Raw genomic sequence first — 67,773 nt, forward strand, 5'->3', positions numbered from 1 at the left:
GGTGGATGTAGCCGCAGATGTCAAGCCCCGGTCCCGGCATTAGATAATGAATTACATACAATCGAGTCAGAGCCAGGGCACAATTCTTATAAAGAAAAACGCCTTGAATGTTAACCCAAAGTACAGCAATGTTACATTGAAAAAAGTTTATTAATTTATTTTTATTACTCACAAATTTCTATTCAGGGTTTTAATCCCTCATTTCTTTGTATCAAACGCCTTTCTTTCAAAAAGTTGCTTAAGGTTACCCAAAAAGAAGCTGATGTCACGAGTGACTTTTAGGGCGGAACCAAAGGATGGGAAGAAAAGTTCCGCCCAGACCGATTTGCGAAAACACCGTCACTTCCAGGTAACCCAAGGGAAGCCCCAAATCAGCATAATCTGTAGCAGGTGCACCAAGCAACGTGCCGATCGCTGATTGGGTGATTCGGACGCCGTGGTGAGGATAAAAGCGGCTTGCAGAAACAGGAAGTCGTTGTTGTACAAACAAACTTAAAACGTTGTCTTGGAATGTGTGTTTACACTGAAGGTTGCTGTGAAGCATTGATGTTGAGACGGAGTGAAAGCGTCTCTCTTGGATATTCTGAGGAGTGCTGAAATGAAGAAGGAAGAGGATTAGGAACATCTGAATAGTGAGTAAATTGGAGTACATGTCTTGTCACTTACCTGTGTAAACAAACGAGTAACATTGTCTTGGAGTGTGTACAGTTGTTTAGCGGCCCCATCGTGGAAAAACGGGTGGGCGAAGTAAAGCGAGGCAGCAGGGCGTTGTGGACGTTCACTCGCTCCCGGTGGATCATTGTCTGTGCAAGCAACCGAATCCCCCCTGGGGCCTACCGCCGTTCGGGTGTGTAGTGTGGACCTTATTAAAGTCACCAAAGTGTGTGAAGTGCAGTGGGGTGAGTTTACCTTTGACGTGTTTACACCCAAAGCTTTGCAGTGTTTTGCCGTGTCCTTTGTTGTCTGCACTCGCCCCTTCAGGCGGAGAGGAGCCCGGCAGGAGAAGACGTGGACTGCCGCAGGCGACGGCCATTTAATACCTATCTGCCCGTCCGTAGCGCCGACCCCCAGCTGGAACCTAACGAAAGAACAGTGAAGACACCAGTAAAGGTACTGTGGGAAAGCTGTATTGTTGGCAAGAGAAATCAGTGGAACTGACTGTGGTGTGTAGTGCTGTATTGTGAGGTGAGCCTAGCGGCCTCTGCTATCACCCAGATTTCTGCTTACTCCCAGAAAGGACGGAGGCGTCTGTGCCATTTCGCCGCATGTACCTGTGGTGTGTAGCCGCCTGGATCCACCAACCTAGACCTCGCCGGCCATCAGTGGCCCCACACAGCAGTTGGAAGTGGTAAAACCTCCTCCTTGCCCCAGAACAACGACGAGAGGTGACGTATGGTTTCCATACCTACCCGTTAGGATCCACCTGTGAGCGTAGTGCTATTTACCCCGCTTAAGTCCTGTATGTCCCCGAAAGTGGAGAGATAGAGAGCAAACCTAGAACACTTACCTGAGAGAACGAGCCCAGTATTACTTACCCCGCTGAAGTCCGGTACGACTTTAAAGGTGGAGAAATAGAGAACAAACCTAGAACGGTTACCTGAGAGAACAGCCCAGTACTATTTACCCCTGCTTAAGCCCTGTACGCCCCGAACATGGAAGGAAGAGAGGTATCCTAGAGAACTTACCTGAGAGGTGAACACTGCTTACTTTGTGTATTCCTTGTGTGTACAGCCACCAGCTACGGTAGCCGACGGCCCACCGGCCTGCTGTGTATGACTGCCCGGCCCGAGTAGGACGGAAGATCCTTCAGCGGCAAGTAGTCAATGTCTACCCTCTTTAAAATACTCATTGTGTGTTTCACTCTGCCTTCAGGAGAAGGGCGCCACGGGGAACAAAAATAAAGTAAAGACATCAACAAGTGGGTGAAACCAAGGGACGAAGGAGCTCCGGCCCGCCCCTCGCCCTATGTGGGTACTTACCCTCGACGTCTTGTTCTCTCGAGCCCAGGCCTCCTCCTGTGGACGAAAAGAAGATTATTTTAGCTTCCCTTTCCCCCAAATTCCTTTTAAATATTTAATAAAGTTTGTTTTAAGTTTACTCATCCTTCTCGTGTGTCTGGTCATTTGGGTGCTCTTGGGACCTCCTCGAGGTGAAAGTTAGGAAGGGGCGTGACTCACAAAGTCTGTGGTACGCTCCGACCGGTGACACTTTACCAGTCGAAATTATTCTTAAAACATATCTCATATCTCCAGAGCATGTTAACAGCACGTGTAACATTAATGTTATACAGTACAGCAAGAACCGTAGATCAGCCCACCATTAAAACACAACAAATAAAGGGATTTTTAATAAAACTTACTTTATAACATCAAAAGTCGAGTGCTTTAAACATCCGTGCGTGATCTGGTGTGTCTTCTGATCACAACATGAGATTGAAAACTATTTTACAGAACTATTTTATGCTATTTATGCTCGATTAGCATAGCATTATAAATGTACAGTATTGTTATAAAATACCCAGCATAGCGTGAAGAACACAGATAAACCATATATCATCTCAATCGTGTTTATTGTCTCCATGCCTTAAAACATCACAACAACTTAATTAAATAAAGTGATCTCCGAGTGACACTACGTCGTCTTCATTAAGTTGACTGTAATGAGACTGTCTGTCAAGAGTGCCCTCTAGCTTCACATATGAATAAAACAGACAAACAGAGTGTGAATGGCTGTAGCCATTGCAGTGTATGGAATAAATGTGCATTAAATATTACTCATCCCTGCAGACATTTAAAGTAAATATTTAAAATGAAATAAATGTTTCTCCAAATATGCACACTTTGAATAAAAAAGCCCTAAATGAACATTGAGTTGTTGAGTGCTTTCATGACAACCATGCAGGATTTTTCTTAATGACAATTTTTTTAAATTAATTTTTAAAAATTAAATACAAATTCCTGACAAAAATGAAGACATTACTGTCACTATAGGATTTTCTGAATAAAATAAAGGTCAAAAACTGAATCCTAAGTCTTAACACCCCGAGGAGGCTAGTAAACTGCGGTGTTAAATACGGTGTGGTCAAAAATTTGGGTGAACCTTACTTTTGTTCTGGTGCACCTAAGAAAAAAATGTAAGTGCACCAGTGCAACCAGTGAAAATAGCTGGTTCCGAGCCCTGCATAATTGAACAAACAAATTCATGGGTTTTCTGAGAGACTAGTTTAAAATGCCAGATGCCAATCATTTGGTCACATTTGTGAGAAAATCAAGCTGAGAGAATCTCAGTACATTCATTTGATTCTGCATTTTCTCTCTTTTTGCAAAGCGCTTTCTGGTTGTTGCGCAAAGCAGATTAAGTTTGTTTGCAAAATGCTGGATTTGTTTGTTTAATTATTGCACAAATTTACCTCATTAATGGCGCGCTTGAACTGCGGGTGATGCTCGTGTTTATTGTGCTTTGCTTTCATGTATGCGCCATCGAGTTTAAATTTGAATGAAGCACACATTCATTGCCTGGCTTTCATGTATGCCAGTGATACATTCATACTGGCTGCGTGTGTTGTGGCTGTCTGCCTGTAAAAACAGGATGAGTAGGCTAGTTCGCTTTACTTTAATTAACTGTTTAAAATTACTCTCCCAAAAGGGATTTATTGTTTTTTCTTCTTCTTATACTTCCAGTTAAAGAATTGGTGGCTCTTAAAATAGATGTTACCTGTCTAGGTGGTTCCTGGATTGAATGTATAGTACTGTATAGTAGGAGTGGAACAAAAAATTTATTCTTCGATGCATCGCGATGCGGACGTGGACGATTCTGAATCGATTCACGAATGTCAAAAATTGATTCTTGAAATTTTGTTTACAAAATGATAACATGACGTTATCAGAACCAAAAGGCGGAACTCAACTAAGGGAGCGGTGCTTCTCATGAGAACATGTGTGTATTTCCACGTAAAGTAGAAATACTTGCGTTTACAACACACTGAAACGTATAATATTGACGTTTTGACAGGACTAATACATTAATTATTTACGTATTAACAGCTTTACAGACATACAAATTTGAAAGTAAGTTATTCCTATTCATAATTATTAAAATTGTGGGCTTGGCGTTTCTCACTCATATTAATGACATGTTGTCAGTCATATTTTCTGACTTATTTATTTAAAGGTGTAGCTGAGGATTTTCTCGAATTTTAGAAAAGAACCGCCTTCTCCACCTTCTTTAAAAAAAATGCAATTGCGCAACATTCCTGATTGACAACTAGGAGGACCAAAAGTCTTGATGATCCACCCGGAAAAAGAAAATCCTCCGCAATACCTTAAAGACAGTTTATCCATTTACCCAATGAAATGTTCAGAGAATTCCACAATATTAAAAAAGACCAAACTAAAACTGTAACACCTTAAAACTTTAAAATTACATTTCTGGAATCATTTAACTATTTTGTTATATTTAGTTTCTTCGCCATGACACACAAAAACGTGTTTTCTCCTATGCAACAATAATTACACCAAAACATAACATACATTTACAAAAGATGTTACTTTTATTCATTTGCTGCAATCCACATCTTTAAAATTCAAGCGATTGTGAGGAACAGATCCAAATTCAGTCCTTTATGCAGCGATCTTGATCCCAGTTCTCATCAGCGACCGTAAAAGACTTTATAAATTTGAATTCAAATATCGCGCCTCAAGAAGCTTTACACATTGAAATCACTGCCGTAAAGCAAATCATTGGCTTTTTGCATGCTATGTGACAGATTTGTGCCATTTCCATTTTTTGTTTGAGTCGTGTACATTTGAAATTTGAAATGCACGCCGTGACAGAGGGAAGCAAGATTAACGATCTCGTAGATTAATAACTATACTATATAACTATATATATATTCATATACTTCTCTTTACTTTACTTCATATACTAGAAGAGGATCTTGGCTGCATTACATCGTAATTTTAACTACTTTTGGTACTGATTTTAATATTCACAATAAATAAGTTATATTGAGAATTCCCTATTCAGCAGTCAATAGCAAAAAGATTACATTATTTTTGTCAAAATTAACTGTTTTTGGGACTGTGTAGTATATTGATCACAATCATCAGAGACCAAACAATCAAATGTAATTTTAACAAACGGAATATCTACCTATCTAAAACTACAAGACTTTTAGCCTCTTTATGACGTATAATGCATGTGTTTGTGTATAATCTCCATTTTTTTGTGATCCAGAACAACAAACTAAATGTTGAATTGAAATAAAAAAGGGAAAATTGTGTTGTTTTATTGTCTCCAAGTAAAAACACTTAGTGACCCCATGCTGGCCAAGCTACCTGCTGTTTTTAACATAGCTTATAGTCAACATTGACATGTGAACCCATTTAAATAATTGGTAATCCAGATTTGATAGGCTAATCTGAAAAAGTGGTCTCTATCAGAGTGATCCAGTGTAATTTTGCTTTGAAAACCCAGGACAAAAGTGAGATATAAAATGTATTTAGTTGTATTGGTGGGAAATTGTTTGAATATTTGTGTATGTGTGTATTTGGTAACTGTGGTTTAATTTATTACATTTTTGTATAATCGAGAAGGAATCCATGAGTAAGGGAGATAGAGAGTAGACCTATTATCGATCTACGCTCCGGAGCAGAGGGGGCGGTAATGCGCCTATAGCTGGATGCCAACCGCCGTTAAAAGAGAAGAAGAAGAAGAAGAAGAGACGAGGGAAATTTATGAGGAGAAAAGACGTGATTTTGGCGTTTCTTGGAGGATTAAAAAAAACGAGAATCTTGCCTGCAATCAGAAGTACTGCCCGCATTTTTACCGCGAGGAGTTGACTCGTTATTACTTCGGACTGTTTCAGGTAAGTTTGGAGAATAGGGGCTACACAAATGTTTGTGATTTAAATAGGATGAGGCTTGTTGTAAAATGCAGGTGTAAAGTACTAAGTGCTGTTGCTTTTAAAAGGACATTTTCAAGCATCTACTTTGTGTTTTTCTTTAACTTTCCTATATTATAACATTATACTTTTAAACCACTACATTTCATACACCTTGAGATAGTACAGTTACTAGAGTAGTAAGTAAAAGTACTTCATTACTTTAAATCTCTGGTAAAGTTTTAAGACAATTTTGATAAGTTAAAGTTTAAAACACAAGAAACAGATCATGATTCAATAGATCCTGCTAGAATACATTTTCTGAACCTTTTGTATGACTTGGTGGCTTTCATTGACTGTAGGTCGGTTCCTCTCGTGTTCACACAGATGTAAGAACAAGTTTTGACATCCAGAATGTGTCACATTTAATTTCATGACTAAAAACAACTTCAAATTGATGACACTTAATGACAAGTTTTATGAAACATCAATACATTGTCTTTTTTTATGTCTAATTAAGATTTTTCACATGTTCAGATTCTCTTGAGATACAGTTAAAGATAGCAGATTAATATTTGAAGAGTTTGGTTCCAAAATGCAATAAATCCATTTTGACTAATTTTGGTACCAAGAAAGTGAGAAGATGAAAACCACTATTTTCTGTTACAAACTTTCACATAGCATTTTTAGGTTATAAAAACATACAGAATTCAAATCCATAACTTGATTTTCAAAGATTTATTATAAAAACAAATTATTTTTCCACAAAACGCAATAAATCCATGAGAGTTTTTTTTCCAAAATGCTATAAATCTATTGAATCAATATATAAATGTGCATTCATCTTTGCCATGTTATATTCATTTAGTTGAACAGTGGTATACGCTGATTAAAAAATAAACATTAATGGCCAAAACACTAACTTTGTCATATAGTCATTGCTGCGGATATACTTGTGATGTTGTTTAACATTTTTCACAGCGATCAGCTGTAAAATGTTTTGGTCCTGCTCGATTTTCGTTGACTTTGAGTAAAGTTATGTAAAGTTTTTCATAAGATCCTCTGGGGTCAATCTGTTAGCATGAGAGAAGCTTCATGCTGTCGGGAGAACAAGCAACCGTCTCCCGAGTGCCCCTCACGTAAATTATTAAATGTTAAAGGCTTACATTTCTTTCCCGTCACAGAAAACCACCACAGGTTTATCAATGCCATCAAAGTATTTTTTTTTATTTTTATTTTTTTGAAGGGCTGGGTTTCGATTCCAATTCTCAAGATCTTGAATCGATTATCATTATTCGATTCAATTTGATCCGATCTGATCCGATCTTTGAGATTTAGATTAGTGTTTTTGAAAAAAGCCCGAAATGGTGCCAGATAGGGGTGGGCGGAATGACCAAAAATTCTACGTAATGAGTCATTTTATTTCACGGTAACGGTATATTTCATGGTATACATGTTTTTCAGTTTATATCGTTTTTGGATTATAAAAATGTGCAGTTATTTGCCACTCACTATAGCTTTTAACTGCTCACCACAGTTTTAAAATATGGACAATTTAAAGTTAATAATGTTAAAGTAAAAATGCCCAGATGATAACAACAAGTCTTGATAGACAGAATCTTGAGTTATTAATTTTATAGACTATTGAAGCTATAGTATGCATTGTAAGCAGAGAGAGAGATTCGCTGCCAGACCCAAGGTGGATTCAATGGCACTTTTTATAAAAATAACACAAATAAGTCGTTCATTTGTTATGAGTGGATTATTTTACGTAGATCGCAGCTTTGAGCGTTTCTGGAGTTTTCAAAACAACCACTTGCTTAACGTTACTGACTGCCATGTTCGTTGTTTTAATGTCCTTCCACCTCGCGCGCATGTGTGAATTCAATGACGCGGCAAGTTTAAGTTATTAATTATTAAATCGATCCTCTGAGTTACGGATCGATCTTTAGAAATTAGCATGAAAATCGATTCAGAATCGATTCATTGTTTGTTTCCATTGCTTAGAATAGTGCCCTGTAATTTGTGGAGCGGATTTATTGCATTCTGCAGAAAAGGAGGAGTGGCGTTCATTGCGTTTTGGGAAAAAAGGGAGAAAAGATGATAATAACACGGCAGATATTGTATTTTGCGTAAATTTAAGAATTTACTTTTAAATTCTGACCTGATATAATACTTATTTTGGCAGCAACTCATTTTTTTTAAATGGCGTTTGTCGTGTTTTGGAACCAAACTCGTCATTTACACCTTTTGCAGATTGCACTTAAATTTTTGAATGTCAAAACATTGAACAAAATAGCTGGTTTTCATAGTGCCTGCTGCGAAAAACGCCTGTAAAACTAACTATTATCAGCTTAAATTGAATTAAAATGTTTTGTATGTTTTTACTCGTGTTTTTAAACCATTTCTCAGCCTCATCTTAACCGAGATAAATGTCTGCTCTCAATTAAGTTATTAAATTCAATTTTATTTATATAGCGCTTTTCACAATTGTTAATTGTTCAAAGCAGCTTTACATTAATAGATGTAGGAAAAGCATCGAAAAGCGAGCGTAGTAATAATGTAACGTATACAGTAGAGTAGTAAGTTAAGCCAAAGGTGGCGGACTCTCCAGGGGATGAAAAAACCCCTAGGAGAAAAACCCTCCTGGCTAGTCCAGAGGGAAAACTCCTAGGAGGGGAAAAACCCTTGAGAGAGATACATATATATTTATATATATATATATATAAATACTATCGGTGTATGTGAACGGGTAAGCAAATTAAACTGGTTCCGCGGGTGGTCACTGGTCAGGCATCGGCTGGGCATCTCGTTGAATGATGGTCAGTAGATCAGTGGTGTAATGACCTTCACAGCTGCAGGAACTGGGTCTGTTTGTCTCATTGTCCTCAGGGTCCAGGACGAGACACGGAGAGAGAAACAGAAACAGAATCCTATTAGCTTAGGGGCCATTCACATGTAATGCAAGTGTCATACATTATAGTGGTAATGTAGACCACAACACCAACTAAAGGTAGATAAATTAAACAAGGATGTTCTAGCTGTGTTGTACATCATGTCAGCTTCATTAACATAAATAACCGAGATAACAAATGTTATTTGTAATCGCAGTGTTGTGCTGAATGATACATATAAATACTGTAGCACCAAACTAACGGCATGGCTTAGCCATAGGTCAGTTAAAAATGGTGTACCCCACCTCTTTTAATACAATTATACTTACTGCGATTATGAGCTTAATCGCATTATTTTAATCAAAGTATTGCGTTTACATGAGGTAAAGTATAATTCCAGTATACGCGACAGATCAAGCAATATGATTGGCATGTGAGAGGGCTCTCCCAGCTAACAACTTCTGGTTTCCATAACGTTCTGGAAACGTTCATATTTTGTTGAAAGCGGGCATTCATTGCCAGTGTTGGGCAAGTTACTTCCAAAGTGTAATAAATTATATATTACAAATTACTGTCATTTGAAAGTAATTAGTCACATTACAATATTAATGTCTCTGAACTGTAATGAGTTACACTACTTTTGCGTTACTTTTGAGTTACTTTCATCAAAATAACAGAAGTATGACTAGGCATTATAAAATGTTAAAATGTAGTTTATTGCTGCTTATAAATCTAGAAGTTATGTGTTGGCCATCAAGCTTTGAATAGGCACAGGGAAGACTTATGGCAAAATACAGTAACAATCACTTTCAGTGAGAGCTAGAGACCACTATAATGCAACCTATAGCCTAATGGCATGACACGCAACCTCTTTTCATTTCTTTTCTTTAATTCACTTTTAATTCAGAATCACAGCACAAACCTGGCATGCACTGGGTTGACACAACTTATCAAAAAGTGCTTTTGGAGGATCAGGCCTCAAGGAATACAGCTCATTTCAGTATAAGGTTTACATATGTAGGCTAACATATAATTGCTTAATAAAACACAGACAAACAGAGGAACACTGCTTTTTGCCAAAGAACGAATATAGGCTCCCATACAATGGCTGGTAAAAACTTTAAACAGTGATGTTTAAATCTACCATTTAGATAACCATGTTTAAGTCTACACTAATGTTACGTTGTAGTTTAGGTTGCTGTTTGTAATAAAACTGTAGATAGGATAGGAATAGCCTAGCAATCTATTATGTTTATGGACTATAACCATAGCAACGTTTGCTTACCTTGTAATTGCTGCTGTTGATATGGATTTTACTCACAAGCTTTCTAAAAGTCTCTTTACTTCTGAGGTTCAAGCAGCACAGGAGACCGATAGAAACTGTCTGTTGCTTTTACTTAGTGCTCTCATTCGCAGATATATGCCTGTGTGGTGCTACGGGACCTGATTCGGACCACTTAAGTCAATGTTTTTACAACCGCGGACTTCCCAGATTTGGCTCTTTTTAAGAAACGCGTCTATATTTGATGCGCACCGTGTCCAAATCGCAGTGCAAATACAAAATTAAAGTAAAATTGAACATGCTGCATACAGCACCTGGAAACAGAAATACAAACGTTATTTTACCCGCAGCTTTTTCCTGTGTGGATGCTGGTCGCGCGCATTGGTCAAAAATAAAAATAACACGGTCTATTTTTGAAATGCATTGTTGTAACAAGCTCGTTACTAAGACCAATTTTTTATCAGTAATGCGTTATATTACTGCGTTACAGCAAAAACAAATATATTACTGTAATATATTATATTTTGTAATGCGTTACTCCCAACACTGTTCATTTCGCTTCCTTGGTAGCTTTACCAAGTTGCCTTACTGTGCTTTCACATTGCCATCGGCAAGAGCGTCAATTAAAGCTCTGTAAACCGATTGGTTGTCGCTGAACTGTGTCATAGCTCATTACTATTAAGTTGAGCTGATTTCAACTCTCCTCGACGCTCACACCGTACATAACGCGTCGTGCCGCCACTCGACGGAGCTCGACGCCCGCTCTCATTGAAAATAAATGACTTCTGGCTACTTTGACGCCCTCACTTATGGCAGTGTGAAGGCACAGTTAGTAAAGGCCATCCATTATAAAAGTTTTTTTTTTTTTGTTATCTTATATAACCTACAGGGAACATTCTGGGAGGGTTCACTTTAGGTTATAAAATGAAACCTAAAAATAACCTACAGGGAACGTTCTGGAAAGAGGGGGAAACCGAAGCGCTTGCTCAAGGATTGGGGTGATATTCATTTTCAGCATTTTTTTCAGCCCTAAACCGATAATGCCATTTTTGGCTGAAAATTTACGGTGCACCCCTACCTCTATGATTGTTAACTGACAAAGCCTCTCTAAAATCTCCAGCCACACCCATAAAGTTATTGAGACCTTCATTGAAGCTCCTCCTACAACAATCCACCAATAAATGCTGGAGTCAAACACACAGAGAAATCACTCCATGTGTGACAACTGAAATCTTCATGACATAATGTTGATGCTGGTGAAAGAGGAACTTGAGAAGATGACAGATCCACAACCATGCAGAATAAAGGAAGAAGATACTGAGGAACAAATAGGTTGGTGTCTATTTTTCAGTCTTTTTTATTGATGATTGAGGAATAATCATAAAAACATTGACATTGAGAAACATGAGGGGAAAATAAACTAAAATCCATGAGATGATAACTTTCTGCAACTATAATAGATTCAGGAGAATTAGATTGAAACATCAGGTAAAGAGTTTTATCCAAACCAACCTTCTGTGGATTGAATGACTGATCTCCATGCAATGCTCTACTACAGTTAAACTGCAAGAGTAGATATTAACAATAGAAATGATAAAATCTGCTTCACATGAAAAATAACACATAACGGACCCACGCCATGTTGCTTTTGTCATACAATCTTAAAAGTGTTTTGTCATTCTGGTTTCTCAGGTTTAACGATTTACTGTCTTCATTTTAGATATGATAGAAGTGAAAAAGGAGAGTCAAGCTGAAGTGGATGAGAAACATCCGATTGTAAAAATAATCCATAATGTTTCACAGAAAGAAACTCTGAAGACAGAAGACATAAAGTGTGAAAATAGTTTCAGTGAAGATGAACGCCCTGCAGATCACAAGAGGACTCACAGTGAGGAGAATCCTTACACATGTCATCTTTGTGGAAAGAGTTTTACATCTTCAAGTGACCTTACGAGACATGTGAAAATTCACAGTGGAGAGAAACCACATGCGTGCCATGAGTGTGGAAAGACTTTTACATCTACAAGTTACCTTAAGAAACACATGAGGACTCACACTGGAGTGAAACCATTCACATGTCATCTTTGTGGAAACAGTTTCACAGTTGAATATAGCCTTAAGAAACACTTGAGAATTCACACTGGAGAGAAACCATACTCGTGTCAACAGTGTGGAAAGAGTTTTAAATCTTCAAGTGACATTACGAGACATGTGAAAATTCACAGTGGAGAGAAACCACATGCGTGCCATGAGTGTGGAAAGACTTTTACATCTACAAGTTACCTTAAGAAACACATGAGGACTCACACTGGAGCGAAACCAGTGCTTACATTCTGAAGAAAAGACATTCAACTCTTCTGTGCAGTTATGAGTTTATTATGATTTAGGATATGTAAAGTCTTACCGTGAGTTCACACCAGCTGCGTTTGAGGCGTCTACCGGGTCTAGTTTGCCGCTTGAAAATTATGGGGCGCTTTCCCGGACAGGGATTGGACTTGTCTTAGATTAAAACATTTTTAAGAGCTGTCCAAACAGAAAACAACTTAAACTTGCATATCTTTAAATACATCAGCGCCCTTTGTTTTGTCTCAAAATGCACACAGGTAATTTTTTTATTAAGGCATGTTTGTTAAAGCTAGGGTCCGGCAGTGGCTCAATGGTTCATGTAGGTTGTCTACAAACTGGAAGGTTGGTGGTTCAATCCCCGGCTCCACTGGACCAAATGTCGAGGTGTCCTTGAGCAAGAGCCCTAACCCCAGCTGCTCCCGACGAGCTGGATTGCACCTTGCATGGCTGACACCACTGTCGGTGAATGAATGGGTGAATGTGAGGCAACTTGTAAAGCGCTTTGAAAGCCCTAGGTCTGTTAAAAGCGCTATATAGACCATTTAAAAATAGTTATATTTCCTAATTGATCTAAGGCCTGGTCCTGGATTAAGCTAATCCCTGTCCGGGAAAGCGCCTCTGAGTTGTCTCGCTTCATTCGCGTGTGAAATTCTAGTCATCGAGACTTTCAGAAATTCGCGTCATTGGAGGGGCTTCTGTGACTCTGCTCGCTTTCTGTAATCACATCACTACTAGAGAAAGCTCCTGATTGGTTAACGCGGCACGTTTTTCTGCAAAGTTAAAATTTAAAAAGTTAAAAATTCGCTTGTTTGCCGCGGCAACGCTCAATAAAAAAATGGCAGAATCGCGTCTACCGTGCCGCACTAAATGGCTCATTCGCGCCATGAGACTTCCAGATGCGCGTCAACGCGTCTTCACATTGACTTCACATTGAAATCACTCGGGCTTGACGCCTCTACCGTGGCTGGTCTGAACGCATCATTAAGCTAGGGCCCACCAAAAGATGTATTAAATCTTATCAGACCAGAGACCACAAACATGATGAGAAAAAATACACTATATTGCCAAAAGTTTTGGGTCACCTGCTTTTATATGCACATGAACCTGAATGACATCCCATTCTTAATCCATATGGTTTAATATTGAGTTGGTCCACCCTTTGCAGCTATAACAGCTTCAACTCTTCTTGGAAGACTTTCTACAAGGTTTAGGAGTGCGTTTATGGGAATTTTTAAATATTCTTCTAAAAGCAGATTTATATGGTCAGACACTGATTTTGGACAAGAAGGTCTCGCTCGTAGTCTCTGCTCCAATTCTTTTTTTTTTCACTTCCAGGCAATTTATTTTCTTTAACAGAATTCTCTCTGCTCCAATTCATTCCAAAGATGTTCTACTGGGTTGAAGTCAGGACTCTGTGCAGGCCAGTCAAGTTCCTCCACACCAAACTCACTCTTTCATGTCTTTATTGACCTTGCTTTATGCACTGGTGCACAGTCATGTTGCAACAGGAAGGGGCCATCCCTAAACGGTTCCCCCAAAGTTTGGAGCATGAAATTTTCCAAAATGTCTTTGTGTATGATGAAGCATTAAGACTTCCTTTCACTGGAAAGTGATTGAAACACCTGAATTCAATGATTTGGAGGGTTGTCTCAAAACTTTCGGCAATATAGTGTATAGGATTTACCAGTTTTGTTCCTATAGTATGTGGATTGCCAGTATGTGGTCATCACAGCACACCACACATCTTTGCTGTTTGTGAGTCTTGACAGAGAACATAGAAGTCTTGCAATGTCTCTCGTGGTCAAACATGACTTCACAGTAAACAAACATGATGGAAAACGGTCATAAAGAAATGTCATTAATACTGTGGACTGCACCTCACTTTGGACTGTTCCTGCTGCGCTATAACTGTGGTTGTTATTGTTTCGTCTTTCATCAGCTCGATTTCTGATTGGTTATCATTTTGTTTTACGTGACTACAGTGTAAATGTTCGCTTGTCCTCAAGGTTTCCCCCACATATCAGGATTTTTAACATGTTGAATTTTTCAGATATATTCAACAAGAGATGTTATGTGTTTCGATTGTGAAAACAGTTCTGATGTGTCAAGCACTGCTTTGTTACTGCGCTTCTGTTTCATGGTCTTTTGGGGGTCTATATGATCCCAGACCCTCTCTAAATAGTTAAAAACATATGCAGTGTTATTTTTTATTCTGATATTTCATGACTGTTTCTATTTACATCAGATCATTTTACAAATGTTTTTCTTGATTGTTGATTACATGTGATGATGACCCCAGTAATAAAAGTTATAACTGTATGACCACTAAAATGATTGTCACATGCTTTGAATCTGTTCAGCACACAGAACACTGTTATCTTAGCATTAATAGTTGTGTTTAAAACATAGCATTGTACTAATAAAAGTGAATAAAGTGATAAACATGTTTATTTACTTATTTTAACAACGTTAAAAATGTCTGTAGAAATTACAGTATTATTGTCTGCTGTTTGCCTGGAACTTCCTGTAGATTTAAATTTGTTATTTACTTGCAACAGTTTGTTCAACGTTAAATCACCATTAACAAGTATTTGTCTTTACAGAATAAAACTTTAAAATAAGAGCCTCATGAAAAAAAAACAGAAAAAGGTTGATGAGGTTTCCAGAATGCATTTGCATGAGGCTCTTATTTTAGTTTTATTCTGTAAAGATAAAGACTTGTTAAGTCTTTAAAGACTGATACAGACCTACAGATTATTTTTAATAAAAACACATTTTGTAAGTAGTTTCTCCATCACACGCATTGCTCAACACAAGCGTCACTTTGATCTTCAGATGATAGCTCTGGATTGACTGGAAAGAAAAAATTTAGACATTTATGTTAAGTTCATATTTACTGAGAGTGAAATCAGGATTTTGTCGATTTCTTGAAAGGTTTGTTTCATTTGTGCCAATAACCTCACAGTGAAAAAACACTCAATAGTGTTAATAGAGCTGTTAACAGACCCATCAACCTTCATGAAATGTTTTTGTTTCAGTCACATCAGCGTTAATAGAGCTGTTGATAAATCTCATTATTCCAGAATCATAGTTCTCATTTACACCCAATTTATTACAGTGATCTCTTAAGATCTCAAATGTTTGTGATTTAAATAAGATGAGGCTTGTAAAATGCAGTTGTAAACTATATTGTTGCTTTTAAAAGGACATTTCCATGTATCTACTTTGTATTTTCCTTTTACTATATTATGTTCTCATACACACAAAATGTTTGAATACTACAATTTTACTGCATCACCCCATTGTATTAAAAAGATGGCTATAACATTTGTGTACTTTTTACTGTTTTGTACTACATTTCTTTAATATATTTTCATCTTATCCCACATCCACAATATATTTTAAATATAAAATACTTTGTCTTCAAATGAACGTAATACTACGAGACAAGTAGTAAGCGTCTGTATTTCTCCTGGATGACATTATGTAAACTTTATGTTAATGAACTACACAGATGTCATCTATCAGTAAATGTACACATCTTGTTAATCTGAATGAATTTAATGAGTTTATTAACATCGTAAAATACAGTGCAGCGCTGAAGCACGCCACCATTTCATTAAAATGAGGCTAAAGCGATCATGAATTTGTGTAAAGATTTGGGAATAAATTACAGTCTTTAGTAGGTATATGCAGAAATCTCGTCTAACTAAAGCTTACCTAAAGGGTTACTGTACCTTATATTAAACTCTGATATTATACAAACTGTGCCGTTTCTTTGAGGAGTATACTCACTTTAGCATTTTAATGGGAGGCACGTCTACATATCACTGCATTATTGTCTTGACATACAGAGTAAGATATAAGCAGATGAATATTTACACATTTTGAACTTACATAAATATATTATATTATACATAATACAAAATAATAAAAAACTAAATGTAATCAAGTTGGATTTACTAGTAATTACATTTTTTATCTTTATCATTTTATATAGGGATTTTTTTTGTGTATCTGACATAAACTGGACGGATAAAATACTGAAACCGATGCCTTTATGAATGTTTTACTGACAAAGCCTTTTTTTAATCTCCAGCCACACCCACACAGTGATTAAGACCTTCAGTGAAGCTCCTCCTACAACAATCCACCAATAAATCCTGGAGTCAAACACACAGAGAAATCACTCCATGTGTGACAACTGAAATCTTCATGACATAATGTTGATGCTGGTGAAAGAGGAGCTTGAGAAGATGACAGATCCACAACCATGCAGAATAAAGGATGAAGATACTGAGGAACAAATAGGTTGGTGTCTATTTTACAATCTTTATCTTTAATATGTTATTGCATCTCACTGAAATGTATTGACTTTGTTTACAAAGACTTTGCTTTTGGGATTCTCCTCCGCCCCACCTTGTTACTCTTGAGGTGTTTCTGGTCATAAATGACCGGCCTACAGAAAATAGTTTATAATCAGGGTCTTCTAATGTCTCAAACAGAAGAGAGAAAAGGAAGAGATGCACATTGTGTGCCCAAAAAGATGTCCAAACAAGCACTGTCTGTTTTAATGCAAAGCGCCCATTAACAAGGCACATGAAATAGGCTATTATCATTCATGTGCATACGTTCAGTAAATGCATTAGATGCATGCATCATTTACATGAGTTCACACAAAGTTTTTGTCATTTTGTAACATAGTTTTATATTTTTATTAACGACTTGGATTTGTTAGGGAATGGCACAATTGTAAAATAATTTTCTGTGTTTTGTGACCTTTACCTTCACTTTAAACGGCCGATCATTTTTGACCGGGATCCACACAACAAGTTTAAATCCGTAGAATTTACAGTGTTACTTGCAGCTGGTTGGCGGTAACTTTTTGTAGATTTAAAATTATGCCTTATACATCAGATTAGATGCATTTTATTTTGTACATTTGTAATGTAGAAATGGTTTTATAAACATTTATGGTTTAAAGATATTTTGGAGCATGTAAACCCACCCTTACTTTATATGAAGAAATCCATGAATGCAACGCAAACAGTCCGATCTCATTCAAATATAAACCGGAACATAGATCATGATGCAGTCGCTAACAACAGCCAATATCGCTTCAGTTTTATAGCTAACCTAATGATGCAATCGGTCACATGACACATGAGAGCAATGTTATTTCACATTCAAAGATGATGTATAATCGCCTCTTCTGGCGGCAGTTTTTGAATCAGTATACACAGGATATGATATCTATGGTGGATTGTGATCAGTTTTGCATCTTTTCTTCATGTAAATTGATCGTTTGGCCTCGGTACACTTGAAATATTTTAAGTAATTTTTGAAAAAAGTTGTGATTGTTTTGTATGCTGTGTATTATATCAAATAATAAATAAATGTGTATGTGATTTGCTCTAAATTCCTGAATAGTGTAATGTGTAATAAAATACAATGAATCCTGGCATTTTAAACTGATAATCATACCCAAATGGATGTCATTACATCAAAATTATACCCCAAAATATATTTTCATACCCTAATATATAAAGTTTCACCTCTGGCCAGTAGAGGCGCTAATTTAGTAAACGCCTCAGATGGGTGTATTTGAGGGAATGGACAAACGACCAAAAAAGTTGTGTGGGTTGGAGGATACGTTGTTAAAACATACTTTATTCTTTTATTTTCTCTGAGACACATCAAACTTACAACACTGTATTCACGTCCAGCGGTAGACTGAACAGAGGCATAAAACTCCCACAATGTCTCATTTAGAAGAGAAGCAGAGTAGGTCTCGAAATCACAATTGTTATGTATTTGGCGCAAACAGTCACTGAAAGTCTTAACTGCCCATTAAGTGGTCTTTTTCCCATTGACTTTATCTTTGTCGTACTCTTTAAAGAAGAGACGCACACAAGTAACTCGCGCACGCACCTTTCTCTCTCTCAATAATGAATTTAAATAAATGTGATAATTCATTTGAATAAAAGCAATCTGATGGCTCTACTTAAAGCGGAAGGAGTGCTAGAACTAACCAGCCATAACTTAAGAAAATAACTGTCATTTTTACCCATCTGTTAAAAAAATTACACTGTAAACATCAGTTACACCTTTAACTTGTTTTTAACTTGGCAAATAACCGTGTTATAAGTGGGATAATCCACAGCTATGGATTAAAGCACTTTAATGCACGACGTAGAGGCAATAACCCTCCGCTTTGCCTCTACGTCGTGCATTAAAATCCCTTAATGCATGGCTAGCCGTGGATTATCCCTTACATAACTTACCGCTTATATTGTTTCAGGTTGGAGCTTAAATTTCTGTACGCTGAGATTTCAGTTTAGTTTTGGTGCATACAGCACAGCATTATAATATTATATATATTTTAGATCAACGCGCCAGCAGCTGAGCACTTGTCTAATTTAACGGAACTCCGCTCCCCCCCGTGACATCATAGCACGCCCGCGTACCCAACAAATTTGTCACCCTAGGCAACCGCCTAGTCCGCCTATAGCAATTGCCGGCCCTGCCTAATTGTTTTCTCAGTCAGTGTATTTGTCTTTATAATGGTATAATGTTGTAGCACACTAGCTTACACACAGCACAAGGAAGTTTTACTGTGCGAATACAACTTCTGATGTTACTGGACACATCTTTAGTGATGTTCCTGGCTGGAATCATTGGGTGTTTCGGGTCTTTCAACATCATACACCCTCATCCATAAATCCTCATCAGACCCCAGCTTGTGTCCAGTTGGAAAATCTAGCTAAACTGACCCCATGAATCCCTCTCTTAAGCCATAGCCATCTCGAGGCTTTCTCTGCTTTTCTCTTTTTATTTTTTTGAAAGACAAAAAATTATATGCTATTATTATTATTATTATTATTATTATTATTATTATTATTATAGTTTCACATTCACATGCACATTGCATGCTTTTCCTCGCAGGGGGGTTTGTGGGCTTCACTTTACGTGAGAGAGCTTGTAGAAAGAGGATTCCTTCTTTGACTCAATGTGCGCATCTTGGGCTCCTAGCATCTGAAATAAATCCAGCACGTCATAAGCAGCTGCGCTCCGCTCTGTCTCACGTGCACATGCTCTCACATCTGTCTGAAGTCTAAACATAAACTAAAGTAGTAATCCTTACGTATTTGTTCAGTTTTATGGGTTTCATGCGAGCTGGGGCAAACTATCCCTTTTGTTTAACATATAACCCGCTGCATCTTGGCGGTTCTCTCGCGCAAGTGTCAGATAGTAATCCTGTTTATGATATGATTTTCAAGGAGCTGTAGCAATACATCCCTCATGTTTAAAATATAAATCGCGTTCCACTCGACCAGTGATTTTAACTCTCTCCCCGCCAGCAGTTTCTTCAAAGGTTTGTTCACAAACAGGATTCTTCAAAAATAAGTTGTGGGTGTGATATCGGTATTGCGGAAAGACGGAAATTGTCGTCATTGGCAGGGAAGCAGTTTCTCTTTATTGAAGACTTATCTCGTCAATGGCGGGGAAAGAGTTAAAGGCACCTCTGAGATTTTTTTTTTCCAGCATGGCGACATAAGGGCATGGCAGCATCGACGATCCAATTTTTAAATTGAAAGTTTGAGGTTGTGACTTAATTTTGATCGATTTCGATTTAAAATCTAAATCGTGACACCCTTAGTACTGAGTAATAATTATTTCATATTGGCCTACATCTTTTTTGTAAGATCTTAAATCAAAAATAAGTTATTAAGGAATTGATGACGAGCTGTTGAATTATAAGAAAATAATACGCATCGTGCCGTTACACCGTGGGTGTGCATTATTTTCAAATAATTCAATGGAGTCAATTATTCTGCTTATACCACGGTTACCAAAAATATTGCTCTGGTGCCTAGTTTTAAAACATTTTAAAGGTTAGGCATCCGGTTATTGTGTATAGCAGTGGCTCAGTGGTTCATGTAGGTTGTCTACAAACCGGAAGGTTGGTGGTTCGATCCCCGGCTCCACTGGACCAAGTGTCGAGGTGTCCTTGAGCAAGGCACCTAACCCCAGCTGCTCCCGACGAGCTGGATGGCGCCTTGCATGGCTGACACCGCCGTCGGTGTATGAATGTGTGAGTGAATGGGTGAATGTGAGGCAACATGTACAGCGCTTTGGATGGCCATAGGTCTGTTAAAAGCGCTATATAAATGCAGTCCATTTATTGAAAAATAATCAGCACCCAAGGAACATTTCTCAGCCAATCAGAATACAGCATTCAGTAGGTCCGTGGTATAATAATATTTAATCAGCACTGCCTCACCGTCACACTGTCCACTACAGGGCCACAGGAGGAAAGATGCCGAGATTGAATGGGTTTATTCCCATTAATTCTCATATATTCCTGTTAATTGCCATGGAAAGATTCCAGCCTTGAAAATTCCTGGAATTTTGCAACGCTATTCACAGATAATGCTATTTTCGCTAAGATATTTAGATGCATGAAAACCAGTCCTAACTGAAAGAAAACAAGTTGACAAAAAGATAGAATCCAATGTTTAGTGATATTGGAAACACCACAATTGTTGCAAGAGCAGAAATTGACAATAGAAATGACATAATGTACTTCACATTAAAAAATAACATGAATACATGACATATCAAATGTGTTTTTTTCACTCTGGTTTATCAATATGAACTATTTACTGTCTTTATTTTAGATATGATGGAAGTGAAAGAGGAGAGTCAAGCTGAAGTGGATGAGAAACATCAGATTGTAAAAATAAACCATAATGTTTCACAGAAAGAAACTCTGAAGACAGAAGACATAAAGTGTGAAAATAGTTTCAGAGAAGATGAACGCCCTGCAGATCACAAGAGGACTCACAGTGAGGAGAAACCTTTCACATGTCAAGAGTGTGGAAAGAGTTTCACCTTTCAATCGAGCCTTAGCAAGCACAAGAAAACTCACAGTGAGGAGAAACCTTTCACATGTCAACAGTGTGGAAAGAGTTTCACCTTTCAATCGAGCCTTAGCCGGCACAGGAAAACTCACAGTGAGGAGAAACCTTTCACATGTCAACAGTGTGGCAAGAGTTTCAGAGATAAAAGTAAACTTGAGACTCATGTGAGAAGTCACATTAAAAAAAAAACACATGTGTGCCATGAGTGTGAAAGGAGTTTTACAAAAAAAAGTTACCTGAAGAGACACATGAGGTCTCACACTGGAGAGAAACCTTATTTATGTCAACAGTGTGGAAAGAGTTTCTCCTTAATATCGAACCTTAACCAGCACATAAAAACTCACAGTGAGGAAAAGCCTTTCACATGTCAACAGTGCGGAAAGAGTTTCAACTTTAAACCGAACCTTAACCAGCACATGAAAGCTCACAGTGGGGAAAAGCCAAACATGTGCCATCACTGTGACAAGAGTTTTCCATCTACAAGTGACCTTAAGATACACATGAGGTCTCACACCGGAGAGAAACCTTACACTTGTCATCTGTGTGGAAAGAATTTCAGAACAAAACCTCACCTTAACGTACACATGAGGATTCACATCGGAGAGAAACCACACGTGTGTCATCACTGTGGAATGAGTTTTATAACTGCAGGTGAACTTAAGACACATTCAAGTATTCACACTGGAGAGAAACCTTACATATGCCCTCAGTGTAAAAAGAGTTTTACAAGTAAAGGTAATCTTAAGTCACACATGACAATTCACACTGGAGAAAAACCTTTCACATGTCATCTGTGTGTAAAGAGTTTTAAAACGAAATGTGACCTTAATAGACACATGAGAATTCACACTGGAGAGAAACCATTCACTTGTCAACACTGTGGAAAGAGTTTTATAATGAAATTTGACCTTAATGCACATGTGAGAATTCACACTGGAGAGAAACCATACGTGTGTCATCAGTGTGGAAAGAGTTTCAGGACAAAACCAAACCTTAATGTACATTTAATCACTCACACTGAAGAGAAACCGTTCACATGCCATGAGTGTAAAAAGAGTTTCAAAACAAAAGCTAACCTTAAAAAACACGCAAGATTTCACACTCAATAGAAATCATTCATGTGTCAACAGTGTGGGTATGGCAACAAAGTTTAGAAATCAGCTGAGGTCTTATTAATAAAACTGTCTGGAGGATCCTTACTCAAAGTCTACATGTGCACAAAAGCCCAAGATGTATGTACTTGTGTTCTTGTGAAACGTCATCACTCGCGGCCCAAGTACTGCTCCAATACCAAGTTCACATCAAGTCAAGTTCACATAACATCTCAGGATGTGTTCTTGATCTGCTCATTTTATCAAGGATGAATCAGAAGGTGACTTGTGTGGACATATGATTTTCCCAGAATGCATTTCACATCAACAGCATTGAAGCTTAATTCCTGCAAAATATTTGAAATATTACTCTTTCTGTGTCATAAAATGTAGCCGTTTAGTCGAGAATATAGATGAATAAACTTTAAATCTGTGGTCAGTTAGTAAAGATAGGACCTAATATTAAAATTTCCTCTGATGATTTTGGATATGTGAGTTCAAGTTGATCAAAGAGATTCATCTCTGCAAATCCTTCTGAAATTTGCCGCTGGCTCAGTGTAGCTGCTCTGCCCTTCAGTGTCTGATCATTAAACATGAAATATTCCCTTTGGCTATTCACTATATTGCCCAATGTTTTGGGACACCCCTCCAAATCATTGAATTCAGGTGTTCCAGTCACATCTAGTGAAAGAAACTCTTAATGCTTCATCATACCAAGACATTTTGGACATTTTCATGCTCCAACTTTGTGAGAACAGTTTAGGGATGGCTCCTTCCTGTTCCAACATGACTGTGCATCAGTGCACAAAGCAAAGAGTGAGTGTGCAGGAACTTGACTGGCCTGCACAGAGTCGTGACCTCAACCCAGTAGAACATATTTGGAATGAATTAGAGCAGAGACTACGAGCTAGGCCTTCATCAGTGTCTTACAAATGTGTTTTAGAAGAATGGTCAAAATTTCCTATAAACACATTCTTAAACCTTGTAGAATGTCTTCCAAGAATAGTTGAAGCTGTTATAGCTGCAAAGGGTGGACAAAACTCCAAATTAAACCATATGGATTAAGAATATAAAGGCAGGTGTCCCAAAACTTTTGTCAGTATAGTGCATCTAAGAGGCTGTTTGGCATTAACATGCATTTTCATCGATCTGATCACAAGTGGACGACGTTAATGACAGGTGTAAATGGTGTTCAAAACATTTTGAGCTCTTCCACTTTCAACCACTTTCAACCAAATTCAGATGTAGTCTAAACCCCTTTCGAGCAGATTGCTTTTGTAGTGTAAATGCACATGTGGTTGAATGTGTTCGAACAGCCACACGCGACCGCCTTCCCCCCCATCCATTTATCTAATTTGAGGTACTAAACACAATGTTCAAGTCTTTTCTGACTTCTGGCGCGAACACACGGCGTACAGCGCTATTTTTAGCCTTTCATAGATCAAACTAAAGCGGCTGATCTACGTAGTTTCGTTTTGAAAGTATGTGAAAGTTGCGCGATCCTATTTCATCAATTGCGCTGATATATCAGAGAAAGCTCTAACATATACACGAACAAAACACTGTGCAGCATGTTTACCTGCTAAATAAGCAGCGGACTCCGACATAATATTAGTTCTCGTCCATATAAACTCCTTACTCCCGCTCGCGTTTAATGACAGCAGAGAGACTCGCCCTCTGTCTCACGGACCGTCCCCTCACAGTATTCAGGACAGAAGCGGTCGAAAGTGAACAAAAGAGACGGATTTAAATACCAGGTGTAAACGTGATGTGTTTTCTCGTCCACTTGTGATCCGATCGATGAAAACACATCTTAATACCAAGTGTAAACAACCCCTAACTGGTATTTGGTCTTATCAATTTACTTCTTTTCTTATTCAACTGAAGTCTGTTATTTGTTATTATCGTTTTAACTGATGTTAAAGTTAAGTTTCATAACTTAAATCACATATGTTTTCTATAGAATCTTAACACTGAATCACTGCCTTTGTACTGTAACTAGATTAATCTTGTGTTTACTTCATGTTGTACAAAAGTTTTGTACTTTTAATGAATGGTTTTATATCATATTTCATTTTGTAATCAATAAATTGAAGCTAATCAGTGATCCGTGTACTTTTGCATCTGTTCATTTTTCCTTTTTAACCATGACAAGAAAATAAAATTTAATAAAATTTTATGCCATAATTAAACAAACAAATTCATGGGTTTTCCGAGAGTTTAAAATGCCAGATGCCAATCATTTGGTCACATTTGTGAGAAAATCAAGCTGAGAGAATCTCTGGTGCAAAACACAGTACATTAATTTGATACTGCATTTTCCTTCTCTTTGCAAAGCGCTTTCTGGTTGTTTGCGAGTCGAGTCTTCCCTTTGCAAAGCAGATTAAGTTGTTTGCAAAATACTGGATTTGTTTGTTTAATAACTCACTTATAAATGGTGCACTTGAAGTGCGGGTGAAGCTCGCGTTTATCGTGCTTTGCTTTCACGTATGTGCCAGTTTAAAATGAGAATGGAGCACGCATTCATTGCTTGGCTTTCTGCGCCAGTGGTACATTAATACTGGCCGCGTGCGAAGTGCTGTCTGCCTGTAAAAACAGGATGAGTAGGCTAGTTCGCTTTACTTTATTTAACTTTGGTAAAATTAACAATTTAGGAAGCGTCTTAAAAATATTTTTTTTACTATTGCTTTGTTTAAAATAACTCTACCAAAAGGAATTAATTGTTTTTTCCTTATACTTCCAGTTAAAGAATTGGTGGCTCTTAAAGTAGATTTTACCTGTCTAGGTGGGTCATGGTTTCAATGTATAGTACTGTATAGTAGGGGTGGGACCAAAATTTGGTCTTCAATGCATCGCGATGCGGACGTGGACGATTCTGAATCGATTCAAGAATGTCAAAAATCGATTCTTGAAATTTAGTTTACTGTATAGTAATGCAAAGTCGGCAACACCAAAGTTCCAAAAGTATCAAAAATATTTATTATTTAAAAACAGTGCATGGCATCAGGTTACGTTTCGAGCACACTGGCTCTTCATCAGAATTAGTTTACAAAATGATAACATAACCAAAAGGCATAACTCAACTGGGGAGCGGTGCTTCTCATGAGAATACGTGTGTATTTCTACGTAAAGTGTAGTTGTACATGTACATTTACTTATGTTTAAAATACACTGAAATATATAATATTGACATTTTGACAGGACTAATATGTTAATTATTTACGTATTAACAGCTTTACAGACATACAAATTTGTACGTAAGTTATTCCTATTCATAATTATTAAAATTGCGGGCTTGGCGTTTCTCAGCCATATTAATGACATGTTTTCAGTCATATTTTCTGACTTATTTATGTAAGACAGTTTACCCATTTACCTAATGAAATGATCATGACACTCAGAGAATTACACAATATTAAAAAAGACCAAACTAAAACTGTAACATTTTAAAACCTTAAAATAAATAACATTTCTGTAATCATGTAACTATTTTGTTTCTTCGCCATGACACTCAAAATGTGTTTTCCCCTATGCATCAATAATTACACCAAAACATAACATAAATTTACAAAAGATGTTTTTTATTCATTTGCTGCAATCCACATCTTTAAAATTCAAGCGATTGAGAGGAACCAATCCAAATTCCGTCCCTTATCCAACGATCTTGATCCCAGTTCTCATCAGCGACCGTAAAAGACTTTATAAATATGAATTCAAATATCGCGCCTCAAAAAGCTTTACGACACATTTCTTTAAGGCAATGAATTCAAATCCTTGCCTCTTTTCATGCTAACAAAGAACTTATATTGACAAGAAGTGAAAGTCAATAGAACGTTCCATTGCAACACCAGCGCCCAGCAGCAGCCCTAAGTATCCGCCATTTTGGAATGAGAGCGACTCAGGAGTTAACTAGAAGTGATGGCAATATCATCTACTTTGTACATTAAAAGATCAAATTCAAACTGAATGATGATAACACAGAATAACATACAATCAGACCAGTGATCATTAATCCCTTTTTACAGCTTATTTTCAGATATTTAGACAAGTCTTCCACTTTTATATAGGCTAATTTAACATACATACATACCGACATAAACTCATTCACACATAATATTTTGGCTCCATATACACACACATATACATCTGAATTGCTCGAAATGGATTAAGTAATAAAACACAGCCACTGTCCAAAAGTGGCCATTATAGGATAACAGACAGAACAGTGCATCATGTTCTATAAGATTATCATGTTGTAGCGGGATCCACGGGATTTATATGTACAAAATATATTTCATACCTAGTGGAGTTGGTAACTAATTATAATAGTAAATGTGTAAAGTAGCTTAAATTAGAATTACATAATAAAGCAAGAAAAAAACTACCAAATGTGTATCTATTTAGTGATTGGATTCCACAACTGATAACAAGAACAACATAACAAATACATACAAGACAATACAGCGTTTCGTGTAGGTGTAGCAAGTGAACAAAATTTTAATTTAAGAAACTTACTATTACGCTTCTGATTTGGCTGTGAGATTCGCTCAGAATGAATTGGCTGTGAGAATTTTCATTCCAAAATGGCGGCCGTGCTATTGAAGCGCCACCTGGTGGCTGTTGCCAAAAACGAATCAGAGTTTCGCCTCTTGTTCTGCTATACTCTTTGGTGCTGTGTGACAGATTTGTGCCATTTCCATTTTTAGTTTCAGTCGTGTACATTGGAAATTTGAAATGTGCGCCGTGACAGAGGGAAGCCGGATTAACGTTCTTGTGGATTAATAACTTAAACACTTCGCTTTACTTAACTTCATATTCTGCAGTGCTAAACACACGCCCATCTTCTATCTATTTTGCTGTGTTTTTGCTGCTACAACCGCTTTGTTGCTGCATCGCATTCTCTTGCTGACACTAGCAGAAGAAAATAAACAAAAATGCACACTGGCGGAAATGCGTAGATGGACGTTACATCAAGGCATAGATATGTACACTAGATGTCGCCTTGGGGTTACAATGAAATCAAATAATAACCATAATTTTGAGATTATTACATTCTACATTTTAGGACCCACATGATACAGGGACATTACTCTATGAGCATGAAAAGGGTCAAACTAAATGTCGATTAAATTTCCACAGTCCCTTTAAAGGGGACATATCATGAAAATTTGACTTTTTCTATGTTTAAGTGCTACAATTGGGTCCCCATTGTTTCTATCAACCTACAAAATGTGAAAAAGATCAACCCAGTAACTTAGTTTTGGTAAACCATTCTCTGCTAGCATGTAAAAAAATAGATCATTGAAATTTGGCTTCCCCTGTGATGTCAGAAGGGGACAATACCACCCATTAATCTGCACTATCCAACCACAGCACTGCCATTAAGTGCAGAGATCATCTCATTTGCATTTAAAAGTACACAACCAAAATGGCACATTTTGCTCACATCTTCAAAGTGGCAATTTTAACATCTTATAATAAATTATCTATATGGAATTTTGAGCTAAAAACTTCAAATACGTACTCTGATGACACCAAATATTTATTTGACATCTTATAAAAGTCTTGTGATATGTCCTTTTTAACTTTTGATTCACCTTTTTTTTACTGTACCTCATCTGCATCATGAATGGTGTACAGTGCAAAATGTATAAATTTCTCTCTAAACTCAGATACAGACATACAGATTACTTTTTATAAAAACACATTTTGTAAGTAGTTCCTCCATCACTTTGATCTTCAGATCTGTACATAGTTAGATTGAAATCTGCTTTTTGTTGCTTTTCTTAAAAACATTGAAAAACCACCCATCATTGTTAATAGAGCTGTTAACAGAGCCATCACCCTTAATGAAATGTTTTTGTTTCAGTCACATCAAAAGTAATAGGGCTGTTAACCATCTGCTGGTTATATTGAAATGTTTGATAAACCTCATTATTCCAGACTGATAGTTCCCATTTACACCCAATTTATTACGGTGATTTCTTAAGCTTTCCTTTAAATTTACGAACAAAGCAAAAGTTTGTTTTCAATAGCCAGAGGAATAAATTAATATGTCATTTTAAAACACAAAATTCAGTTTTGGGGGTAAGAGAGTCCCCATTGGTCTATTTGCTCAGAAATATCATTTAAATGTTAATATTTCATGACTTTTCCTAAAAACTGACCAGAAAAAAATTTGGCGTCTTTCTAATAATTTTCCCATGTTAGGCTTCTCGTAACAGGTTTTATTCACTAAACTGGTGATTTTATACAGTTGTATTAAATTAATATTTCTTTAATAAAATCAGTCACATCAGACAGGACCCTAAACATGAATTACATGCAGTTACAGAAATAAGCGTGTGAATATGTATCTGACACAAACCAAAGAACTGAACAGATTTATTCTGATGTCTCTTCTTTCATCTCCATTTTACACCCATAGAGTGAAAGTGATTGAGATCTTCAGTGAAGCTCCTCCTACAACAATCCACCAATAAATGCTGGAGTCAAACACACAGAGAAATCACTCCATGTGTGACAACTGAAATCTTCATGACATAATGTTGATGCTGGTGAAAGAGGAGCTTGAGAAGATGACAGATCCACAACCATGCAGAATAAAGGATGAAGATACTGAGGAACAAATAGGTTTGTGTCTATTTGTCAATCTTTATTATTGATGGTTGAGGAATAATCATAAAAACATTGAGAAACATGAGGGGAAAATAAACTAAAATCCATGAGATGATAACTTTCTGCATCTATAATAGATTCAGTAGAATTAGATTGAAACATCAGGTAAAGAGTTTTATCCAAAGCAACCTTCAGTGGATTGAATGACTGTGATCTCCATGCAATGCTCTTCTAGAGTTAAACTGCAAGAGCAGATATTGAGAGTAGAAATGATATGATGTACTTCACATGAAACATAACACATAACAGATACATGACATGTTGCTTTTGTCAAACAATCTCAAATGTGTTTTGTCACTCTGGTTTATCAATATGAACTATTTACTGTCTTAATTTTAGATATGATGGAAGTGAAAGAGGAGAGTCAAGCTGAAGTGGATGAGAAACATCAGATTGTAAAAATAAACCATAATGTTTCACAGAAAGAAACTCTGAAGACAGAAGACATAAAGTGTGAAAATAGTTTCAGTGAAGATGAACGCCCTGCAGATCACAAGAGGACTCACAGTGAGGAGAAACCTTTCACATGTCAACCGTGTGGAAAGAGTTTTAGAATAAAAGCTAACCTTAAAGCGCACATGAGGATTCACACCGGAGAGAAACCTTTCACATGTCAACCGTGTGGAAAGAGTTTCAGAAGAAAAGCTCACCTTAAAGAGCACATGAGGATTCACACTGGAGAGAAACCATTCACATGTCGTCTGTGTGGAAAGAGTTTCACATCAAAATCTGGCCTTAAAACACACATGAGGATTCACACTGGAGAGAAACCTTACATGTGTCAACAATGTGGAAAGAGTTTCACCTCTCAATGGAGCCTTCAACGCCACATGAAAACTCACAGTGGGAAAAAGCCACACACGTGCCACCATTGTGACAAGAGTTTCCTTGATACAACTCATCTTAAGTCTCACATGATGATTCACAGTGAAAAGAAACCTCACGCATGTCTTCAGTGTGACAAGAGTTTCATAGATAAAAGTAGACTTGAGACTCACATGAGAAATCAGACTGGAGAGAAACCTTACATATGCTATCAGTGTAAAAGCAGTTTTACATGTCTAGGTAGCCTTAAGGCACACATGAAATTTCACAACAAAGAGAAACCCTTCACATGCCATCTGTGTGGATATTGTTTCTCATTAAAATCTAGCCTTAATTTTCACATGAAAATTCACACCGGAGAGAAACCTTATAAGTGTCAACAGTGTGGAAAGAGTTTCACCTTTCAATCGAGTCTTATCCGGCACATCAAAGTTCACAGTGGTGAAAGGCCATACGCATGCCGGCATTGTGACAAGAGTTTCCCAGACAAACTTCATCTTAAGAGACACATGATAACTCACAGTGAAAAAAAACCTTTTGCGTGTCTTCAGTGTGAAAAGAGTTTCGGAGATAAAAATAGACTTGAGACTCACATGAGAATTCACACTGGAGAGAAACCTTTCATATGTCTTCAGTGTGAAAAGAGTTATACAAGCCTAAATAGCCTTAAGACGCACTCAATCCTTTCACATGCCATCTGTGTGGAAAGAGTTTCACATTAAAATCTGGCTTTAATTTACACATGAGAATTCAAACCGGAGAGAAACCTTCCACGCGTCAACAGTGTGTAAACAGACTAAAAAAATGGACGATGCGAAGTTCAGTGGGGAAAAGGACCTACGCATGCCAGCATTGTGACAAGTTTCCCAGATACAACTCAACTTTAGATACACATGATGACTCACATTGAAGAGAAACCTCACGCATGTCTTCAGTGTGAAAAGAGTTTCAGAGATAAAAGTGGACTTGAGTCTCACATGAGAAGTCACACTGGAGAAAGACCTTTCATATGTCTTAGTATATCTTAGTATATCTTAGTATTTTTGTCTTGTTTTCAGTAAAAATATCTAAAAATTCTTAGATTAAGATGCTTTTCTTGATGAGCAAAATGACCCAAGAAAATATGTCTTGTTTTTAGAACAAAAATATCAAATTTAAGTGATTTTGTGCATTTTTCTTGAATTTAATGTTTAAGAAAAATGTTCAAGATTTTTTGCTTACCCCCTTGGCAGATTTTCTTTGCTTGTTTTATGCACAAAATCACTTAAATTTGATATTTTTGGTCTAAAAACTAGATTTATTTTCTTGGGTCGTTTTGCTCATTAAGAAAAGCATCTTAATTTAAGATTTTTTTGATATTTTTACTGAAAACAAGACACAAATACTAAGATTTTTTTTGTTGAAAATCATTTTTTGCAGTGTATTCAAACATTAGGGATTTTTTTTTTTACAAGAATCTTTCTACACAACTCTGTTTCTGTCTTAGAGTGTCTATTGCCAGGTATGACTTTGTCTCCTTGACTTTTATTTTCTATGCTGATCTTTATGTTTGATATTAATGTTGTTATCTTTGAATTTGAATACAAATGATCTATTTAAATTTAACCGGCCTTGCAAAATAAATGGTAGACATTCATTCATTTTAAAACACTTCAATTCCTTTTATTGTTACGGATGCTGGTATGAAGAGATGATGAGGACGAGTGAATACAAAAGACATGTACTTTAATAGTAAAACAACAGGATACAACCACACACACAAATACATTAACAATACCACAATACAACGACTGAAACGACTAATGGGGAATTCAGTGTAATGTGTGTTATACTTATTACATTTTTTTCCGGGTTACATTACAGTATGCTTTTATTACTCGCTCTTTAGTCCTTTGCAAATTGGCATATGTGGATATGTTGACTGCCTTCCTCTTTATTTGGATTTTTATAACAACCCTATATTTCAGTGTAAATATATTGTCAGTGTTTACATGCTCTATTTGCAAGTTTGCTAACTTTAAGAAGTCCATTAAAAGTTATCAAAAATTGCTAATTGAATAATAAATTGGTATTTGGGGTTGATTGTATATACCAAAAAACATATATTGTTCAATTCACATGTGAGCAACAGAAATAATAATTAAAATTTAAACCATGATATGCCTAATCTTAAACATTAAGTTTAAAGCCAAACAGTTATATAATTTCATGTCTTCAAATCTGACATTCTGGACTAAATAATTCATTGTTTTTAAATAGGAAAGCATGCAACAGGTAAATGTAGACATTGTGGTCAAACAGAGACAATAGAGCATATTTTATTAATAGTTTGAAAATGAAAGAATATCATTAATTAGGGAAATGGAAAAATTGGGCATAAAAACTTAAAATATACAAAGCTTTTTGGAATGTAATTTAGAGCAATGGAAGTATAGAGCCATTATAAAATTTCGTTAAACATATAGGGTTATATGGGATAATATAGGGGCTCCCAGACATGGATTAGACTAGTCCTAGACTAAAATAAATGTAAGAGCTGTCCAAACTAAAAACAACTTCCACTGACATATCTTAAAATATATCAGTGCCCTTTGTTTTGCCTCAAAATGCACACAAGTAATGTGTAGTAAGCCATGTTTGTTTAAACTAGGTATATTTCCTAATTAAACTAAGGCATAGTCCTCGCTTAAGACAATCACTGTCCGGGAAACCATCCCTTTGTGGGTTTTTTTAGGATAATTTTGTGTTTTTTATTTCCTTGCACGTCTGTGCTCCACACTCCAGTTCAGTAGGTGGCGGTAGTGCACCATAAGTTGGTTTACCAACCGCCATAAAACTCCAGAAGAAGAAGATTCGAATCAAAAGACTCGTAAAGGTTTTGAAGCCTCGCGAATCAGTGTTTAAAGCGATCGTCAGTAGAGCCTGATGTCTTCAGCCACGTGTAAATTAATCCGTCTTCGATTATTTTATTGGTTTGTCAGCAGAAGACAGGATTTCTTAATACGCTAACCGTTAGCAGTGAGATGAAGTTGAAAATCTGACCCGGACTCACTGTTGTCTCTGGAGCAGGGATCCATTGTCCGGACAGCGTCATAAACATCTCCTGACTCATACAGTTGTGTACTTTGAGGTAATGTCCAGCACGTTTAATACCAATATTATTAAATGTTTTTACTCATGTATTATGAACCAGTGTACTGTGGAGATCGAGGACTTAAATAGAAGATGTGCGCTATTCAGACAACTTTAAAATTAACCGAAAACTGCATTTGTATTTATTTACCACTTCTTATTTTAGTTCTAATTTACCTTTTTATATTTAGTAACGTTAGGGAAGAGGGAAGTACAAATTAACGCTTTTTGGCTTTGGCTCTCTCATCAATTTTTTTACACAATCAACACACACATCTCTGTTACAAATGAACACTTGGGGGCGGATTTATAGACTAAAATGCATATTTGAGTTGTCTTGACTGAAAACAGCTCGCACTGACATAAGTGTAAATACATTATTGCCATTGTTCTGTCTCAGTATGCACACAAGTTGTTGTTTTTGTAAGTTATGTTTGTTAAACAAATTAAATGGCCTAAAATAACTAAAACCTTGTCCTGCTGGATTAATCTAAACCCTGTCCTGGAAACTGCCCCTTGGGATTTACCGTTATTGTACAATTACACCGAAAGTGACAGTGCAAACTTTACCTCATAGGTGGGGTTCATTGTAACAAATAGAGGGTAACACCTGCTAGAAAATTTAGTTTAAACACAAATAATTTAATCAAATTCTGTCTATATACTAAAGGTGAATATTGTTTATATATCTGCCTATAATAGATAGATATCCTCACATTCATCCATCCTTCATCACACCAATACACTCTCAATCCCCCTGAAATTAAGAAATCCTCCATATATCATTAAGGGGGTTGATTGATTCCCCTCCATTTTTCAGGCCTTGACCTCCACAGAAGCCACACTTGCATTCGACCTCAAGGACTTCATCAAGTCAAGTAAGTTTTGATGATAAACTTGGATAAATATATTTGATCTATGGTATTAAAGTTTAACTAGGAAATACCAAAATATCTTTATACAGTAGCTAGCTAGAAAATCAGATATCTACATATAAGCGAGCACTATTATAAAAACAATAATAACGTTTATTATGCTTTTGTGTTACTTCTTCACTGAAAGAATCAATTAAAGTTCTACATAAATAAAATGGCATTTTTAACATTGGTATAACCTTGCATGTCTGCTTATGACCAAACAATATGCTTATTTATGTTTGTATATAATATAATTAATGTACATTTCCCAAATCATGTACATTTTTGTAAATTCCTTTATTAAGTTTCTGATTTGGAATATTTTAAAAATTCCTCCACTTCTCATGGAAAATTTCCAGAAATTAACCACAAACTTTCCAACCCTTTGCAAACCGATTTGAAAGTAATTTTGTCAGTAATTAAGAAGTATTTAATTGTATTGTTTGTTTGTTTTCTGGTCATACCTTTTTATGCAGGCTGAGTAGACTCTGTGTAGACATTGCACTGAAATAGATGCCGCCAGCGCAGACTTGTTTCACACGCAGTTATAATTCAGGTACAAGTATTACGTGAGGTTTAGGTCATGTTTTCAGTCATCTGTACTTTTGTCTGTTGAAAAATAAAGCTGAGGAACAGAGAGCTTAAACATGGGAGGGAGAGAGAAAACAACACAGTTTACTTCTCCCACAGTGTCCACAGATTAAAACTAAATAAAATAATAAATATAAATGTTTTTTTTGTAATCTGGGTGGGTCCTAAATAATTTTCAATGCAGGAAAACCCCTCTGCAATAATCAGATGATGTCTGAATCATTTCTGTTTGACATGACTTTGTAAATTTGTGAAAACCTTAATCAAAATGTTTATTCGAATTAATTGGGTAGAATCACCCAGGTCTACACCAAACATTTAGATCTGTAATTAATGCATGAGAAAACAAGTGAATCATTACACCCCATAACATACAAGCCAATCTTAGTATAACATGAGGGTCAACATTAGAAACAAACTGTTTATGACAGATAATGCATCTAAACAAGTAAAACATTAAAAAGTCTGAAACAGATGATGAATGTTTTACTGACATTAAATGTTTTAATGCCTCTCTTTTCATTTCTAGTTTACACCCATAGAGTGAAAGTGATTGAGACCTTCAGTGAAGCTCCTCCTACAACAATCCACCAATAAATGCTGGAGTCAAACACACAGAGAAATCACTCCATGTGTGACAACTGAAATCTTCATGACATAATGTTGATGCTGGTGAAAGAGGAGCTTGAGAAGATGACAGATCCACAACCATGCAGAATAAAGGATGAAGATACTGTGGAACAAATAGGTTGGTGTCTATTTTTCCATCTTTATTATTGATGGTTGAGGAATAATCATAAAAACATTGAGAAACATGAGGGGAAAATAAACTAAAATCCATGAGATGATAACTTTCTGCATCTATAATAGATTCAGTAGAATTAGATTGAAACATCAGGTAAAGAGTTTTATCCAAAGCAACCTTCAGTGGATTGAATGACTGTGATCTCCATGCAATGCTCTGCTACAGTTAAACCTCATGTTGTGTTCACGTCATTATAGAGAGATTTTTTTTACCCCAAAAATGTAGTTAATGTTATTGCATCAGACTGAAATTTATTGACTTTGTCTACAAAGTCTCTCTCGCTCTCTCTCTCTCTCTCTCTCTCTCTCTCTCTCTCTCTCTCTCTCAAAAAGAAAATATATACAATATACAGTAAGGAAAATAAGTTTTTGAACACACCTGCTATATTTTGCAAGTTCTCCTACTTCGGTTTATCCATCCAAATCTGTCAGTTTTATATTCCCTGCACTTTTGTTAATGTGCGCGTCCGCATGATCTGCACGCTTATAAATGCCACAGCGAGTTGATATCCAGTCACTGTGCGCTAGCTGCGTTAACTCTGCTTGAACTCTGCTTGCAATGCTGGTGTCAGATTTCATTCGCGTGCACACACACACCCAACAGAAGTACGACAACAAATAGAAGCAGCAAAACTGTCTTTTAAATCTGAGGTGTGGATGAATTATTTGCACGTGTAGATTACATACAACATCAATGTAAAGATGCAAATTCGCGTGGGGCAATGCGAATGACACAAATTGGGCTTATATAGGGTATATAAAATGGCCAATTTATGTAATGTAGTGAATTCACATGTTCCCCAGTTTGAATAGGATATCATTTTATATGTCTGATTTTTTCATTTACATAAAATAAAGAGAACTGCAATTAAAACCAATATTTTTTCTTCTTAACATATCACTGTTCCTGTTACCTAAGCATAGAACAATTAAAAACACTTTAATAGGCCAAGGCGTCAGAACCGAAACCGAACCGAAAACCGTGGACAAGAACCGAAATATGTATTGAACCGTGAACTATGTGTATTGTTGCATCACTACTAAACATCACTGTCAATCTCCTTCGGACTGGGGCTCCATGCAAGATTTCACCTTGTGGGGTCTCAATGATCCTAAGAAAGGTGAGATATCAGCCCAGAACTACATGGGAGGAGCTGGTCAATGACCTGAAAAGAGCTGGGACCACCGTTTCCAAGGTTACTGTTGGTAATACACTAAGACGTCATGGTTTGAAATCATGCATGGCACGGAAGGTTCCCCTGATTAAACCAGCACATGTCCAGGCCCGTCTTAAGTTTGCCAATGACCATTTGGATGATCCAGAAGAGTCATGAGAGAAAGTCATGTGGTCAGATGAGACCAAAATATAACTTTTTGGTCATAAGAAGAATGATGAGTACCATCCCAAGAACACCATCCCTACTGTGAAGCATGGGGGTGGTAGCATCATTCTTTGGGGGCGTTTTTCTCCACATGAGACAGGGCGACTGCACTGTATTAAGTAAAAGGATGACCAGGGCCATGTATTGCAAGATTTTGGGGAACAACCTCCTTCCCTCAGTTAGAGCATTGAAGATGGGTCGAGGCTGGGTCTTCCAACATGATAATGACCCAAAGCACACAGCCAGGATAACCAAGGAGTGGCTCTGTAAGAAGCATATCAAGGTTCTGGCGTGGCATAGCTAGTCTTCAGACCTAAACACAATAGAGAATCTTTGGAGGGAGCTCAAACTCTGTGTTTCTCAGTGACAGGCCAGAAACCTGACTGATCTAGAGAAGATCTGTGTGGAGGAGTGGGCCAAAATCCCTCCTGCAGTGTGTGCAAACCTAGTGAAAAACTACAGGAAACGTTTGACCTCTGTAACACTATTGTTGTTGCACGCTAGCTTACACACAGCACAATGTAGTTTTAAAGACATTTATGTAATTTACATGAAAACATGCAAATATGGACATTTTGACATATTTTGTGTGCGGGATTCAAGAAATTATCTGTGCGTGTTATGAAAGAATTAAGGGTGTCACGATTTCGATTTTAAATCGAAATCGGTCGAAATTAAGGCACAACCTCGAACTTCGAATAAAAAAATGGGATCATCAATGTTGCCAAGCCCCCATGTCACATCCGGTCGGCTTGCCAAGCAGGGGAAAAAAACTCTCAGAGATTTATATTTTAAACACGAGGGATTTATTGCTACAACTCCTTGAAATGCAAATCATAAACAGGATTACTACCTAGTGATCTGACTTCAGACTGAGCGCAGCTCTCTGCACGTGCGCGAGAGTGAGAGAGGCGCCTAGATGCAGCAAGTTATATTTTAAACAAAAGGGATAGTTTGCCTCAGCTCGAATGAAACGCATAAAACTGAACAAATACGTAAGGATTACTACTTTAGTTTATGTTTAGACTTCGGACAGATGTGAGAGCATGTGAGACAGAGAGAAGTGCAGCTGCTTATGACGCGGTGGATTTATTTTAGATGCTTGGAGTCCAGGTGCGTGCAAGAAGGAATCCTTTCTCTACAAGCTCTCTCGCATAAAGTGAAGCCCACAAACCATGCGAGGAAAAGCACGCAATGTGCATGTTAATGTGAAACTATAATAGTAATAAATAATGATGGCATAGCATTTTTTGTAAAAATCGAGAATTGAACCGAATCATGACCTTATAATCGAAAATGTAATCGAATCGAGGTTTCGGAGAATCGTGACACCCCTAGAAAGAATGCAAGTACATGCAGGGGGTTTGGCCTGAACGGCTCTTCACTAAGCAGTGTGCATGTGAATGAGGAATATGCAGGGTAGTAATTGCATCAAATCTTGTTGTTTTAAACAATTATGAGAGCTTTTTTTAAGTGTGGCATCTCCGCAATTTTGTCAATTGCCAGTTTATTCCCATTAATTCTCATATATTCCTGTTAATTCCCATGTAATGTTTCCAGCCTTGAACATTCCTGGAATTTTGCAAAATTATTCGCAGATGCTATTTTTACTAAAATCTTAAATTCAAATTAATTAGGCCTATGATTAGTTACCCCAAAAATGAAATGCAAAACCAGTCCTAACTGCAAGAAACAAGTTGACAAAAAGATAGAATCCAATGTTTGTGATATTGGAAACATCACAAGTGTTGTAGGGTTTTGAACACCGCACAAGAGCAGAAATTGTCAATAGAAATGACATCATTTAATTTACATTAAAAATAACATGGATACATGACAATCTCAAATGTGTTTTGTCATTCTGGTTTATCAATATGAACTATTTACTGTCTTCATTTTAGATATGATGGAAGTGAAAGAGGAGAGTCAAGCTGAAGTGGATGAGAAACATCAGATTGTAAAAATAAACCATAATGTTTCACAGAAAGAAACTCTGAAGACAGAAGACATAAAGTGTGAAAATAGTTTCAGTGAAGATGAACGCCCTGCAGATCACAAGAGGACTTACAGTGAGGAGAAACCTTTCACATGTCAACAGTGTGGAAAGAGTTTTACCCGTAAATCAGGCCTTAACAGGCACATGAAAACTCACAGTGAGGAGAAACCTTTCAGATGTCAACAGTGTGGAAAGTTTTTCACCTCTCAATCGAACCTTAACCGGCACATGAAAGCTCACAGGGGGGAAAAGCCACACGCGTGCCAGCATTGTGACAAGAGTTTCTCATATGAAAGTCAACTTAAGGAACACACAATGTCTCACACTGGAGAGAAACCTTACACTTGTCATCTGTGTGGAAAGAGTTTTACCTTTCAAACAGCCCTTTTCAGGCACATGAAAGTTCACCCTGGGGAAAAGCCATACGCATGCCATCATTGTGACAAGAGGTTCCCAGATACAACACAACTTAAGATACACATAAGAGTTCACACTGGAGAGAAACCTTACATGTGTCATCAGTGTGGAAAGAGTTTTACAACTGCAGGTGCCCTTAAGAAACATTCTAGAACTCACACTGGAGAGAAACCATTCACGTGTCATCTGTGTGGAAAGCGTTTTAGAGACAAACGTAAACTTCAGGACCACGCAAGAATTCACACTGGAGAGAAACCTTACACATGCCATGAGTGTAAACAAAGTTTCAGATTTAAAGTCAACCTTACAGCACACATTACAATTCACACAGGAGAGAAACCTCACACGTGTCTTCAGTGTGAAAAGAGTTTCAGTAGGTGGAGCAACCTTAAGTCACACATGATAACTCACAGCGAAAAGAAACCTCATGCATGTCTTCAGTGTGAAAAGAGTTTCATAGATAAACGTGGACTTGAAACTCACATGAGAAGACACACTGGAGAGAAACCTTACATGTGTCTTCAGTGTGAAAAGAGATTAACAAGTGAAGGTGCTCTTAAGAAACACACAAGAATTCACACTGGAGAAAAACCGTTCACATGTAAACCGTGTGGAAAGAGTTTTACTTTTCAATCATCCCTTATCTGGCACATGAAAGCTCACAGGGGTGGAAATATGAAGTGAATTTTGTGCCATGGTTGAACACTCCAAGAATCAAATGCCAATCCGATGTTTATCTTGTCTTTTCCCCGACGCCGGTCACACACTATTTTGGCCGCACTAGATAAGGATTTTTTTTAAACTTACGCGGAGTTTCCGTAAGTGTCTGGAAGTTGGTCGCTTCTTTCCGTCTACAGAGTCCATTTGAAACATGCTAGCTATTGCCACTGTTTACTAATGACTGCCGTACGCGTCTATATGGAACGCCCAGGTAGACGAGCACGCGCATGACGTCACATTTTGAATTTCGCGCCAATTCGGACCCGACTCCTTCACACAGAAAAGAGCCTACAGGCTGATAGAGACAACCGTGGAGGACACTCAAGGTGTCATTCTTTAAAATACATTATGGTTGCCTCAAAAATATACAAATGAAAACTCTATCTTAAAGATTTTTTTAAGTAATAACTTAAATTCAGCCCCTTTAACATAGGGCGTTTTCACATTAGCACTTTTGGTGCGCACCCGGGTTCGATTGACATCAGAGTTCGGTAAATTTGGATGATGTGAACGCTGTCTTCCGAACTCGGGTGCGCACCCGCGAAACGTACTCGAGTCCGCTTAAAAAGGGTGGTCTGGGGTCCGGTTCATGTGAACTCCAGATCGGTTCGCTGCTAATGTGAGTGCAATCGTACCAAATCGCGGAAGTGAACCACTGTTAATTACGTATTATATGGAATGTTCCACCAAAACAGACGTGTGTGTTTGTGTGTGTGCACTTACCTTGACAACAAAATGCATAGAATGCTTGCTTGACTTTTGTTCTTATTTTTTTAAACCTTTGGTTTTGTTTTCAAAGAAATAATACAGAAACGCACCTGCGTCTGTCTGCCCCAAACATACTAAAGTCGTTTCGATGACAACGGTCAGTCCGCCGACGTCAATTTTTGCGGAGGCATTCAGAAACCATGTCTCATCATCTCTCATATCAACTGTCTCCCTGCTTTTATTATTTAAAACAAAACTGACTCGATGGCGAAAGGTCGGAAGACCAAATCATATCCACAGAGGAAATGTTTTTTGTGTTGTTACAGTAACACTTTGTTTACAGTTTTGCGCTGCTCAGCCTGGATTAGAACACAGCGCGTCCGATTCACGAACTTACTCCTTTGAACGGATTTGTTTGAATGAACGGTTGAAACAACAGATCTGTCCCAACACTAAACAAGACGTCACTGTCAGCACAATCAGTCACTTATAGCGCCTTAGAAATGAGAATGTAAATTTGTTTAGAAAGATTTGCCCTAAATAACAGTCTCAACTAAAAAACATAGACATTTACTATGTTAACTTTATGATGAATAAATAAATTATCAGGTCTACCAAATAAGGATTTTATCCTACAAAGCAACAAAAGCCATGGTAAAAAACTGATAAAAGACGATGACAGCAGAGTGTCAGGTAATATCTGTGTCTGATAAATGCATGGTGCAGAGGAGGTTGTAAAACTCTTCAGAAAGACCAGTCATCATTTTTTTAAATACTTTGACTTCAATAGTGACATTTTTACATTTAAAATATCTGCTAATGATGAGAACATTTTGATTATTATGTACATATAGAAAATCGGCCAAACATATCGGCCATCGGCTGCCCTGATTTCTAAATATCTGTATCAGCCAGAGAAAAACCCATATGGGTCGACCTCTAATAGAGGTCTATGGGAATTGACTTCCTTTTGAAGCCAGTCGATGAATTGCAGTTTAAATCCCTTCTGCATTGGCTTCATCAGAGAGATCATAGGGTTGCCCTTCGTGCAAAAAAACACAGTACATTTATTTGTTACACACATGCATTTCTCTCAAATTGCCTGTTGTATTTGCAAAGTGCTTTCTGTTTGTTTAAGAGTCAAGTTTTTATTTTGCAAAGCAGATCAAGTTTTTTTTGTAAAACGCTGGATTTGTTTGTTTAATTATGGCACAAAATTCACTCCATAAATGGCACGTTCAAAGCGTGGATGAAGCTTGCGTATATTGTGCTTTGTTTTCACGTATGCGCCAGTGGCACATTCATACTGGCTGCGTGTGTTGTGACTATGAGAGTTTATAGTTTACATATAAACACTAATGTTTATGATCTGCTTTCTTTAATCCAGTCATAAAATATATTAGTTAGTCAATAAATCTTTTAGATTAAAAAATAATAATAATTCAAACGAATAAACATTTTAAAAAAGTTTACAGCATTTCATATTTTGTCTCTTGTGAAGTATGTGTTCTTCATGAAATCTTCAAGAAATTGTGATCTTCATTTAAAAACTAAAAGACGTGATTCTAATTTTTCCAGTATTGTGCAGCCCCATTTAATATGATTAGAGTTGACATTGGCATGCTAAAATTACTTGATTTAGAGTCATTTTATTTGATTTAGCTAGATTACAATTCCTTTCAAATGCAGATTGAACACACAAATTAAGACTACATATATCGCCTGGTCAGTGTTGGGTGTAACTAGTTAGAAAGTAATTATGTAATCCTTAAAAAAAGTAAAGTAAGGGATTACTTGGTAATTTAATTACAGTTACTTCTGATGTAATTGAAGTAAAAACTGTGTATTGACTGCAGAACAATTATGTATTATACAATAGTGGTTTAAACATCAACATTTAAAGTCTAAGGTTAAAATGCATTTTTTTTTTATCCTTATCAGACGTTGACTACACATGAAAGAAATAAACACAAAATCCTTCACTCACTGTTATATCACTACAGGTCATAGCTACATACAGTTTAGTAAGGCATTTATAGAGTAGCTTCTAACGAATATAGTGTTGCAAGGATATATAAGATTAAATGAAAAGATAAACATTAAAAAAAATAAGACAAACACTTAGATATTTATTAACAACAGCTATAAATAGAGTAGAAAAAATCTCAACACTAAATAAACAATACAAAAAAAAACAAATTTTGACTTTGATATTGTTTGTAATTGCCACAAACGAAGTCCCCTTTACCTTTTTACCTGCGTGCATTCAACAAATAATAGTATGTGAGTTCATTTGTGCAGGGTGTATGTGACTGGGTGAATGGGACACATTCAAGCCAATATTCTGAGTATACATTCTGAACATGCGTGTAACAATCCTCAAAGTTACTGTTAGTGTAAATATAGGCTACTTACATCAACTAACTAAACTTCATTAAAAAGGACTTAAGTTTTTTTTATTTTGAAAATCTTATAGTGACGGTAATTTCTTCATTTGTGTCAGGAGTTATGAAAATGAAAAACTGAGTCCATATCTTTTAAATGAAATATTACCATCAGTAGCACTTACTGAGAAAAATACTCCTGCATGGCACTCAACAAAACAACATCCCTTGTGGCTTTTAATTGAAAGTGTGCATATTTGGAGAATATTGATTCATTTTTATGTTTACGTCTAATTTGTGCAGAGAGGAGCAATATTTAATCAATTTCTATTCCAAAAAAGCGAAAACCATTTTAATGAGCCACTGAAGGCTACCGTAGTTCACAGCCGAATGGCGCACAGCAAGTACAGTCATGTAGAAATTGTTGTGTTGTTCAATAACAGGCAAATAAAGATGTTTGACTGATGAAACATGAAAACATTAAACACATTTGAGATGATATATCTGGTTTATCTGCATTCTTCAAACCATGTCGTTTATTTTCATAACAATACAGTATAATGCTGTGCTATAATTTTTTATAATGCTATGCTAAGTGACAATAGCATTAGCACTGCAAAATACCATAAAATAATGTATTTTCAGTTTCATTTTAATCCGAAGCCACATCGGAGCATGTATGGTTATTTATGATGTTGTGAGTTTGGTTTTAATCCAAATAATTTTTCAAAACAAATGTTTTGATGGTGTGCTAAGCTTACATACAATATATGAGAGAGATGGTTTTATGAATAATTTTGATTGGTAAAGCTTATTCATTGGCATTTTTGTAAGCAAGGCATTTGAGTCAAAGTAGGTGAAGTGAGATGTTAGATCAGAGAATGGAGGAATTAAAACACTGTGAATAGAAATGTGTAAGTAATTATAATAAAGACAAAAGAATAATAATTAGACGACCATAACCAGGCTGAAGAGGTGTTAATATGGGCCCTATGCTCAAACTAATTTGGGCTGTCTGGGCCACAAAACAATAGAAAAAATTCACTGAATGAATGCTTAGAAGATGGTCAGACCTGTGGGGCAAACGATCTGCTAACGTTGCCTCAACATTCTGATAATGTTCCCCAAACCTTTATTTTAACATGCCTGAATGCAAATAATCATATTAAAAATCACGCGTTAAACAGTGTTTATTGTTCAGAGAACATGAACTGGAGCTTATTTTCTAATTTAAAAACAAATTAGCATCACATATTCGATTTCGATAACATTGTATTTGATATAAAAATATATAAAAATGACTTCAACAAGATATATAGGACTTAAAACATATATTTATTGACAGAAAACGTTAGTTAACATAATGAAAGTTAACGTTACTAAATGACTAAAGATAAGAGAATTAACTTAAACAATCGGAGTCTCTAAGGTAACAAGAGACAAATAAAAAATTTCACTTTAACGCACATAGCTGCCTAACATTAGTCTCTGTTTTTACATCAATCAAAAGCTTCTAACATCATATTCTGATCATATAGACATTAATTTTATTAGTAACAATAAATGAAGTAATGTAATTGATATTATAAAAACAAAGAGTTACCATAAGTTATGGCATTTTTCTGCATCTGCTTCCTTTTAATGTTAGCATTAGTTAGTCAAACGCTAACAGTCAATTCAATAGGTTATCTTTATAACTTTATAAGTCTCATTTCCCCTCTTATCTATTTATAGCAGTCTCATATACATTTTTTAAAAAGATTTTTGTCAATGATTTTGTCAGTAATTTAGATAATATATGGGTGATTCTCACAAATCCAGATTTAGAAGGTGTCCAGCATCATTATTAAAAATCCATTGAAGAATCCATCAATTTTTTGCACGTATAAGATTTCTTCTTATTGAACTTATTGAACTTACTATAATCATTCTTTTTAGAGGATTTAAAAATATTTCCTTTAGAATTATTTACTTTTTTTTTGATTATCATTATCAAAAATTATCATTACCGCAACATGATATTACATTAAATATATGCTTTTACAAACTCATGTTTCGGTAATGAGAACTAAAAAGTTCATAGATTCAGAAACATAGATTCAGATCTGTAATTAATGCGTGAGAAAAAAGTGATTCGCCCCCCCCCCCATAACATAACAGCCAATCTTAGCGTAACATGAGGGTTAAAGTAAGAAATAAACCCATTATCTGTTGTAAATAAAACTAAAGAAGTGAAACATTAAAAAGTCTGAAACAGATGGTGAATGTTTTACTGACATTAAATGTTTTAATGTCTCTTCTTTCATCTCTAGTTCACACCCATAGAGTGAAAGTGATTGAGACCTTCAGTGAAGCTCCTCCTACAACAATCCACTAGGGCTGTCACTTTTGTAAAAAAATCATTTTCGATTGTTATGACATAAGTGTTCATTGAATCGATTGTAAAATCGATTTTCCATGTCTAAAAAAGACGTTTCATTTTCAATGCCAAATAACGGACGAATGTAAAGAGAGCACTGCAACGCACAAGTCAGCAAAATTTCTTATTTATTTGCATGTAGATTCGTGCAGATAAACAAACAGCAACAGGAGTGCAACATTCTCTAAAAAATATATATATGCAGAGTGGACTGCTACCATAACATAAATGAAAAACATAAATGAAAAACATTACTGCAGACTTCAACCCGGCTGCATTTATGATTTAGGCAACTTACAAATCTCCAAAATTATTTTAAATAACGATTCAATCAATTTCAAACAACAGTTGAAAAATAAAACTTTAAATGGACTTACTTCAATTTAAGAAAAGGCCATGTGTGTTTTTTATTGAACGTAACTGACACAACCGCGGAACTATGCAGGCATAATGAAATGCGCTTACTTCAAGTTAAGAACAGGCCATGTGAGTTTTTTATTGAACATAACCGACACAACCGTGGAACTATGCAGGCATAATGAAATGCGCGAAGGCCCATTATAAATTATTGGACAGGAAAACAAGTCGGTCGACATTTTCGGGGTCCAGAGCAGATCGTTTTTTATTAACTATATGTCCAGCTGTTGAGAAAACCCGCTCTGACCGCACTGATGTCCCAGGTACACTCAGGTACTTCATTGCTAGCTGCGCAAGGTGGGGGTATTTAGTACTGCCAATCTTCCACCACAAAAGCGGATCGCTGTCAGCTGGCAATGGTGGCTCCTTTTCATAACGCATCATCTCCTGTAAGAGGTCGCTTTCGACGTCATTAGGTCTTTCGTAGCCCCTTGAGTAAACGTCTCCAAACAGATCCCCCATTGCTGTTAAGGCCGTCTTTCCCGTGCTTGAACCCGAGCTGCATGGCTCCGCCTCCACGGGTTCGTCATTGTCAGACTGCAGTGACAATTCCTCTCTAATGTTTGCGCGCACCTGTTGCCTCTTTTCCTCCGTTATATGGATTAAACGATGAAACCTAGGATCCAGGTAAGAAGCTTTATTCAAAAGCATAAATGCCGCTTCCTTTTTGGGGTCATAGCATTTGCTCAAATCTGCCTCGATTTTAGATGCCATTTCCCTCAAGCAAGACCTCTCGTCTGACTCTGAACTGATTTTTTGAACTTGAGACAAAAGAATATGTTGCAAAGGCAGTACAGCTGAGGATGTGGGGTATTTGGATGTGGACAATGCTTGGGTGGCGACTTTGAAAGGTTTAAGTGTCTCTTGCACCTGTTCAACCAGGCGCCACTCACTTGTGGTCAGTTCTAGATTAGACATTTTTTTGTCAAAAATCACGGCTGCCACGGCTGCTTGTTGCTCAGATGCCCTACAAATCATATCGTAGGTAGAGTTCCATCTTGTCACACAATCATTGATTAGTTTATCTGGCTTTAGACCAAGCAGACGCTGCTTATCCTCAAGGAGACTGCTGTCGGTAGTGGATCTGTGAAAATGAGAGGCAGTTTTTCTTAGCCTTGCTAGAGTTGTGTCTATGGCTCTGACATCTAACCCTTTGCGTACAGCCAAGTTGATTGTGTGGGCCAGACACGGTATATTAACTGCACCTAGGTGCTGCTCCACAGCATTAACATAATTAAGTGCATTATCAGTAGTGAATGCAACAACTGAATCAGGCTGTATTGCGAAATCCCTTAATATGCCCGTGATGCACTCTGCAACATTCTCAGCTGTATGGCTACCTCTCAGCTGCTTCGTTTGCAGTACAAAATCGTGGAATTCCCAAGTTTCTGAAATGACGTGTGCTGTCACTGTGATGTATGCCTCTGTAGCGAGGGAACTCCATCCGTCGGTAGTCAGAGCAACGTTTTTGCCACTTAAAATCTGACGCATGTTTTCACGAGTAGTGTCATATATTTTCGCAATGTTCTTTGTTACGGTGGTTCGGCTAGGTATAATGTATCTCGGCTCAAGTTCACGAACAAAATCAATGAAACCTTCACCCTCCACAATGCTAATTGGCCTCATGTCTCTACAAATGAACTTTGCGAGCTTCGAGTTTATAGCCTCTTTCCGTGCAGCATTTAGAGGTGCAGACGGGGGGAAAAAGTTAGTCAGTTTTGGCTGTTTAGCAGGTGGCTCTTCCCGCTCTAGGTCTTTATATTCATCTGGATGATGAAGCTGCATATGCCCCCTCATAGATGTAGTGCTGCTGTGATATGGAAACTCACGATCGCACAGTTTGCATACCACTTTGTCCTTCTTCATATTTTTATTTTCAGTCCAAAACCCAAAGTGCTTCCATATCGAACTCCTCAAGTTATTCGGGGTTATCACTCGTCTCTCGTTTTCCACAGATTTATTGCCGTTGTCCTCCATTTTCTTTGCAAAAAACACTAACTTGGATGCAGCGACTGAAACGTGATTGATAGGCGCGTTAAATTGCTATTTTCTGTCTAGCTTTCGCAACACGTCCTGCACTTTCGGAATTTTTTATTTCCTTTTTCTGCTTGTTTGTGAATTTTGTTACATCTTTATTTTTATTGGTTTAATTCTTTTAAAATTAATAGTGTAAATATTTTGTTAAACTCGATTCCCTATTTTCGTTTTCGAAAGTTTTTTTGGTTGGTCCGATCGATTGTGCGATCGATTTTCGAACGAAAAGTGACAGCCCTACAATCCACCAATAAATGCTGGAGTCAAACACACAGAGAAATCACTCCATGTGTGACAACTGAAATCTTCATGACATAATGTTGATGCTGGTGAAAGAGGAGCTTGAGAAGATGACAGATCCACAACCTTGCAGAATACAGAATGAAGATACTGAGGAACAAATAGGTTGGTGTCTATTTTTGATGGTTAAGGAATAATCATAAAAACATTGAGAAACATGAACTAAACTAAAATCCATGAGATGATAACTTTCTGCACCTTTAATAGGTTTAATAGGCATGTAACTATACTCAAATACTATTTTCAAAGTTATAACGAGTTAAATTATAAAAAACAATAATGTGTTACTTAGTAATGCGTTACTGCCCAACACTGCCTATGAATAATACTAGTAATATAACCAGTCCTAACTGAAAGAAAACAAGTTGACAAAAAGATAGAAACCAATATTTGGTGATATTGAAACACCAGAAGTGTTAAAGGGTTTTGAACACAGCACAAGAGTTAAACTACAAGAGCAGAAATTGACAATAGAAATGACATAATGTACTTCACATTAAAATAACATGGCTACATGACATCTCAAATGTGTTTTGTCACTCTGGTTTATCAATATGAACTATTTACTGTCTTCATTTTAGATATGATGGAAGTGAAAGAGGAGAGTCAAGCTGAAGTGGATGAGAAACATCAGATTGTAAAAATAAACCATAATGTTTCAAAGAAAGAAACTCTGAAGACAGAAGACATAAAGTGTGAAAATAGTTTCAGTGAAGATGAACGCCCTGCAGATCACAAGAGGACTTACAGTGAGGAGAAACCTTTAACATGTCAACTGTGTGGAAAGAGTTTCACCTTTAAATCAAACCTTAACCGGCACATGAAAGCTCACAGTGAGGAGAAACCTTTCACATGTCAACACTGTGGAAAGAGTTTTAAAACAAAAGCTAACCTTACAGCACACATGAAGATTCACACTGGAGAAAAACCACATGTGTGCCATCACTGTGAAAAGAGTTTTACAACTGCAGGTTACCTTAAGATACACATGAGGTCTCACACTGGAGAGAAACCTTACACTTGTCAACAATGTGGAAATAGTTTCATCTTTAAATCAAATCTTAGCCAGCACATGAAAACTCACAGTGAGGAGAAACCTTTCACATGTCAACAGTGTGGAAAGAGTTTCATCTTTAAATCGAACTTTAACCGGCACATGAAAACTCACAGTGGGGAAAAGCTACAGGCGTGCCACCATTGTGACAAGAGTTTTTCCAAATAGAAGTGAACTTAAGATACACATGAGGTCTCATACTAGAGAGAAAACTTACACGTGTCATCTGTGTGGAAAGAGTTTCAGAGCTAAAAGTAAACTCAAGGACCACTCAAGAATTCACACTGGAGAGAAACCGTTTACATGCCATGAGTGTAAAAAATGTTTCAGTTCTAAAAACAACCCTAGAGCACACATGAAAATTCACACAGGAGAGAAACCTCACGCATGTCTTCAGTGTGGAAAGTGTTTTAGTATAAAAGGCACTCTTAAGGAACACATGATAACTCACAGTGAAAAGAAACCTCACGCATGTCTTCAGTGTGAAAAGAGTTTCACTTATAAAAGTAGACTTGAGATTCACATGAGAAAACACACTGGAGAGAAACCTTACATATGCTATCAGTGTGAAAAGGGTTTCACGAGTGAAGGGGCTCTTAAGGCACACATGACAGTTCACACTGGAGAGAAACCGTTCACATGTCATCACTGTGGAAAGAGTTTCAGAACAAAAACTCACCTTAACATACATGTAAGGATTCATACTAGAGAGAAATAGGGATCGACAGATATGGATTTTTTAGTGCCGATGCCGAGACCTATTTTTGTTTTATCAGCCTTAACCAATGTCCGATACAGGCTGCAGATTTTCTTGAGCAGATATTTGGAGCCGATACTGCTTCTGTTTGTTTGTGAGTCAAGTTTTCCCTTTGCAAAACAGATAGAGTTTGTTTGCAAAATACTGGATTTGTTTGTTTAATTATGGCACAAAATTCACTCCATAAATGGCGTGTTTAAAGCGTGGATGAAGCGCACATTCATTGCTTTGCTTCCATGGATGCGCCAGTGGCACATTCATACTGGCCACGTGTGTTATGGCTGTTTGACCATTCTTCCAGTAATAAGATCTTCTGTCTGTTTGTTCATTACTGTGGCTCTCAACTTCCTTTAATAAACAACCACAAATGGACTCTCAATCAGCGTCCTCATTGCAAAAATGTATAAGTGAGTCAATGAATGTTTCAGATTTACAAAAATTATTTAAACCAATTGTCACAGCTGTGTCGTTCCTCATTGTTGTCAGTTTTATTCAAGATTCTATTTTAGCTTGGTTTGGTAACAGTTAAGTTAAAATCACAAATAAACGGATTCATACAGCAATGAAGGTGATTTCCTTGGGGACCAATGAAGTAATCTTGAGATTGAACTCACAAATTAATACTACATGTATTGCCTGGTCAGTGTTGGGTAAGCAATTAGTTACTGTAATTTAATTACATTATCCTTAAAAAGTCAGAGAATTCTCAGTATGCAGAGGCAGTCTTAACAAAGAGGCATAGTTAGGCGGCTGCATAGGACGGCGGTCATAGTTAGGGATGCACCGATTTAATACTTGTATTGGGTATCTTTTCGACACTGAATAAAATGTAAGATAATGTATCGGTGACAGTGGGCCCGGTCTGACAAAAAATTACTGCGAGATGATTAAAACATTTAGGAACCATCGCATCTCTCTAAAAGCTCTCTCGAGTAATGTTTCAGTAATTCTTTGCTGTACGCAGCGAGTGACATCATGCATTATCAACGTGCTGAGCATGCACAGAAACTGTTTTTAAAAGATAATGTGCAGCAGGGGCGGAGTGGAACCCAAAAACTCTACCGGAAAATTTCGTAGGTAGACCACCACCCTCGGTGGTAAAAAAAACCATAATCGTGGTATTTGTAGTAAAACTATGGAAATACAAATCGTAATCAATCTGCCAAAAAAAAAACTTTTTCAAAATAATAAAATCATGGCAAATTTTGCTAAATGAGTAACTATATAAAATAATACCTGTTTGAAAGATGGGGTCTGCCCACCTGTCAGCTATTACATAAGAGCGAGGCCAGAGACGTATTTGCTCATAAACAGGAAATAATATATGGAATAATGTCTGCATCTTTACATAACTGTAAGAATATTTCCTTTAAATAAAATTTTTGTCATATAAAGTTTTGAGAGCTAATAATGTTGTTTTTTTCCACTTTTATTGCTCATTTAGACTTGTTAGTGCGGTTAACAGCGTGTTTAACGCATTTACCTCAGAGTTTATTTCAGTAATATTGCTGTTTTTCCGGTATTTATAATACAATTTACATGTCAATCATGCTTCCCTGTCTGTTTATTAATTTCATTATGATGTTATGTCAGTTTTGTGTGGATATTTTATGCCATATAAAACGTTCATTGTCGCTATATGAATACTCTCATCTAATATTCAAGTCATATGCGGAATAATGTGTACATCTTTGAATAACTGTAAGAATACAGTTCCTCTGAAAATAATTTTTGTCAAAGTTTTGAGAAATAATAATGTTGTGAAGATAATTATTGCCATGTTGAGTAGGTTTATTGCCATTGAATAATTACGAATATAATATGGAAATCACATAGTTGGAAATATATAATGTGGTATACTGCAAAGTTGCCCTTCTAATTTTTATTTTTAATGTATGTGTAGATAAATAAACCTTTGGAAATCTGCTGATTTTATTCATTCATGTCCTGACCACCAGGCTAGAGATTTTAGACCTCCTTAATCCACACTTACTATCAAATAATATATTGTTTTGTGGAACACAAGGATGCTTTATTATTTTGTTTATGAGCTTTTCCGGAGTATGTGTGATAGCACAACGGGTACTTAACGGATCCGACCGCATACGTAGCCTACTGCAATAAACAGGTGTTTGGCGGCTTTTTACATAAAAGGCCGACAGCCATTTGGGGTAGGGCCGCTCACTGTTCTTCCTATATTTTTGAAAATCCTATTGGACCTGCTGAACAGGTTGAGCACTTTTATGTACTGTTTTGAGCAGAGAGGCTGCACAGTTTTACCAGCGAGAAGCGGCCACACATTAGGCCGCTACGTTGTTTCTATAATATAACTATTATCAGACCGGCCTTCGCGGCCCACCGGGAAAAGTCCTGACTTTCCCGATTGCCACTCCGCTACTCCTTGCAATGCTTTTGGCATATTTCAGCGCAAAAAAACGTGCCAAAAGTGTAAGTGCGGAAAAACTGAGGTCAGATGCATAAAGTTCATACTTATTTAGCGTAAATATGGAGTTTCAGTTTTTCAAGACATTACACTTATGATTAACAGTATAATGTTGCAAAACTTGTTTTCTTATGCTTGCAACTTGATTTACACCTTTACAAATGTAAACCATGCAAATTTATTTTACTCTTGCAAGGTCAAGTACATTCTTACAAATTTTATCATGCGCATGCAAATCTTTGCTAAATTACCTCCATATTCACCTTTTTAAATATCTGTGCAGAAATTATGCACAAGGGTGCCACTAAGGGAGGGGGGTTAGGATGATTCTAAGGGCCTGTGCACTTCTGGGGCCCCCAGATAATATTTTATTAGCAGGCCTAATAAAGGGATCAGTAGAGCATGTATTAATAGTGTGTCAGAGATATCTAGAACAAAGAGACAAAATGAGTATTGACTTGAGGGAGCTCACTTTAAAACGCTTACTGGGTGGTAATGGTAGGGCGCAGTTTAGAGTAGCTACTGATCACTTTTCTGAAGGAGACAGGGCTATATAGTAGGATTATTAATTTAAGGTGAAAGGAGGGAGTTTTTTATTGGATAAAATAGGATATATATATATATATATATATATATATATATTATATATATATTATATATATATGAATATATAATTGTGAAGTTATGGAGTGTAGGAGAGAGTAGACATATCAGGTCCACAGGTCCTCCGGAACTAGTGATGGTCGTTTTCGAAGCACTGCTTCATGAGGCTTCGAAACATTTATGAATCTTTTGTTTCGAATCAGTGGTTCGGAGCGTGTTTCAAACTGGCCCAAGTCACGTGATTTTAGCAAACGAGGCTTCATTACGTCATAACTGTTTCGAAACGTTTCGAAAATCCGATGGTTCACCACTAGGGGGAGTTGATCACATGACCAGTGTCTTATATGTTTAGGTGAACTCGGGTCAGTTTTATTATGCAAGTTCATAAAACATTTATCCTTCTGACTAATAACACTGCCATTTTGTCTATTTTTTGTATATAGACAGATTAAATGACAAAAATGTGCATAATTAAAAGGGTAGTTAGTTTTAATCATTTGTTTGCCCTAAATAAAACTAAACACACAATACACTTTTAACTATGTCTTTATTAAGTTAAATAGTTATTTTTAACATATTTTAATAAAAATCTTGCAATGTTCTAATCTAAAAATGTTTGGACAGATCTGCTTTTACACTATTTTGACCAGCAGGGGTCGCCAGCGTGTGTGTTGTTTCGAACTGCTTCGAAAAACTGAATCAATTTTCGAAGCAATTGGTTCAATTGATTCGAAGCTTCGAAAAGCTTCGTTTCTCCCATCACTATCCGGTGTCATGAGCAATTCGGTCCCCCCGAGCAATTCAGTCTCCCTTAGGACCCCGCGTGATTCCATTGGCTGAAAAAACTCCTCATGGGTAGTTTTCTTAGCGCCTTATTACAATTCCTACAAAATCGCGTTATGATTTATGTAGTTAGAACGTTGTTAAAATTACAATTGATGTCTTTTAAATGATATGTTTCATATAGTAGTATATAAATGAGGCTATAGGTGGGAGATCTACACATTGCTTGTGTCATTTTATTATTTAGATATTATGTACTGTACCATTTCCACTTTTTACTGTCTACTTATACAATTACTTACTCATTAATTACTTGAAACATGATTACTACATAGTTGAATCACACATTTAAATTATAATTATAAGCCATGATTACTACACTTTTACTGTTAAAAAATATATTCCGTAAGGTATGTTAATAATTTACAAAAAATAAAAGTATTGTTTTTGTAAAGCAGATGATGACACAAAAGTACGCAACATGAATATTAGTTTATTATATTATTTTTTGTTAACTTTTATTTTTTTAAAATGTTATGCTTCTATTTTGTACAACATAATTAGCTTGCTAGACCGCGTATGCAGACGAGATATCGCAATGACAAATTTTTTGAGCCGGCATTAGTGCTAGGTACCAATCGGGGTCCTAGGGGAGACCGAATGGACTCTATGCAAGCTTACCTTCCGCGTTTGTGGAATATATTCCCTCAGTTTGTCTTTTCACAATTGGGTGGAGTACATTTTGTTTTAATGTGCAATTATGATATTCAAAAACTTCCTGTTAAACTTTCTAACTTTCACAAACAGGCTCTCTTGGCTTGGAATCTTATGTACAAGCATAATTTTTCCCCCCACAGGTGTTATATTTGGAACAATAGGAATATTTTATTTAAAAATAAGTCTTTGTTCTATAAGCACTGGTTTGATAATGGAATATATCTTGTGGGGCAGCTCTTTGATAAAGAAGGCATATTGTTCAGATATGCTGAATTTCTTTTGAAATACAATATACCAGTAACTCCTAAAAAGTTTGCCATTGTTATGGATGCCATACCATCTGGTTTATACATGCTTTTCAAAAATTACACATTAACTATGAGTTCAATTTCATTACCGGAGCCTGTGAACACTCTTATCGGGAAGATTTGTTTTGTTGAAAAGAAAGGAAGAAACCATAAAATAAGAGCTATACTCATTGAAAATGTTGCTTGTGCTCCCTCTGCAGTTTCATATTGGAATAGACTTTTTGATAATTTAAATTGGAATAACATATGGTCCTTGCAACAAAGATTTTTACTTACAAACAAAGTAAAAGAAGTTTCTTTTAAATTACTTCATAATATATACCCTACCAAAGATTTTCTAAGAAAAAGATTCAACTCTAATTTCGACACCAAATGTACCTTTTGTCAGAATGACACTGAAACACTTCTTCATATGTTTTGGTTGTGCAATTATACTCAGCAGTTTTGGAAATATGTTGGTTTATTTATTTCAAATAATTTTGTTAAAGGTTTTTTCATGAGTCCTAAATTTGTTATTTTTGGATTTTTTGAAGGAGACTCAAATGTGTGTTTCATAATAAATCTGATTTTGTATTTGTGTAGGTTTTATATACATAAATGCAAATTTTCTAACTGTAGACCAATTTATGTTGTATTCTTGCAAGAGTTTAAACAGTATTTAAAAACAATTTTGTTTTCTCTCAACAAGAAAGCAATCAAAACATGCACAATTTGCACGACTTTTAATCTTTTCAATGTTTTTAATTTGTGATGTCTCTTAAATTGTATAATGTCCTCGCCTTCTTGTAAATGTATACTTTTTCTTTTATCTGATATGAGCCATTATAATTATTTTATTTCTTTTGGTATTTTTGTTCTTTTTTTATAATGTTATTCCTAATTGTTGATGTGTTGATTGTAATTATTCAATTTTGTTCAATAAAAAAAAAAAAAAAAAAAAAAACGCTTAACTTCCGCGTTTGACTCAAGGCTGCTCTTCAGTTTCCGGTACGGGAGATTTAAAGCGGAGTGACGGCAGAATCGCTAAATTTACTCGTTGTTTGCTGGATTTACCCAAATTTACAACCTGTGATGTGTGAAGAATTGTCCAGATGTGCAAACTCGAGAAAGGTTGCAAGTCGTCTTATCTCTGTAATCATTATGATATGTTCATCATACTAGCAGAGCTTACATTGTGCTGTTTTTATGATTCAGGATTAATGTCTTTGTAATGTTATCTTAAAGTGTCAGGTAAATTAAAAGACGTAAATGAAATCTCACTGCTATATGAGGAAAAAGCAACACGAACTGCAGCAGGACTTATATTGAATGTGACGTTTAATACCTTTTTTTTTTGTATATTCACGTCGATTGTCAAAACATTTTTACTTGGATATTTTTGAGTCATATCTTGGAACTTTATAGGATATAAATAACAACGCAAAAAGAACTATTAAAGTCCATTTAAGAAATCTATTCCATTATTTGTTTATTTCTTGTGCTGTTTGTTTATTTTAATACCCCGTGTATTTAGTTTGTTGTGTGTGTGTTTTATTTTTCTCTGAAGTTATTCATGAATTTTCTATTTGTCTTTTGCATTTGTTATTAATAAAGCATAAATGCGCAAAATACACGTTTTTTACTGTTCTAACATTTTGCTTGTATAACCACAGATGTTATCTTCGCTAGTACTGATGATAACAATTATACAAAATTCATAAGTATATCAACAACAGATGAATAGCACTGTTATCAGTGCAATTTCTTTCTAAAACTAGTGTTAATGCAGATACAGGGTAGCAGTGTAGAAGTTGTCATGCTTGAGTCTAATGCTGTAAACACTATGACACACACCAGTGGTGGCTAGAAGTTCGGTTCTCCCGTCTATAAAAATATACTTTCATACGTTTAAATGTCATTATGGTATTAAATGTGAAGTATAAGTTATTTCTATGTAAATTAAACAACCATCAACAAAATTTGCAGTGTTATTTTGATTATTTTGGCAACCAACGTTCCTGAATATCATTGAGCTCTATGACTGGCGGAAGTAGTCCAGCATCCTGAGATTTCACCGGAAATACGTCAAGCACCGCCGTGCATAGAGTCCATTGCTCGGGGAGACTGTAGCCGTTTCTCAATATGCGTTCTTGTCTGTACTTGTGTTCTTGTGGACTTGTGAAACATCATCAGTCGCGGCCCAAGTACTGTTCCAATTCAAAGTTCGCATCAAGCCCAAAGCCGTTTCTCAAAACCAAGTACGCCGAACTCGGACTTGTGTCCTTCGTAGTTCGAACTTGCAAGTTCAGACTCGGAAGAACGAACTCCTGACGCGAAATGCATTCTGGGAAACTTCGCTGTCATAAGTCCACACAAGTCTCCTCTCGCCCTGTCCCAAATGGCACACTCCGGACTTGTGGTCCTCCTCAGAGTCCACACTTTGATGACATCACGTAGTCCAGACTTTAGGGACCCTTGATGCGAGTCCACGTGGGTGCACCGGAGTCGTATTTTGGGACAGACTCGAGCATCACACCGGAAATAGGTAGAGAAGTTGCCCGTCAGTGTGAACTCCTCCCTTCCGTCGTCTGATTGGTCTGATTGCCCTTTCGCAAGGACTTCTGGGTTGGCAAAGTGCGCGAAGCCTGCTGCAGTGCGGGCTTCGCTGAAGACCGCATCAAGGGGGCAAAGGAGGCGCTGATGAGCACACTTCAAACCGTAAAAATGACAGATGGGACACCCTACGGACTCGTAGACTAAGGGAGAACTCGCAATTTAAGGCCACGAGACTGAAAGTCCACATGAAGTGCGCCATTTGGGACAGGGCCTCAGATGCATCCTCGAAAAAATGGGCGGATCAAGAACACATCCGGGGATTTTATGTGAACTTGGGCTTGATGCGAACTTTGAATTGGAACAGTACTTGGGCCGCGACTGATGACGTTTCACAAGTCCACAAGAACACAAGTACAGACAAGAACGCATATTGAGAAACGGCTCAAGTTCACATAAAATCCCCGGATGTGTTCTTGATCCGCCCATTTTATCGAGGATGCATCAGAGGAGACTTGTGTGGACTTATGACAGCGAAGTTTCCCAGAATGCATTTCGCGTCAGGAGTTCGTTCTTCCCAGAGTCGTATAATAATAGAGTTACGACACTCACATAGACGTCCGTTGTAAGAATGGAATGCGGAAGTAACAGCGTTTCATGTAGTGACCGGTAGTGACGCATAGTTCCAAACGCAGCACTGAAGCCCATTCATTTCAATGGCACCTGCTGGTAAATCGATGAAATTACCGTTTCTCTTTACATTTTCGGACATTTCATTAATATAGTCAACAGTGATATTTTATGAACTCTGCTGTAGGTAATGATTATCGTTAATAATAACTAGTAAATTTTTTATATTTTAATGAGTTGTGTATAATGTGTGAATAATATAGATTTAATGGTTTAATATTTTATTACTGGTTGCCATCTACTTTATACTTATCTTTTTTTATATATTACGAGTAACACTAGGGGGCAACAGCGACAAGCTAAATGCCTTATAAGAAAGTCACACTGCTTCACAATGCTGCTATGTGTTTCATTGCGTTTGGTAAGTAATACGAGTGATGTATCCTCGAAAATCATGTATGATTATATTAACATTTAATGTGAATTTAAAATATGAATTTAGTGTGTTTCTGTTATGCTTCACTGTTACAAATAACCGCGTTGGCGATCTTTTTTGTGATTTTAATATATTAAAAGTGTAGGAATTATGTTTTTAGCAGATTGATAGCCATTTATATAACCATATTTTGCCACAAAAATAAAAGATAAACTGTGTTGCTGTAGTTGGTATAGATAACCACAGTTATATTTGGGTCACAAGTTTAAACTGTTTATCTTTATTAACTGATTTACTGTATTTCCATCACTCCCTAGTAAAAAAAAAACGTTATAAACACAGTAAGTATAGTGATCAATTCCCATTACAAGCTAATATTTACCTAAAATAGCTGAAAACCTATGCAAACAGATTGACAGCCCTGCTTGGTTTGGAACTGTAGAACGTTACATGAATCACGTGACCGCGCGGCGGCGAGATCAAAGCGTTTCGTAACTCTGTTATTATACGACTCTGGTTCTTCCGAGTCTGAACTTACAAGTTCGAACTACGAAGGACACAAGTCCGAGTTCGGCGTACTGAGAAACGGCTTGTCAGTACCATAGATATCATATAGAAGACTAGATGCCCTATTGGCCGCTGGGGACTGAGAAATACGGCGGCCATCTTAAATCGGTCGTACTCCTAGTTTCGTTGCATGGCAGCAGATAAGATGCCAGAGCACTGTGGAGCATTTTCCTGTTCTAATCGGCAGACCATCGCAAATAGAGCCCGGAGGATTATTTTCACAAGTACTTTTTAACATTGCGGTATTATTGGTTGTATTTTGTAAATAGAATATTACCAGAAAATTGAGCCAGTACCAGGATTATTGATTTTACTGTACTGAAATCGTAGCCAGCTAACGTTCGCTAGACTATGTTTACTGCACCAGCCGCTGTTCACCCTGCAATGAGAGGTGGGGTAAAGTAAAGTAATAATTACAAGAGTTTCTCTGTTGTGAGTATTGTGTAAGGCGCTATATAAATGTGTATTATTATTATTATTATTATTATTATTATAAGTGAGCTGCGTGATCCGCCGAACTTTAAAAAGCTGTCAACAGTCATGCACGTTGTGCGGGAGGATCAGGAACAGAGGATGTTTTCCTTCGTAGGGAGGACATTGAGGAGACTCGGTTTGGAATCGACAACCATCAGTCTGACTCGTTGTCATTGGTTGTGTCTGTGTTTTTAAAGATAAGGCTCCACCATGTTGCCAAACTAACCTCTCTTGAACTACAGAAAGGGAGCACAGGAAAGAAGCTCTGCAAAACAGTCCTCTTTCAGTGCGCGCCCGTGTGTGGGGGGGAGAGGGGGGGTTAAATCATTTTAAATTGTTTCTTCACCTTATTAAAAAGTCTTATTTTACTGCAACTATCTGTTTCTGCATCTTTGTCATATTTATAGTGTGTGATTTATAAAATATCTTATATCCTACACCACATATTTTGATTTTGGACTCACTTTATATCTTATAATATCAGAATATTTTATTACTGTTTAGTGAATATTCATTTATTCCTACTATGAACATTAAGTGGCGCTGTCCACATTAGTGTTTGTAACACTAACATTCTAAACCTAAATCTTGACAAACTATATATTGTTGGAAAGCTCAAATAGTATAATTTTCGAATTTCATTACCATTTGGGGAAAATTATGACATAGTGAGAGTCAGTTTCTAAAATGTTACGGGCCCACAGGTAGGCCAAATTAGTTTTTGCATATAACACTAAAACCCTACTCTAAACCTAAAAAATCATGAGCTATATATCATCGGAAAGCTCTCAGAATGTAGTTTTCATATTTCAAAACCTTTTTGCATGAATAATAATGCGGTGATAATCTATTAGTTTGTGAGTATACAAGAGTACAAGAGTATGTGGCAAAATCTAGTGGCAGTTGTTGGTTAAACCATTAAAATTGTGACACAAACATAGTTTTTTGTGATTTTAACTTGAAATTTGGATCACAACTACTTGAGACATATTGCTTCATGTTAACATTATTTATTGTGTGAAACATTAACTTTTATGTCATTTTATTTATAAATTAATATGTTACTGCATTATTTTTTATATTAAAATAAAGGTAAACGGCTATAAAAATATTTATATTTAATATTTTTACTTTCTAACTCATTTGTGAAAAACCCTAAATTGTCTTCTTTAAAACAAGACCAAGATTAGGTTTCTAGCCCAAAGAATCCCAGAGAAATATTCATTTAAAGATGTACATCACATTGTCACCCTCCACTCAAACGGGATTTGCGGCACATAAGGGGTTAAAATACGCCGATCCATGTGTCCTGTATCATAGCCCCATGAATGACCTTTGCAGCAAAAAAACCCGCGTGAAAATCTGTTCGGTATTCACTGAGATATGATTAATTAAATGCGCTGATAGCTCATTCCACCAGTCATACAGATTACACTGAGTGAGCGGGTGACCGATCTAAGATGGCGGCCCCATATCTCGCCGCGCCAGTAGGCAGTAGCGGTCGATAGGGCGTCTACCTATATGATGTCTATGGTCAGTACCATAGATATGTATATAAAGGCTAGATGGCTCAAGGCGGAGTCAGCTGTGTCGTCACTTGGCGGCCATCTTAGGTCAGTGCTGCCATAGTGCTGCTCCCTGCTGCTGTGGACGGAAGGTGAGTGACATACGCCAACTAAAATGCTCGTAACTTGCTGAATTCTTGACGGATTTACAAACGGTTTGTTTTTTTACAAACGTTCCCTGGTGAAAAAATAGTATGCTAAATATATTTAATTTTGATATACTTAAGTATACTTGCAGTCACACTAATGACCAGTATACTTAAAGTGTGCTATTGATTAGTTTATTTAAAGAGTGCTATTTTGGAACAACTAATTTTGTACTTAATATATTTTAGTTGTATATTAATATTGTAACAAAGTACAACTTTAAGTGTATTTAGTGTACTTTTGTGTGCTAAAGTGGAACAACTTTAAGTGTATTTAGTACAATTTAAGTACATGATTGTTTTTGTGCTAAATTCATGCTTGATAAGTGGATTTAGAGTGTGTTTTATTTATGTTAGGAGTACATTACAAATGTATTATGAGTGTCTTGCAAACATACAACCAGTATACCTTAAATAGACTGTTTGCCTACATTCTATATATTTTTGGCCAATCCAAAATTCTAAAAACTGCCCTGGTGAAAAATGAATATGCCAAGTACATTAAATTTTGTATACTTTTACATACCTGCAGCTAGATTAGTAATGAGTATACTTCAAGTGCGTTAATAATTAGTTAACTTAAAGAGTGCTATTTTGGGAATAGATTACTTTAGCTGGTAACATAACCAAAATAATTTTTTCCAAATAAATAAAAGCTGATTAAAACAGTCAAAAACAATTCATTTTAAATATATTTAAAATATAGTTTTATTCACAGCATTCAAAGTGTACAGTATTTGCCTAAAAATTTAACAATTACTCATTGAAGAATGTCAAGATGATTGAGTTTTCAACGTCTTTCTCTCTCAAATCAACTTTAGTCTGTCAGGTTTTGGTTCAGCCTAAGGAAATCTGAAAAAGAGAGACAATAAGCTCAATTAAAAAGTGTTTAATATTAAAACATTACATTTATTTAAGACTTACTGCATTAAATCTATAGTTTACTGGCAGAGATTGTATAGCAGATATTTTTACCCAAACTAGAGCTTGACAAAAATGTCATCATATATATTAAGGGGCGGTTTCCCAGACAGGAATTAGACTAGTCCTAGACTAAAATAAATGTAAGAGCTGTCCAAACTGAAAACAACTTGCTCTGACATATCTTAAAATACATCAGTGCCCTTTGTTTTACATCGTAATGCACATAAGTAATGTTTTTAGTAAGGCATGTTTGTTAAAACTATCCTAATTAAACTAAGGTCTAGTCCTGGATAAAGCTAATCACTGTCGGGGAAACCACCCCTAAGAGTTTTCATTATAATGACTTGCCTATATGGGCTGCAAAATCCTCCTTACATAAAATACTTCAGCTCCTAAAGAAAGATTTTATTGTATTAAATTTAAATGTAAAACTTGTCAGAAAGAAAATGCAACAAGCAGACATTTGGGTGGTTTCCTTGAAAGGGATTATCTTAAAACAGGACTAGGCCTTAGTTTAATTAAGAAATATAATTAGTTTAAAAAAACATGCCTTAATAAAAACATTACCTGTGTACATTTTGAGGCAAAACAAAGGACACTGGTGTATTTTAAGATATGTCAGTGCAAGTTGTTACATACTATATAGTACGCGAAAAGCAGTAGGCGAGGCGAGTAGTATGTCCGAATACATAGTATTCGAAAAACAGTATGCGAAAAGTACCCGGATGACCTACTACTTCCGGTTAGATTTTGCAGTGTGCATACGATGGACGCTTCACTATCCCATGATGCCCCGGACGAGGAGTTATCCAACGAAGAAGAAGAGGCACGCGGCTGTTTTCGCGCTGAAATGACATGACGTGATGACGACGTATGTCACGTGATGTAGCAAGATGGCGGATGTAGTACGTCCGAATCTCATTCATACTACCAGGATTCATACAATACAGTACCTACTGTTTTAACGGCAAGTAAGTAGGTACTTCATCTAATTCAGTACCTACTATACAGTATGCGGGAAACCGCCTCAATATGTATATAACGTTATCTAAACTGAAGCTTGATTTACTACTACGAATTAATTATTATATCTTAAGAGTTTAAAATGACTTACCATTAGCTGCAAAGTCCTCCCTACAAATGTCTTTGAAAAACTTTAGCTTCTGAGGAAAGAATGCAGCATCATTAATACTAAATACAGTTAACTTAGGTAAAAGCCTTACAACCTCTAAACAGTCAATAAATGGTTAACTTTCACGCTACATTAAAAAACAGATTTTCTGACGCTACCTTTTTTCATTAACATATACATACACACCAATACATATATTTAACAAAACAATCGGGTGTACTACTTCGATATAACAGGCTACAGTGCTATCTTTCAAACCTTTAACATTAGCTATAAGCTAAGCTAAGCTACACATCAGCTTATCACTAATAGCGAGTTAGACACCGCGTTATTGACAACATTTCGCATTCGAAATATGATAGTCTACTGATAAACGTCAGAATGGTCAAACGATAATCAAATATAATTAATTTTAACGTACCTTGGGACTGAATCCGTCCGCCTTGAACGACTGGTAAAAATCAAAATACGTGCGTCGTGACGTCATCCCACACGTCAGATGCATTATTCAAATCTCAGAATTCACTTTTCTCTGAAATGCATTTACGAAAACTGTTTAAGTTAATCAATGTGTACAGCTAAAAGCAGTATGCAATTGACTCAAAAACTACAAAAAAACAAACACTCATATTCCCCTTACGAAAATGAATGTTTTTTTTGTGGTAAAAGTTTAGTAACCATGTTTTTTTGGTGTATTGATTATTATTAGCAAAACCATGGTTATTTTGTGGTAAAACACAGTTAATTGGTTTATCCAATGCTTGACTATAGTGAAGTTAAAGTGTACCTTATTATGTTAATAGTATATTACAAATGTATACATCTACAATATAAAATGTAACTGAACATACTGCTCTCTCGTAATTTTAAGCCCACGTTATTTCTCCATAAAATAATATACATTTGTACACCCCATACTTTCAAAATGTGCTTAAAATATACTGTTTCTAAAGAATACTAAATAATGTATTTTAGAAATATACTGTCAGTGCATTATTATAATGATAACTTTAAGCATACCGATAAAGTATACCTAAAATACATTTTAAAATAAGTTTAAATTTAGTATACTTTAAAAATTGCACAAAACTTTAACTTTAAGTATATTTTTCTAAAGTATACTTTTAGAAAATATACTAAAGTACAATTATTTTAAAGTATGTTAAAAGTTTAATTGTAAAAAATACGCGCAAATATGTTGTAAGCATACTTTAAATATGTTTAAAGAAAGTACATTCCTTTGTAAGTATATTTGTAATGTACTATTGCAAAGTTAAATATACTTGAAATACAATAAAGTATATTTGTTTTTCACCAGGGTTATTAACGTGGCTATAATTTTGGATGCTTTAACATGTTTCATGAATTTTTTATTTATTTTTAGTATACGTATTCAGTGTCATAGGTACATCTTTGACGTTTATAACAAACCAATCCGTTTGAAAATCGGTAAAAAATTAAGCAAGTTATGGTCATTTAAAAGTACCTGCATCATTAAAACTCAATGCTACGAGTGAGCGAGCGCCCTGTCCTAAGATGGCCGCCAAAATGCGGACGTTCAACTCAATTGGCCATCAGCGCGGACGAGCCATCTAGCCTTTATATACATGACAGAGACCGAATTGCTCATGACACCGGAACAGAGGGGGCGGTAATGTTCCAATAAGGTGGATGCCAACCGCCGGTAAATAAGAAAGAAGAAGAAGATCACGACCGTTAGACGCATGCGCGATCAGCGGAGGATATTCTCGTGGTAAGGAGAAAATCAACAGTAACTTATAAACAAAGCTTCAGTCAATCACTAAGTGAGATGTTAAAATGAGAGAGAAAGATCTGGACATCAGAAACTAAACGAGACTACAGAGGCCAGAGAGATAGAACGGGCTGACCATTACGCAAAAGGTAACTTTTGATTTATTCACGGAGCTTCCATTTAATGTTTGCGTCAGTTAATGCCAACCGCTAACGGTCAATTCAATAGGTTTCGTTTATCACCGATGAAGGAGATTATTTTTGTCCATCACAGTTTGATTTCAAACATTTATTTCACTGTGATTTCGATTGCTGATATGAACTTACGCAGTCAATATTAAAGAGTTCAAGTTTATCTTTTCACAGAATGTTGTTTATATTATGTAAGATGATTTTATGTAGAAAACAATAAACCAGAAATAAATACTTCAGCTGGGTTTTCATAGGCAGGGTCACAATTATCCAGTGGATGAAACTAAAGGTTTTTGGGTTAAGGTTCATACACACCATATCATGTATGTTTAATCTTGTTTAAGAATGTTGCATTTTCTTTGAATATTTGATTACTGTAACGTTACTGTATTTTTCTATTAAATTAACATTTGCATAATAATTCATCTTATAGCTAACGACATGGTAAGTCTCTGACTAAACACTGATTATTTATAGTGGTCAAAAACAATAGAAAATGTAATAGGTCTGTATTATTAAATTGCAGACAAAATATTTTCGATAGCTAGGTTGGTTTGTATTTTTGGTTTAAATCGAAGTTGTAGGGGAATCAACCTCATATTTTTTCATAAGGCACAGAATTGCTAGTGGTGCCCCTGATTATGCATAATATGATTGTGAAAGATGTTCAGGCATTTTTATATTGCTTTGTCGTGCAGTATAAAATAGTTTAAGTACACAGTCAGTGTCTCATTTCACCTCTTAACTATTTATAGCATTCTCCTATAAATTGTTAGAAATTTGTAATGATTTTTCTGTTTAAGGGACCTTTAAGGTACAAGTATTATGTGAGGTTTAGGTCATGTTTTTATTCAACTGTACTTGTGTCTGTTTGTTTGCTTTTGAAGTTTAAAACTGAGGAACAGATAGCTTAAACGCAGGAAGGAAAGAGAAAGTGGTGCTCTCTACTTCTTTTGAAAATTGCATGAAACTGTTTATTCAAATTAATTAAAAAATTTAAAATCGCCCAGGTCTACACCAAACATAGATTCAGATTCTGTAATTAATGTGTAATTGCTTGTTAGCTCAACTGTGTTGACTGTCAGTCTGAAATAAATAAATCAAGTCTTTCAAGTCTTTTTTTTAATGTGTGAGAAAACAAGTGAATCATTACATCCCTATAACATAAAAGTACATTTTAGCATAACATGAAAACAACATTAGAAATAAACCCATTATCTGTTATAAAATAAAACTAAAGAAGTGAAACAGATGGTGAATGTTTTACTGACATTAAATGTTTTAATGCCTCTTCTTTCATTTCTAGTTCACACCCATAAAGTGAAAGTGATTGAGACCTTCAGTGAAGCTCCTCCTACAACAATCCACCAATAAATGATGGAGACAAACACACAGAGAAATCACTCCATGTGTGACAACTGAAATCTTCATGACATAATGTTGATGCTGGTGAAAGAGGAGCTTGAGAAGATGACAGATCCACAACCATGCAGAATAAAGGATGAAGATACTGAGGAACAAATAGGTTGGTGTTTTTTTTCAATCTTTATTATTGATGGTTGAGGAATAATCATAAAAACATTGAGAAACATGAGTGGAAAATAAACTAAAATCCATGAGATGATAACTTTCTGCATCTATAATAGATTCAGTTGAATTAGATTGAAACATCAGGTAAAGAGTTTTATCCAAAGCAACTTTCAGTGGATTGAATGACTGTGATCTCCATGCAATGCTCTACTACAGTTAAACCTCATGTTGTGTTCACGTCATTATGGAGATCATTTTCTTTTACCCAAAAATAGTAGTTAAAGTTATTGAATTAGACTGAAATGTATTGACTTTGTTCACAAAGACTCCCAACTTTGTTCCACTTGAGGTGTTTCTGGTCATAAATGACCGGCCTACAGAAAATAGTTTATAATCAGGGTCTTCAAATGTCTCAGACAGAAGAGAGGAAAGGAAGAGATGCACATTGTGTGCCCCAAAAGATGTCCAAACAAGCACTGTCTGTTTTAAATGCAAAGTGCCCATTAACAAGGCACATGAAATAGACTATTGTCATTCATGTGCATACGTTCAGTAAATGCATTAGGGGCTGTTTACACTTGGTATTAAGATGTGTTGTCATCGATCGGATCACAAGTAGACGAGAGGGACACATTACGTTTACACCTGGTATTTAAATCTGTCTCTTTTGTCCACTTTTGTGAACTTTTTTTGTCCACTGTGGTTTTTAGATATTGATCTAGATCAGTGTTCTTCACTCCCAACCCTGGAGAGCCGGTGTCCTGCAGAGTTTAGCTCCAACCTTAATCAAACACACCTGCAAGCTAATCAATGATCACTAGAAAATCACAGGTATGTGTGTTTGATTAAGGTTGGAGCTAAACTCTGCAGGACACCGGCTCTCCAGGATTGGGAGTGAAGAACACTGATCTAGATGATATGTGTTGAATTTGGCCATTTGGTGTTTAGAAAAAAAATAAAGAATTACAGTTTAGGAATTAAATCATTTCGACCAGCAGATGCCCATAGAGACCCATTAATTTCACTGGATATGGGCAACTGCTCACGTCACTACTTTAGTGAAACATTTTGTGAATTTATGTTTAT

General features: G+C 36.4%; 4 protein-coding genes across 4 annotated transcripts; 3 read left to right on the forward strand and 1 right to left on the reverse strand.

The window, feature by feature from the left end:
• The first annotated feature begins 21,089 nt into the window (after positions 1-21,089).
• On the forward strand, positions 21,090-31,014 carry LOC135769035 (uncharacterized). The gene is made up of 2 exons (XM_065278399.2): positions 21,090-22,434; positions 29,436-31,014. The coding sequence occupies exons 1-2, from the start codon at positions 21,090-21,092 to the stop codon at positions 30,641-30,643; spliced, it is 2,553 nt and encodes an 850-aa protein (XP_065134471.2). The 3' UTR covers positions 30,644-31,014.
• A 7,638-nt stretch (positions 31,015-38,652) lies between these two features.
• LOC135769022 (uncharacterized) lies at positions 38,653-44,174 on the forward strand. The gene has a single exon (XM_065278387.2). The coding sequence runs from the start codon at positions 38,654-38,656 to the stop codon at positions 39,842-39,844; it is 1,191 nt and encodes a 396-aa protein (XP_065134459.1). The 5' UTR covers position 38,653; the 3' UTR covers positions 39,845-44,174.
• A 1,775-nt stretch (positions 44,175-45,949) lies between these two features.
• LOC135768468 (E3 SUMO-protein ligase ZBED1-like) lies at positions 45,950-47,785 on the reverse strand. Its single transcript, XM_065277692.1, has one exon. It carries the CDS (start codon positions 47,783-47,785, stop codon positions 45,950-45,952), a length of 1,836 nt encoding a protein of 611 aa, XP_065133764.1.
• A 374-nt stretch (positions 47,786-48,159) lies between these two features.
• On the forward strand, positions 48,160-49,494 carry LOC141281959 (uncharacterized). The gene is made up of 2 exons (XM_073814108.1): positions 48,160-48,247; positions 48,724-49,494. The coding sequence occupies exons 1-2, from the start codon at positions 48,160-48,162 to the stop codon at positions 49,362-49,364; spliced, it is 729 nt and encodes a 242-aa protein (XP_073670209.1). The 3' UTR covers positions 49,365-49,494.
• The last annotated feature ends 18,279 nt before the right edge of the window (positions 49,495-67,773 follow it).

The sequence above is a fragment of the Paramisgurnus dabryanus genome, chromosome 3 (genome assembly GCF_030506205.2).
Source record: "Paramisgurnus dabryanus chromosome 3, PD_genome_1.1, whole genome shotgun sequence".
Lineage (NCBI taxonomy): Eukaryota > Metazoa > Chordata > Actinopteri > Cypriniformes > Cobitidae > Paramisgurnus > Paramisgurnus dabryanus.

Coding starts and splice junctions, on each gene's coding strand:
- LOC135769022 (XM_065278387.2), top strand. CDS start 38,654: ATGGAAGTGAAAGAGGAGAGTCAAGCTGAAGTGGATGAGAAACATCAG.
- LOC135769035 (XM_065278399.2), top strand. CDS start 21,090: ATGGAAGTGAAAGAGGAGAGTCAAGCTGAAGTGGATGAGAAACATCAG. Junction 22,435..29,435: donor CGCAAGATTTCACACTCAAT/AGAAATCATTCA, acceptor TCTTAATTTTAG/ATATGATGGAAGTGAAAGAG.
- LOC135768468 (XM_065277692.1), bottom strand. CDS start 47,785: ATGGAGGACAACGGCAATAAATCTGTGGAAAACGAGAGACGAGTGATA.
- LOC141281959 (XM_073814108.1), top strand. CDS start 48,160: ATGTTGATGCTGGTGAAAGAGGAGCTTGAGAAGATGACAGATCCACAA. Junction 48,248..48,723: donor AGATACTGAGGAACAAATAG/GTTGGTGTCTAT, acceptor TCTTCATTTTAG/ATATGATGGAAGTGAAAGAG.